This window comes from Arachis hypogaea, chromosome 19 (genome assembly GCF_003086295.3).
Source record: "Arachis hypogaea cultivar Tifrunner chromosome 19, arahy.Tifrunner.gnm2.J5K5, whole genome shotgun sequence".
NCBI classification, from domain to species: domain Eukaryota; kingdom Viridiplantae; phylum Streptophyta; class Magnoliopsida; order Fabales; family Fabaceae; genus Arachis; species Arachis hypogaea.
This window is the reverse complement of record NC_092054.1, coordinates 149,636,588-149,708,676: the sequence shown is the minus strand read 5'-3', so window position 1 is coordinate 149,708,676 and position 72,089 is coordinate 149,636,588. Positions and strand designations below refer to the sequence as shown.

At 35.5% G+C, this 72,089-nt stretch overlaps 6 protein-coding genes across 6 annotated transcripts; 3 read left to right on the top strand and 3 right to left on the bottom strand.

The window, feature by feature from the left end:
* Positions 1 to 11,662: 11,662 nt before the first annotated feature.
* On the top strand, positions 11,663 to 14,397 carry LOC112777439 (cytochrome P450 78A7-like). The gene is made up of 2 exons (XM_025821813.2): positions 11,663 to 12,698; positions 13,777 to 14,397. Exons 1-2 carry the CDS (start codon positions 11,694 to 11,696, stop codon positions 14,395 to 14,397), a joined length of 1,626 nt encoding a protein of 541 aa, XP_025677598.1. The 5' UTR covers positions 11,663 to 11,693.
* A 22,776-nt stretch (positions 14,398 to 37,173) lies between these two features.
* LOC112779613 (laccase-15-like) lies at positions 37,174 to 39,893 on the bottom strand. The gene is made up of 4 exons (XM_025823942.3): positions 39,705 to 39,893; positions 38,892 to 39,288; positions 38,679 to 38,807; positions 37,174 to 38,430 (listed from the first exon to the last, which is right to left on the bottom strand). The coding sequence occupies exons 1-4, from the start codon at positions 39,789 to 39,791 to the stop codon at positions 37,337 to 37,339; spliced, it is 1,707 nt and encodes a 568-aa protein (XP_025679727.1). The 5' UTR covers positions 39,792 to 39,893; the 3' UTR covers positions 37,174 to 37,336.
* An 889-nt stretch (positions 39,894 to 40,782) lies between these two features.
* Positions 40,783 to 46,147, bottom strand: LOC112779612 (laccase-15-like). Its single transcript, XM_025823941.3, has 7 exons — positions 45,689 to 46,147; positions 45,432 to 45,583; positions 44,565 to 44,812; positions 43,269 to 43,397; positions 41,866 to 42,819; positions 41,289 to 41,422; positions 40,783 to 41,063 (listed from the first exon to the last, which is right to left on the bottom strand). Exons 1-6 carry the CDS (start codon positions 45,791 to 45,793, stop codon positions 41,292 to 41,294), a joined length of 1,719 nt encoding a protein of 572 aa, XP_025679726.1. The 5' UTR covers positions 45,794 to 46,147; the 3' UTR covers positions 40,783 to 41,063; positions 41,289 to 41,291.
* A 1,572-nt stretch (positions 46,148 to 47,719) lies between these two features.
* On the top strand, positions 47,720 to 50,577 carry LOC112775154 (protein MAIN-LIKE 1-like). Its single transcript, XM_072227471.1, has 3 exons — positions 47,720 to 47,906; positions 48,934 to 49,649; positions 49,734 to 50,577. Exons 1-3 carry the CDS (start codon positions 47,829 to 47,831, stop codon positions 49,867 to 49,869), a joined length of 930 nt encoding a protein of 309 aa, XP_072083572.1. The 5' UTR covers positions 47,720 to 47,828; the 3' UTR covers positions 49,870 to 50,577.
* A 74-nt stretch (positions 50,578 to 50,651) lies between these two features.
* On the top strand, positions 50,652 to 51,415 carry LOC140182032 (uncharacterized). Its single transcript, XM_072228030.1, has 2 exons — positions 50,652 to 50,967; positions 51,128 to 51,415. The coding sequence occupies exons 1-2, from the start codon at positions 50,688 to 50,690 to the stop codon at positions 51,283 to 51,285; spliced, it is 438 nt and encodes a 145-aa protein (XP_072084131.1). The 5' UTR covers positions 50,652 to 50,687; the 3' UTR covers positions 51,286 to 51,415.
* Positions 51,416 to 52,132: 717 nt separating this feature from the next.
* On the bottom strand, positions 52,133 to 54,744 carry LOC112779060 (uncharacterized). The gene is made up of 5 exons (XM_025823320.1): positions 54,420 to 54,744; positions 53,957 to 54,038; positions 53,647 to 53,851; positions 53,046 to 53,547; positions 52,133 to 52,956 (listed from the first exon to the last, which is right to left on the bottom strand). Exons 1-5 carry the CDS (start codon positions 54,742 to 54,744, stop codon positions 52,133 to 52,135), a joined length of 1,938 nt encoding a protein of 645 aa, XP_025679105.1.
* Positions 54,745 to 72,089: the final 17,345 nt, after the last annotated feature.

The window sequence follows — 72,089 nt, the reverse complement described above, 5'->3', positions numbered from 1 at the left end:
ATTAATGTTTTTTTATAAAAATTCATTTATAAAAAATATAAATATAAAATTTTAATTATTTTTTATATGTTTATTATAAGGAAACTTTTAAAATATTTTATCAATAATACTTTTAAGGGTTTTGCTATCCTGTGTCCTAAAGATATTAGTTAAGCATATCATAAAAAAAATATTTTAATGCTTTTGCTATATTCAATATATTAAAATATTTTGTTTTATGATATGCTTAACCAATATTCTTATTCTTAAGACATTGGATAATAAAATCCTACTTTTAATATATGTGCTATAAGATACATGCATTCTCATGAAAATCCTATTAAAAATAGTAGTAATTTTTAGAATGCATTTAAAAAGGAGATTGTGATAGATTAAGAGACTAAGACTAAGAAATAAAGACTGAAAGACTAAAACTGAATTAGTTATGAGTCAATATTATATTTAATTTAAAATAAATATATATATTGAGAGATAGATTTAAAATTTAAAAAATTAAATGAAGATATTTTGATAAAAAATTTTATTAAAATTTCAGTTTTCATAAAAAAATTTTAGTCTTCTATGTCCTCACTTTCTAAAAATATTAAAATGACTAAAATTTTAGAAATAGAAACTGAAATTAATTTCAATCTCTAACCACTAACCACTAAGTATAATATAACAATACTAAGCCCAGTCTCCATCTCCTAACCAATTGCTACCTTAGTGATATGTTTGTCATCTGGCATGGGGTTTTGTACATTTTGAATTCGCACTTCTAGAAGCATGATGCTGCTCGGACACTTTTCTGTCTTTCTTCTACATTTTTTTTTTTTTTTTAACTTAAAAAATCTAGAGAGGATATGTATACACATCTGAGAGAAATAGTTTATTGGCTCTAAACCCTAACTTAACGAACAAAATTCAAAAACTAACAACTCATTTTCGTTAGGTTACATAGCTTTAAGAATTCGACCAACAAAATGCGTCAAGACTAGTCTTTTAGTAAAGATAAAACTGTCTGCTTTTGAACATACCAGCACCTATATTGGCAAAGTCTCACTAAATTAAAAAAAAAAAAGTGTCCAAGAAAGCAATACACAAGAAAAAAGGCCTATGGCCACGCTTTTTTCTTGCCACGCTTTAAAAGCGTGGCCAAAAGTGGTCAATGGCCACGCTTTTATGAGGGTGGCGATAGATTAGAGATTTGGCCACTTTTTTTTTTGCCACGCTTCAAAAGCGTGGCGAAAAGAATCAACGGCCACGCTTTTATAAGGGTGGCAATTGATTAGAGAAACGGCCACGTTTTAAAACTGCCACGCTTCAAAAGTGTGGCCATAGAGAGCAACAAGGACGTTTTAAAAGCGTGGCAAAAGGGTTTCATTAAGGCCACGCTTGGAAAACGTGGCCATATCCTGGTCCTCTTTTGGCACGCTTTAAAAGCGTGGACAAAAGGTTTTTTTCTGCCACGCTTCGAAAGCGTGGCCGTAGAGAGAAACAGTTACGTTGTAAAAGCGTGGCAAGAGGGTCCCCAACCCATTGACCCGCAACCCGACCCGCAACCCAGCCCGCAACCCGGTCCCCAACCCGTTAGACACTAACCCTAATCTTCTTTTCCCTTCGAAACCACACTCGCCTGGAAGAGCTCCTTCGCCTGGAAGAGCTCGTCACTGTTCATACTCTTCATACTCTTATCTTCTTCATCTTCTTAATCTTCATCTTCTTCTTCATACTCTTCATCTCTCTGTTCACCTTCAAGCTCCACCAAACATGGGCGACGGCAAGGTATCCGCGACGCTCTCTTCTCCTCCAAGCCCTCCGATTCCAAAGGTATGATCTCTTCTCCTCTCTCACTCTCAACTCGATCTTATGCTGTCACTCTCAACTCCCATCTCTCAACCCTGGAAGAGCTCAGATCCCCGCCGTCACCAGCACCGTCCTCGCTGCGCCATTAGCCTCCCCTCTGCCTCGTCTCCCCCTCGTCACTAGGGTCGCCCTCCTCGCCGATCTCCTCTGCATCGTCAGTGTCGTCTCTCTCTCTGCTCCCAACGCTAACTGCAATGTAAGTCTCCTCAGTCAGATCTGTTCTCTTTGTACTTGATTTCTCCAATGGATCTGATCCTATGTTAATTTGTTGTTTTCTTATTTATTGACCTGCACTTAGGGTTGACGACGAACCCGTTGATCAAAAGAGATATCTCGAAGACTCTTGCAAACCAAAGTGTGTCAAACCATTACTTGAATATCAGGTATGGATTCCCTTATTTTTGTTGCTTTTTCTACAAGATGGCTTCTGGAATGGCAGAATAGATAGATTCAAAGATTTAGGACAAAATGGTAAAACAGTACTAGGAAATGAAATGCTTATATTTTATACCTTAGGTTCTGCCTTCTTATATGGATGATGTGAGTTGGTTATAATTTTTTACTGAACCATATAATCTAGAAACAAACAAGAGATGCTACCATTCTTTCATTCTGTTCTTCAATTGCCTTCCTTTTTCTTCCTTCTGTGCAGAGGGTTGCCATGGCGATTTCTCCATCTGGTATAAACCCGGCAGTTGGCTCAAAACTCTCTCCTGGTTCTCCAGAGGCTCTTACACTAGCCAACTGGATCTGCTGCAGTTATAGGCAAGTCTGCATCTGTTGTATTGTGTTCAAGCTTTATTGTTGAATATTCATTCTTGAAAAGTATCTAATGATGCCCTTCACTTTTGTGTTCTTTTTTCTTCTAATAACAGTTATTATTTGGGGGCAGAGTTGCTGAGATTTGATTCTCAAATTGGTGAGTCAGTGCTTAAACATTTGTGGCATCATCAGGATGCCATTTTGTGCTATTCTTTGAAGGTATGGCAGATGTTTTGTTCATAGTAGAGTTCATCATTTCCATGAAAGCCTTTAATTTAAGATATATATGATTCTCTGTCTGGATCATAGTCAGTGCCGGTGTTTATCTTTGCAAACCAGGCTGGCCTTGACATGTTGGAAACAACTTTGGTGGCTTTACAAGACATCACATGGGTATTTAGAGGAAGGTAATTCATTAAGTCTGCAAAATTGTAACAATGAATCTTTCTCTAAGTGTTGTTTATGTATGTTCAACTTTAATTTGTGGGAAATGGAAATTGTTTCTTTAATTAACTGTTCTGTTTCTTTGTTTATCAGTGCCTTGTATTAACTCCATCTTGTGAAGGCAGAGAAAGCTAGAAGATACATTCCAAAAGAATTCAAATAGGTTGAAGCTTTTGGGTAGGTCCAATATTGTAATTTCCTCTCTTTAAATGCAGCAATTCTTTTATGGGTTTGAGTCTTTAGGCAATTTGTAAATATTGAATCCAAGAAATGTCGTCAGTTTGGAAGACTAACTATTACTGACGTGAACTCTGAGATATTTTTGTTTGATGTCTTCTGATTTGCATTTTAATCTTCTGATTTGTATTTTAATATTTTAATCTTTACCACTAGGCCGCCACCGTGTTGCTCCGGCCATTCACTCATCATCATCAATCTTTCCCTTCCTTTCCCCTGTTCCAATTCCCTGCTTCCCAGGTTCCCTTTTCATCTCATTTAATCTGGTTTAGCTCATTCTGTTTAGCTTGTTTAGTTCAACTAATTTAGTTTAGTTGAATTAGGTGGTTAGAGAATCTGGACTGGTTAGTGGATGTAGGTTTTATTTTGTTTACTGCTGCTGTTCGGAATGAATTTGTCTTTCCTCTGAATGTTGCCCTGGATGAACTTGTTTATTATGCTGTTTTGGTGTTGAATTCTGGACTTGTGATTGCTGTATTGTATTTTTTTTTTCATTGTCCAAAATAGATGCTGTGAAAGTGTTACTGTTTCATTAATTTTTCTTGGTTTGTTGTTGCTGAGTGCTGCTTTGCTTGTTGCTTGGTCCATATTATATGAACTGCAATGATTTCAGTTTGTGGAACTGGTTAAGTCATATGAATTCTGTTTGCTGCTTGCTTGAACCTCGAAAACATGCTATTTACTGCTACTGTTTAATAAACAATTGCTTCTGTTGATGATTCTTTCTTATTTTGAATTGTGTCTTGAACGTTCTGAATCCTGACACCAAAGTTTGATAATAATAATAATGTGATTTTTCTTGTAGTATCATTGATTAGCATGTCAGATCTCCTTTTTTGAGTTACTAATTTTCAATTGTAATCAATTTCAGGGGGCCAATATTCTTGTAGATAATAAAGGTTGCATTAAACTTGCAGATTTTGGGGCCTCCAAACAAGTTGAGCTGGTAATCTAAGTCTTCTTTACTAATTCTAATATCCTTCCTACAAGTGTTGATAGAACTGAAGTATCGCCATCACAAGGTGAGTATGAAGATCTTGAAAGGGTGCTATCTCGAGATCTTTCAGGCCTAGATTTGTCTGACCAAAACAATGAAGTTACTGATGAAAATAGTTTTATTTTTAACCCAAGCCAATTGACTGGGAAAATCTATGCCCCTTGCTCAGACTTATGTTCATGGTTTTTTATTGTATTGGCTGATATTGATCTATACAAAGTTATTCTTTTTCTTTCTTTTTGTAACTTCTTGTAATTGAAATTGCACTTTTTTTTTTATCTTTATATTAGGGAAGTATTGGTATTCTGATTCAATGGTTGCATAACTTGCAAAGTGAGATTGGGATTCTAGCTGATGGCACCTTGGCTCTGAGACAAGTTCTAATTCAGGTAATTGCATCATCAGTGTTTAAAAAGTGGATATGATTTCTGATAATTAGGCCTTGTTAAGTGGTAATTTAAGTAACTTACTAACCTGTTAGTCTTCTAGTCTTATTCATGTTCTCAAATCAAAATCAACGAAACTAGTTGGACTCTTTTTGGTGTAAACAGGGTGTAGACATGTTTGGAAAGTGCATTGGGTTTCTCAAATTTTTCGTGAGGCTTCTCTCTCTCTCTCTCTCTCTCTCTCTCTCTCTCTCTCTCCAATTCTCTTCATGGCTTAGTTGTGCCTCTGACAGGTTGAAGAGGAGACTGGCATAAAGTTCAAACTTGAAGACATGGTTGATCTCACTGCTTTCTTGGATTCTTCAACATGATGCAGATTTTTTCCCTCACCGGTATACCTTAAGCATTCTGCATCAACCTTATTGCTTTATTGGTTTTGCAAATAAATAATTTTGTCGCTTGAAAAAAGAGCTAATAATGCATCTGCTTTATAGTTGTTCAATAATTTAGTTTGGTATTTTGAGCATAGTTTAGTTTCGTGTTATTGTACTTTTAGATTTGCATTTACCAATCAGTGAGCATTCAATTCAATTTCTGGCTATATGTGGTTCAATCTAACAGTATTTTATAGTGGAATGTGAACCTGGTTTAATTTGGAATTGTTAATACATGCATAAATTAGATTATTTTTTATAATATTTTTATATATATCGTTTTTGATGGCTCAATTTGTTCTTGATATTTTGCTGCAGGCTAGTATTGGAATGGATAACTTGAACGCTTAATGCATAAAGTGGAGCAGTTTTAGGTTGATTTTGATCTTTTACTAAGTATTTAGGTTGATGATCATCTCTATTAGTGTAATTTGATATATTATGAGCAGTTCTAACTTGTATTGTTTCTATATTTTTCTTTGGTTTTTAGTTTTGGAATTTGAACTCGAGATTTATTTTGTATTTGAGTAATAGTTTTTTAATGTATAAAACAATTATAGTAAATTATATATCTCACTAATTATTGTTTGATTTGTCTTGTAATAAAAATTGCATACGATATTTGTAGGTTTGGTAATAAAAAAGGATTGAAAATTTATATTGTGTAGCAATGAAGATCAAGTAATGAAAAGAAATTTTTTTTTTTAATTTAACAAGGCTTTCGCCACGCTTTTAAAGCGTGGCTGTATATTTTGCTATGGAGCGTGGTCGTATCTCTACCTATCGCCACGCTTTAAAAGCGTGGCCGTATCTCCACCTATCGCCACGCTTTTAAAGCGTGGCCGTATCTCCACCTATCGCCACGTTTTAAAAGCGTGGCCATATTTCCCACCTACAGCCACGCTTTTCCAAGTGGCAATTTGTAAAAAAGCGTGACAAACAAAAAGCGTGGCAATAGGCTGCAAAAAGCGTGGCGATAGAGCAACCGCCACCCTTTGATAGGTCACCCTTTCAAAAGCGTGGCGGTATTTCAAAAAGCGTGGCGAAAAGCTATCGCCACGCTTTTTTCAGCTTTTCGCCACGCTTTAAAAGCGTGGCAAAAGACGTGTTTTAGCGAAGCATAAACACTCCTTACATATCTATAGCTCCATCTGCTTGCAACCATAGATGCATTGAACAACCAATGGTCCCATTAATAATAATATATAATCGTCAAATAAAGATCAAGTTAGTCTACATTATTGCATGGAAAAGATATACGATAAACGTATTGAATAAATTCTTGTAGTAGGGCCATTTTATTTTAACATTAAACATATGTAAATCTAATAATGGAGTAGTCTTTATAGATAAAATAAGTACTCAAAATCTCTGCAATTCATTGACCAACCAATAGACTTATATATATATATGGATAACGTCTAATTTGAAGTTTTGATCGTAATAATATAAACCAAAATTAAAGTTCTTTAATTATTGAATACCTTGATTTCATATTGTCATATAATAAGCCGTGTTATATAATATATAGCAAACTGCTTGATTTTGAAGAAAGACACATGGTCCTATGTTGAAGATTGATATTTGATAGAGCTAGGTACGGTGTGAAAACAAGTTACTTGGTGCGTAAGGTACTGATGCAGTTGTGCAGTCTTGAATGGCGCGTGGGCACGTGCGGCATCGAAGTGGGTGTGGTGGGAAAACGCATCAAGCATATGTGATTGTGCACTGCACGGTGCAGCCTGGCTTCCCGCCCTAACACACGCGCGCGCCTCGTAACTGAATTCGGAGCTCCGGGATCCGACTTTAATGTGCGCACAACCGGATATTGAAATTTGTGAGGTTTCTTTCAATTATCCTATAGTAACCAGTCACATAGTAAGAATTTAATTTAACAAGTTTTACACTAGGAAAACTCTAGGGCAATAACTTTATTAAATCTCATACTATTGGATAAAATCTTACACTATTAAAAATATTATTAATGGTTATAAATCATAAAAATTATTATTTCCTAGCACTCTTCTAAATTAAAATTATTAGTTCTAAAATTTTAGTTCTAAAATTTTTCTTAATTTAATATTACTATATTAGTATATAAGTTTAGTTTCAGTACGTTAATAGTGTAAAACGTTTTACATAATTAAAATTAAAAAAATTTTAGAACTAATAATTTTAATTTATATTAGTTAACATCAGAGTTAAACCCCAAAGTGGTCCCTGAGATTCACGGTTTGCACCAATTTAGTCCCTGACTTACCAATTGCACCATTTATGTCCCCGACTTTGTAAAAATTACACCAAGGTCGTCCCTAGCCACATCTCCGGGCAAATTAATGAACGCCGGCAGTGACCTGACACTGAGAAGCCACGCTGGCGTAGATAACGGCAAGCTGAGGTGGCAATTGAAACTGTTTGACCCAATGTGGTCTCTATACCTAGTTTTAATCCCAATTTCTAGCATGGCATCGTCACCTTCGTGTGATTGTGTATATGATCATTTATGTTCAACAACTACATGGATACGCAATATCATCAATTCACTTGCTAACTCTGTATGCACTTAACATATAACACCAAATAAGGAATGAATTCTAAAATTTCAGTTCAATTTGGTGTTAAGCAAGAACATTTACTAAGTGCATAACCAAAATTCAATCTCAATCATCATAAAAACTTATAGAAAACTGCACAATATGAATTACAATGCCTAATGAAAACAAAATTTGAAGCCTATGATGATGATCAAACATAAGATTTAACTTTCAGGCAATTTATCGAACAGGTTGTATGCAGGATTCATAAATAGCAATTTCAGTTTAATGTAAGCATCAATCAACCCAAAAATTTCAACCAGCCAATACACATTCAGTCCAGAAACAGAAATAATCAACTATCCTAAGTCTAACAAGATCAGTAAAAGTAGAATCAAAAGACACTGAAATAAAAAAATAATTAGAAAAAAAAAAGAAACAGACACAGAGGATGGAATGGAACCTGCGTTGAGGAGTGAAAAAAGAAGATAGCGTAAGGAGCGGAGGTAGTGTCATAGCGGCACAGAGTTTTGCCACCGCTAGTGGTTTTCACCGGAACTGGAAGGTGCAGACAGAGGTGGCGCCACGAACAGGGGTGTTGCGTACAAGAGGAAAGAAATGGAGAAATAGGGAAGAAAGAAAAGGAAGAAGGGAGGAGGGAGGGTTAGCGACGGTGGTCACCGGCAGTAGGGACGGACGGACGGATGAAAGGTTGGTGTGGAGGTCTGCGAGCTAGGCTGGGTTTCAGAGAAGAAAGAAAGAAGGTTGGGCGGGCGTGGCTTTTCAGTGCCAGGTCACTGCCGGCGTTCATTAATTTGCCCGGAGATGTGGCTAGTGATGACTTTGGTGCAATTTTTACAAAATTGGGGACATAAATGGTGCAATTGGTAAGTCAGAGACTAAATTTGTGCAAACCGTGAATCTCAAGGACCACTTTAGAGTTTAACTCGTTAACACTTTTAACCAACAATCTAATATTTTAAAAGTTTTGTAAACTTATGCCCTAAAAATATAAGTTAAGCATATTATAAAAAAAATATTTTATAAAAATTATTACAATTTTTTTTTTCGTTTTCAATACATTGAATATATTAAAAGTATTAAAAAGTTTTTATTATTATATTTTTAAAATGTACCTTTAAAATACAAATTAGTTAAATTTTACTTTTAATTCATTAACCTAACATCATATTTTTAACAAATATTTTTAAATATTATTAGCTAATAAATTTATTTATTGTTGGCTCTATAACAATTCTCTTAAATTAAATAGCTAAGGGATATTATTACTTTTTAATTCTGTTAAAAATGTGAACCGATTATTTTTTTAACCAAAAATAGAAAGATTTGAACCTGCAATTTTTTAAGTGAGTATAGGAAGATTATGTCATTTTAACTATAATTCATTGGCTGTACACTGATTATTAATAACTAAAAAAATTGATTCTCAATCGTTTCTGACTTATTTCTATTACTAGCTTAAAGATTATTATTTTAAATGAAGGTGAATTTGATTAAATCTCACGCAACCTATCAAAAGTAGCCTTTAGTTTAAATATGCTTTTATATCGTGCTAAGTTTATATATTATGGAAGTTTGTATTATTGGTGTTGGCTTACTCTTCTATTTTATTTTTACTTGTTGTATAGCTCTCTTTTGAACACAAACCATGAGTCAAGGATTAGTATTCTACATTGAACACATACAGACTATGACCCATAACCTAAGACCATTATTTAATTTATGTTAAATTATCAAAAAGATATATTTTAAAGTGAAAGCATATTTAATTAGGTCCATGAATACAATTAAATGATTTTGATGTAGTTATTGATTATTATATTGGTTTGTTATTCCTGATTCTAATACATGACCTTTTTTTTTTTTATATAATTTTTCTTAGTTAAAATCTATCGAATTTTTAGTGGTAGAATTAAATAGCAACTCTCTAATAGATAAAAATTGTAAGATGCTTTTGGTATATTTGAGACTAAAATCTTAAAATTTTATTTTATTTATACCTATTTATAAGTTTTTATAAAACACAAATAAAATAGTATAATATTAATTTTATTTGCGTCAAGATTTAAATTGGTAAATAATCTTAACATATTTATTTTATTAGTTAAAGTAGCTTAGTAATGAAATTACTATATATAAGTCAAATTAAAAATAATTAATATAATTATATTTTTTTTATTCGGGACGAGGCTGGATATTTCAGACAAAGCAAAAGACTACATAGGCACTACAGGAGGAAACTTAGCTCCAGCCATAATTTCTGCCCTACTGCCATTAGGGTAGGGAAAAGAAACACGAAAGACTAGCGGGCAGAGATTGAGTCTTCTTGGCAAAAAAGTCTGCACACTTATTCTGAACATTCCATGTCTTTGCTATGAGGACTTTGGTAACTCTTATGAGAGAAGTGTTTTCTAGGTGTTCCACATCATGCCACTGAATAAACTGAAAGGTATAAAATAGGTAAAGAAAATAAAATTTTCTAACAACAAAATCATTTAATCTAAAAGATTAAGTTCTGAAAAATCAGATCGAACTGACCAGTTGAACTGGTCTAACTAAGAATTTACAATGTTAATAATTCAGTTTTATATTTAAAACCGTTTATGTGATAAAACTAATAGAAAATTGCTGAGTCGGTTAAGAATCGATTAACTAGACTGAATTAGAAATTAGTCGATTCTTCCTAAACAACATCGTTTTGTTAAATTAAAAAAAATAAAAATAAAAATATAGAACACGTTGCCCACCTCCCCCCAACTCCCTCCTTTGTCCAATTGAGAAAGAAAAGCAAAAGTGACCCTAGCTTCTTCCACGGTTCTGCCCGCAGCTTCCTTGTTCATCCTATCCCCAACTCGTTGTTCGCTCTGTTCTGTCTCGGCTCGGCATTCATCCTCCATCCTTCCACGGTTTTTCTGTTTGTGCTGCTCGCCGTCATCTAACCGCCTTTGTGGTGCTTATCGTCGTCTCGCCGTTGTCTTACTCTCCATCACGCTCAATTTATGTCGAAGGTTAATGGCAGTATTCAGAACAATATGTTTTTCTTTTTATTTTTTTATTTTGATTTCTAAAGTGAAATCATTGATAAGATTACAGGAGTTTTGTGTTTTTGTTGAATTTATTGATTAAAAAATGACTTTGCTATACTGCTAGTGCTGTTTTTGAATTTTTATTGATGATTTATTAATTTCAGGATTTTTTTCACTGCAAGACACACAGAAAATAACGGCATTTTTTTTTTGGAAATTTGTGACGATTTTTAACAACATACTAGCGGTTCGATAACCGTTACAATTTAGGGTGTGAAGAATTAATTTTGTGGCAATTCTAATAAATCGCTGGCATAACTATCGTAAAATAAGATTAAATTATTTGTGACGGTTTAAAACTGCCACGATTTGGTTAACAAGTTTTTTAACAAATTGTCGCAGTTTATAAACTAATTATTAGAACGGTTCCGATACTCATAACCTTATATCTAACATATAACCCTTGATATCCATGTAATTTTAGTTTAACAAATTAAGAATTAATTGACTGCAAATCTAAATTTTATTTAAGATTTGTTGCTAAATAGTGGATGGCTGCGCTCTAATATAGTTGTACTAACGTAGTAACATTTTACTTTCTTCTTTTGAATAAGGCGACATATGTCACCGTTACACATATACACCAAAATCAAGGGTGCAAATAGCATGACTCTTCAATGAGAAAGGCCACATGTGGCGAAGTATTTGGCCACTTCAACACTAATTGAAGGAGTAAATGTAGCAAAATAATAAACAAAGGAACAAGTATACGGTTTTGGCCGCATTTATACCCTCAGCAAATTGCCACGTACCTCTAACTTCCATTACAAGCAAACTCCTTTTGCCAATTCAAAAATCACAAAAAAATATCTTCAAACCTACACTACCAACTAAACTTCTACTAAATACATGCACATGCACAACTATTTATACCGAGATCCTCATGCCCCTCCTCTTCACCCCAACACCAATTTCCTCCTTTTCTCGATTTCATTGTCAATTACACAATGGGGATATCTTCAACCACCTTAGACACAAATTGGTGGGTGCTTACACTCCCAGCCATACTAGGAACACAAAATAACATGCTTAACAATCTAATCTTTGTAGCCTCAATTGCACTTCTCTCCATTGGAATTTTAGTATGGGCATTCCCAATGGGAGGAGTAGCTTGGCGAAACGGCCGGAACCAAATGGGCCCTGTCCCAATTCCAGGGCCCAAAGGGTTCCCAATCTTTGGTATCTTATTCAGCTTGAACCATGGCCTTCCACACCGAACCCTAGCTTCCATTGCTTCCACCCTCTCCGCTACACAACTCATGGCCTTCAGCTTAGGCTCCACACCTGCAGTTATCACCTCAAATCCTAACATGGCACGCGAAATCTTGAATTCGCCCCATTTTGCGGATCGTCCCATTAAAGATTCCGCAAAGAGCCTCATGTTCAGTCGCGCCATTGGGTTTGCACCCAACGGCTCATACTGGCGTTTACTTCGAAAGATTGCATCCATTCATCTCTTTTCTCCTAGGCGCATCGCGGCCCATGAGGCTGGTCGCAGGCATGATTGCGCCGCCATGTTGCAAGCTGTGGCTCAAGAACAATCACAAAATGGGGTTGTTTTCCTAAGAAAACACCTCCAAGATGCGGCTCTTAACAACATTATGGGAACCGTCTTTGGAAAAAGATACAACATGGAAGAACAAAACCAGAATAGCGATCACCAAGTTGAGGAGCTTCGTGAGATGGTGAGGGAAGGGTTTGAGCTCTTAGGAGCTTTCAACTTGTGTGATTATGTTCCATGGATGAGGTTCTTCTACGACCCTTTTCACATCAAGGAACGGTGTTCCGCTCTTACTCCTCGCGTAAAGAGGTTTGTGAAGAGGGTTTTGGATGAACATCGATTGGGTCAGGACAAGAAGATTATTTCTGATGGATCAGACTTCGTGGATGTGCTGCTCTCGTTGGAAGGGGATGAAAAGCTCCAAGATGACGATATGATTGCGGTTTTATGGGTTTGTGTTCTTTAATTTGCACTATATATATCTTAAGGGGAGTATTAGGTAAACAATGACTATTTTGAACAACATGAACAACCACCGATCAAATAAAAATATACTACATCTCTAAATTATCCATCTAAATTTTAATGTTAAAATAACCATCCGTACACTTAATGAAATGAACATCTAATATATCTATTGTTCACATTATTTAATATTTTCATTGTTTACCTATATTTTTTCATATCTTAATTATTACAAGGTGAAAACTCAGGTACAGTCGACTTCACGTGAAGTTGATATCTAAGAGCCGTTAAATAATTTGACTGATTTGACTAAATTTTCATCTAACGACTCTTAAGTATCAATTTCATGTAAAATCTTTTACCTTATTATAATGACGTAGGAATTAAAGGTGGTTGACTATGCATGCACATGCATCTTATTAACACGTGTATCTTAGGAAAATGATTATCACCGTATTTTAGTTTAATCAAAACATTAAGCATCCTTAGATCCCCTCCCCTAGTTAGTGATACGCGAGTTTTGTTTGACGGAGATAGATTTAAAAAGTTAGTGTAGTTGTGTGGAAGGGTGATTTTAATTAAGACATAAATAGAGTTTTTTTTGTCGTGAAAATATTGAATTTTGACACATGGCTAAATTTCGTGGGTGTCTTATGATTGTCATAGGTTTTTGTGATGGATACAACATACTCTCACACAGCACGGAAAAACAAAAAGTGTCTGATGTTTTCTACAAAAGATTAGTTTACTTAAGTTATCTTGTAAATTAATTAACTAGCCATATTTTATATTGGAAAAAGTATAGGAAAGTAATTTTTAGACAGTGAATATTAATTATTTTTTTAATTAAAAAGTTATTTTAAGAAAATTTAAAATTTAAAATTATTTAAAATTTAAAATTTAAAATAAATAAAATGATTTTTAAAAAATTAATTAATGTTGGATGAAAAGATTTCCTCCTTAGCATTATTATTTGTCATTACTCCCAGCATGACATTATCAAAAACTCAGTAACATATATAGTATTGAATCTTGGAGCATATAATTTGTTTAATTATCTGCAGGAGATGATATTCCGTGGCACAGACACAACAGCACTTGTAACCGAGTGGGTAATGGCGGAACTTGTTTTCAACCAAGAAATTCAGACTAGGCTTCGCAATGAGCTTCACAATTCTCTTGGGGACAAGAACAACATTACAGATGCTGACGTGGCAAAACTAACATATCTTGAGGCCATTGTGAAAGAGACTTTGCGATTGCACCCAATTGGTCCACTCCTTTCATGGGCCCGCTTGTCCACATCAGATGTCCAGCTCAGCAACGGCATGGTGGTCCCATTGAACACCACAACAATGGTGAACATGTGGGCCATAACTCACGACCCCAACGTGTGGGAGGATCCATTGGAGTTTAAACCTGAGAGGTTTTTGAAGGCTCAAGGAGGCATTGACTTTGACATAAGGGGCGTTGACCTTAGGCTTGCACCGTTCGGTGCCGGGCGTAGGGTTTGCCCCGGCAAGAACCTTGGCCTTGCCACTGTGACCCTTTGGGTGGCTAAGTTGGTTCACCGGTTTGAATGGCTGCAAGACATGGCTAACCCTGTTGACCTAACCGAAGTGCTCAAGCTTTCTTGTGAAATGAAAACCCCTCTAAAGGTTGTGGCTATTCCAAGGGTTGGTTAATATTATATGTGAGATGTCGCAAATAAGGTGAAAATTTAAGTAAAGTTATTGTTAAGTGAAATTGTTAATCGAAAATTGTTAGATAATTTAATACATTTAACAAATTTATTATCTAACAAATTTTAATTATCAATTTTACATAAAAATAACTATACATAAATTTTTACTCCAACTAAATATTGATGAAAATATACTCTTTTTATTTTATATTGACAGTTGTTTTAACTATTTTCTTTTGTATATTCGTATCTTAACTTTCACCTACGAATATATAAAAGAAAAAAAAAACACGACTGACGATATAAAAATGAGTGTTTTCACTAGGACTTATGCGTATTGTTGTGTAAAATATACCAATGTGAACTACTTCTAAATAAGTTGGCACTGCCTTCAAGGTTAGTTGAACAATGTGTGAGAGAATGTGAGATAGCTATAAGTATATCCTTTGATGTATTATTGTAGTAGCAGTACTTATTATAACTTATGTATACCATAAGCAATATATATATATATATATATACTTCTCCATCTGTTACTATACATATAATCTTGGACCTTGAAATAAAACGGTCTTTTGTTCCTTATTAACTTTCAATTAATAAAACGTGGTCAAATATATATACTTTGTATGCGTGACCATGCAAAGTTTTGGCACTTCATTTAATTAATTAAACCCTAAACATACTCCATCCATGTGCATGTGAATGCAACATTGGTTTACCATGGAAAGTACATATTTAAGATAGATTTGAAGAGATACAAAAGATAAAGCTAAATTTAAGATACTAAGTCCATGCATGTGTATCATAATAATGAACAAATATAAAATGAATATATACTCTGTTAAAGGTACAACTAAATATGTTAAAATATAGTTAAAAAGATCGTTGTTGGATATTGTGGAGTTGATATAGCAACTAACGCCATGAAATTCACGAAGCCATTACTGTTGAAATTATTGTATTGATGATGAATTTTATGCATCGAAATGATAGCGGAGCAACGCGTCAAGGTTTGGTCATTCATGGAAGCATGAGCTTTTTCGATGTGCAAGATTTTTCTAGCCATTCTAGCTAGTTAGCTAGCTACTTGCTAGGTCGGTTACTACGGGTAAGTAATTAACCTAACATTCTCATCACTGTCTTCCACAAATAAATAAATATGAGTAATATGTGTTAAAAACTTAAAATAAAAAATTACTATATAGATACATTTTAAAATATTTAATTTATAGCTAAAAAAAGTTAACATATTTAATTATATTATACATACACTAAAATCAGTTATTAATATAAAATGTATATTAAAAATAAAATAAATTTATATGTATATTTATATACGGATACATAACAATTGATTTGATAAATAATTTTTATTGTGCAAATATTATTTTTAAATTTTTATAATATTAAGGGCAAAACACTATAATAAGCCAACATCAATCCAAATTTACCTATATGAGCCAAAATGAAAATCGATACAGCAATGAGGCAGATCATATTTTTATGTAATTCGAACCAGGGTAGTTCGAACTTCATCCTCAAATAATTCGAACCAGACCAGTTCGAATTTCGAAAAAAAAATTGAATGTAAATCGAACCAGACTGGTTCGAACTACCTATGCAAGTAATTCGAACCACTCCAGTTCGAATTAGGGGGAAATGTGTTCTTCATGTAATTCGAACCACCCTGGTTCGAATTACGCTTAAGGAAGGTTGTTAGTAATTCGAACCACCCTGGTTCGAATTACTAGGGAATGGGCTATATAAGGAGTTCGAATCAGCCTTATTCGAACCATTCTCACCTTCCCCTGCCCCACCAAATCTCAGAGAAAACGACCCAGATTCTCTCCGCGAAAGACCTGAACGCAATATTCTGCTCATGGGAGACGATCCGGCGCGGTTATATCGCTTGGACGGAGTCGCCCATATAGCTGGGGTCATCAACGAAGAGGTTAGTACGGAAATAACTTTGTTTTACCGGTACATGTGAGTTTGTGGTTTGGCATGCGAGTAAGATATTGGTTTAGTTGGTGGTTTATTTTAGTGGTTTATGTCAGTGATTTCTGTAAATGGTTTATGTTAGTGGTTTTTGTAAGTGATTTATGTTGGTGGTTTATCTTAGTGGTTTATCTTAGTGGTTTATGTTAGTGGTTTATCTTAGTGGTTTAGGTATGTGGTTTATGTAAGCGGTTTACGTTATCGGTTTACGTTTGTGGTTTTTGTTAGCGGTTTATGTTGGTGGTTTATGTTAGTGGTTTATGTTAGTGGTTTATGTTAGTGGTTTATGTTAATGGTTTATGTTAGTGGTTTATGTATGTGGTTTATGTAAGCGGTTTACGTTAACGGTTTACGTTAGTGGTTTTTGTTAGTGGTTTATGTTGGTGGTTTATCTTAGTGGTTTATGTTAGTGGTTTATGTTAGTGGATTATGTTAGTGGTTTATGTATGTGGTTTATGTAAGCGGTTTACGTTAACGGTTTACGTTAGTGGTTTCTAGTAGTGGTTTATGTAGGCGGTTTAGTTGTGGTTTTATAATGTTAGATCTTTCATGTCAGTAGCCTATGGGGGTTTCTAATTTAAGTTTCTTATGCAAATGGTTCTCGTTCTTGGTATTTTTAAGCGGCTATACATAGTAAGATTTTTTGGTTTATCAATTATCGTGTTGATTATGTTTGTCACCGGTAATTAAGCTGGTTCTAAGAATGCGGTTCATTTCTTCCGCAGCCTCAGCGATGCATCAGGAGCATGCGGCGGCAGCAGGGCATGGTCCTGGATGACAGATACGTTCCGTACCTGCAGATGGCTGGTCTTTACCATCTTGCAAGGTTGAACGATAGATGGTTCCGGTTGGACGAGGCCCTTGTGAGTGCGTTTGTTGAACGATGGCGTCCGGAGACTCACACGTTTCACATGCCGTTCGGAGAGTGCACTATCACACTGCAGGACGTGGCATACCAGCTGGGTTTGCCAGTGGACGGGCGTTACGTCAGCGGCTGCCTATCAGAGTTCCATATATACATCGAGGGTGGCCGTCCAGCCTGGGTTTGGTTCGAGGAGTTGTTTGGAGTGGTACCTCCTCCTAACCAGGTTCAGAAGTACGCGGTCAACTGCAGCTGGTTTCAGGAGACGTTTGGTGAGTGCCCGGAGGGAGCTGATGAGGATACTGTGCGTCGTTATGCCCGTGCGTACATCATGATGTTGTTGGGCACGCAGCTTTTTGCGGACAAGTCGGGTAACCGCGTTCACATCAGATGGCTTCCGTTTGTAGCTAGGCTGGAGGAGATGGGGACCTACAGCTGGGGTTCTGCAGCACTGGCATGGTTGTACCGGTGCATGTGCCGTGTGGCGAACAGAAATGTTATCAAGCTAGCGGGCCCACTTCAGCTACTTCAGTCATGGATTTTCTGGCGATTTCCTCGGTTTAGGCCTGCAGGATTTGAGACGTTCAGCTGGCCACTGGCCTCGAGGTACTTCTCTAATCTTTGTCTATTTCAATTTACTATTGGATACCCTAAGCACACATATAAGTAGCGGTAAAACATGTGCATGTTGCAGGTGGTCAGGTTACATCCCTTCCAGTAGCGAGAAGGGTCCTAGAGTTCAGACGTGGAGGCTATGGATAGACCGGTTGCAGGATAGAGAGGTCAGTATGTAACTTAATAAGTTTTTTTATTTAACCACAATTTACTAGTTGGCATCACGAGTTGCCCTGACATTGTATCGTTATGCGTGCAGTTTATCTGGATGCCGTACAGTAGCCCTGACGTACTTCAGGTCGTGCATCCCGAGGTTTTGGAGCCTCGGCATCTGGTGCTGTGGCGGTCTGTTACATCGCTTATCTACTTTGCCGTTATAGAGTGGCATCAGGTAGACAGAGTTCTTCCGCAGTTTGGAGGGGTGCAGCCCCGTCCACAGGCCGCCCTAAACATCGACTTTCTGATGTCGAAGGACGGCAGAGGCGGCGATCGATGGTTCCCGTCCCATTTGCAGAAGTGGCATCAGTATTGGGAGGACCGTACGGAGAGCGTGCTGAGATTCGATGTTGTTGCTGACCCTGGTCCGTCGCATCTGTTTTTGGATTGGTGGAGTCAGCACGGGAAGAGGTTTTTGTCTCCGGATCCGCAGTTGGGCGATCCGAGAGCCGCTGCTATTCCTGTCGAGGCCTCACAGCGGGGAGCTGGGCAAGTACCTGAGATGGATCGGCCTGACGACGTGCCGGATAGGAGGCGGGTTGATCGGAGAGCTCGCGTGGGCACACGTCGTAGCCAGCGTGACTGGGGTTGGCTTGAGCGTGCTATGGAGGCTGGCGACGAGGCCGGCCCCGCTAGGGGTCGACGACGACATCATCCTGGTAGAGGTAGAGGGCGTGCTGCGGTTCATGCCGCTGCACCTGACCCTCAGGACGATGACGATGATCAGCATGGGCCTGAGGGCGGGGATGGTGCAGGGGCGGCCTCAGTTGCTGGTGGTAGTACCCAGGATGGGGTTCACGGAGGTGAGTGGTATGGCTCCGGGATGGGTGACGGGGCTGAGCCTAGTGACGCTGGACTTGGGTCCGGTCCTTTTGGACATTACTTTGTTGGAGTACCCACCGACGACCAGCCTCAGCAGGACGGTACTCCATGGGTTATTCCCGGATCACAGTGGCAGGACTTCCTTGGGGCAGATACGCTCGATCCGGACTTCGGCAGTCCACGGTTTCTGGCGGAGATTTCGGCTATCATGCAGGAGGACGAGCCGGGCAGGAGGCGTCCTCAGACCCCTGCCACGCAGGCACCCTTAGATGTTGATCTGAACGAGCCTGCTACGACTCCTGTTGGTGACCAGTTTGCTTTGGGAGGTACCCCACATTCCGCTTACACCGCTGCATCACAGTCTGTCGCCGGGCCGTCTGCCGCACCACTCCATTTTACGCCACCCGCACAGCCTACCCCGCATGAGGACGCAGATGAGATAGAGGATGAGGAGCCGTTCATCCGCAGAGGTCAGAGGCCACGGGTTCCCCGTCGTTGTGGGACAGGCTCCCACTTGTTTAGATGATTTACATGTCATGTGTTTTGGACGTTAGGGTTCACTCATGTATTTTAGATGATTTACTTTAGAGCTATTTTTCCTTGTTGTATGCTCATTTTATTGTACTTAAAAATCTGTTATTTACCTTGTGGATTAGTGACTATGTATTATCATTGAATCATATGACACTGTAGTTATCAACTTTTGCAGTCATGGGATTTCTAACCAAATTCAAATTCAGATGCAACTTTTTCATTACTAGAAGTTAAAAGGATAAATAGATAACACAAATCATCTTCAATAACAAGTTACAGGAAAAATAAAATCAATGAACACTAACAATAACAAGATCGCTACTACTGGCCCCCCGTGTGAGACGGTCCTCCAAGCTGTGGGCAACTTATGCGGGTGTGTCCGGGTTGGCGACAAAGGCCACACCTCTTTGGCCGATTCGGATCTGCCTCGTCCATGTTCGTCCGTATCCTAGTGGATCTCGGACGACCCTCTCTTGCCCGCCTCTTGGCAGGGTCCGGGATCACGGTTGGCCCGTCGTAAGGTGGCCAGAATCCCTCCGGTATCGGCGGTGTGAATCCCATCTGGTACACACGGAACACTGAACTAATCTGATACACGCTGTGAACATAAGAGGACCAGGTAACCCGTGAGTAGGCGCAGCATGCAAGTGCGTGCTGGCACGGAAAATGAAGTGCCTGGAAGTACCCGCAGTCACAGGTCCTGGATGCAAGCGATACTCTGTAGGTACCTAATGAGAAAGAGCCCGTCGGGGTGGTCTCGGCTACGGTGAACTCGAAGTTATCCCGGTCATACAAAGTCACCGTGAAGCACCTCGAATTCTTCAAGTTGGCCTCTATACACTTCACCAAGTACTGACTGAATTGCTGTCCGGTTCCCATCTGGGCCTCAGCCTCTCTACCCTTGCGAACAAAGAGTTCCGCAAGCCTTCCATAAGTTGCCTTCACCAAAGAGCAAACAGGGAGGTTTCTGACACCCTTTAGGATTGAGTTCACACACTCCGAGATATTCATCGTCATGTGACCGAATCTCCGTCCCTCGTCACGATGCTGAGTCCATAAGGAATAATCAATCCGGTTCGCCCACTCACACATAGCCGGGTCTTCAGACCGAAGAATATCAAACCAGTAATCAAACTCAACCTCGGTCTTGGCATATGCGGCATTCACTAGAAGCCTACGTGCATCCTTGCCCTTGAAGGTAAGGGCAAAATTAGCCGCTACGTGTCGAATGCAGAATGCACGGTATGCAGATGGAGGTAACCAACCCCCGTCCGGAGCCTCAAGCGCAGCCTTTATGCCGTTATGCCTGTCCGATATAACCAGAAGACCGGGCTGCGGTGTCACGTGCTGTCTAAGGTGGGAGAGAAAGAATGACCAAGACTCTGCATTCTCACCTTCTACTAGTGCGAATGCAACGGGTAGAATGTTGGAGTTCCCGTCCTGTGCAATCGCGATGAGCAAAGTACCCCCGTACTTCCCATACAGATGGGTCCCGTCAATGCTAACTAAAGGCTTGCAATGGCGAAATGCCTGGATGAGCGGTGGAAACGTCCAGAAAAGTCTGTGAAAAAAAGCTTGAGACTCGTCTACTTGTCCACTAACTCGAACGGGGCTCGTCCGTAGGATTGCAACAGTACCAGGCATCGTCAATTGGACTCCCAAAACCCACCTGGGGAGCTCGTTGTATGACTCATCCCAGTCACCATATACGAGGGCAATTGCCTTCTGCTTCGCCATCCAGACCCTCCTGTAAGTCGGCCTAAACCCGAAGTGTGCTGCCGTGGCATTTAGGAGCACCTTGATGCTGACGGATGCATCGGCCCTAACCATTGGCATAACAAACGCGGAAATCACATGATAATCCAAGCTCCTGTGGTCACTCGAGATGGAGGTCGCAAGACAAGTGTGAGGTCCATTGTACCGCTTGACCTCCCAAATGCCCTTGCGCTTCCGCAGACTCAGTCGAATCAACCATGTGCACCCATTCCCAAACTCAGAACACTTGCCCACATAACGGCGATGATCAGACTCCACAACCTTGTACTGTACCCCTCGCCGGATGCTGTAAGTCTTCACACTTAACAGGGCCTCGTCTTTATCCTGAAACTGCTGACCAACCTGGAACTCTGTCAAACCAGCAGTCCCTTCAGCATCTCTAGCTCCGAATCCAACAGAGTGCCCTGAAACACCCTCTTGCCTCATGGCATCTAGGTCCAAAGAGGAAAAATGTGGTGGATACTGCTGTGTGCCAGAACTAGAACCACCGACTACCAAAGCAGGCTCAGTCGCTCCAACCTCGTCGCCGCTGTCATCCTCAATCGTATCCGGCTCGACGTCGTCCTCCTCTACATCACCCAACACTCCGTCACCGACGCCAACCGGTGGAACTCCCTGTAAAGCGTTCGGCAGAATATCAACTGATCCTACCACGTCGCCTACTCCATCATTCAGATCAACAGCAAAAGACGGGGAGGCGACTGGTTCGACCGCTGGCTCGTACACAGGGACGGACGAAGAAGCAACGGCAGGCCTTGAACTCGAACCGGCTGCCGCTGCTTCAGTGGTGGCATTCCGGTTCGAACCCCCTGAGCTGGATACCACATCAACCAACTTTGCCAACAACTCTGGTGTCCTAACCTCGGGAAACTGCCTCCGACATAGGAACATGACTTGCAGGTCCTCATCACTACCAATCGTGAAGCAATCATACTTCACCGTATCCTGCAAGACAGTGATTGGAATGCGATAGAAAAACTTCTTCACTCGCTTCGCACCTTCCAGACTGAGTTTCATCAGCACAGATCTAACAAGATCATCATAGCTCGTCGTTGGTTTCACGACGATACAGAGAGGATCCTTATCTGTGAACTTCACACCGGAGCGAGTTTTTCTCTTAATGGATCCTCTATGGTGAACCAAAACCCCAAAACTCTCCTCACTAGCCATATTACACCCTCTATGAGAGCAACTCACGTTTAGAACCATATATATACTGCACTGTCTACCACTAATTCGAACCGGACTGGTTCGAATTCAATTTGTGTAATTCGAACCAGCCTGGTTCGAATTACTTGATGCAGCTTCTCCCTATATAATTCGAACCAGTGTGGTTCGAATTATGTGATACGTTTTCCTCCCAAGTAATTCGAACCACCCTGGTTCGATTTACTTGAATGAATTCCCTCTTCATAATTCGAACCACTCTGGTTCGAATTACTAATGAATTGAGTTCGAACCACACTGGTTCGAATTATATAAATATAGGGTTTGGCTCATTGCAGAAACGAATTTCAGTTTGGCTTATTCAAGTAATTTTCAACTTCCCTTGGTTTAATCTGGTTTTTTTCCCAAATATTAAATGTTAATTATTATTATACAGTGAAAAACATATAGAAACTTTTTTCTTACGAAAATAAAAGGTCAGTATTTTCAGTGCATAGTGGTAAGTGATCTCTACCTCCTTGGTTGCATGGATTATATATACTCTACCACTACAAGAAATAAGGGGTTTAGCCACGAAAAAAATCGTAGCTAAACTCTAAGATAAGCGTAGCAACCATACATTGGCCACGAAAGAATATTTGTGGCTAATCGGGGGTTGCATTTTCAATTTGCCACAATTTTAACGTTACTAGCCACAGTTTTAAACACCGTGGAGACCTTCAAAGAGCCACAATTTATATATCATTGTCCACGTATAATGCCGTGGCTAAATAATTTGTGCAGGCCGGGTTTTTCAGCCACAATTTTTTTGTGGCTAATATTGGATTATTTAATCACACTATTTTCGTGGCTAACTCACTCTGTTTTTCACACAAATTTGCTCTAATTGAACAATTTTATTAAATTAAAATTATATTTATATATATAACATTAATAACAAAAGTCAAACTTTTTAAATATATTATATCTAACATTTTTTCATAATAATAATAATAATAATAATAATAATAATAATAATAATAATAATAATAATAATAATAATAATAATAATAATAATAATAATAATAATAATAATACAAGTCTAAACTTATATATAATAAGAAATAAATTTTTTTTAACATAAATAAAATAAATTCTAATCCCTTCTAAAATAAATATATTTAAAATTTCAACTATTACTTATTAAATACACAAATTAAATGTCTGGCATATCACTGGATAAATTAGATACTTTATCACTGTATTTTGATAACAAAAATTTATACAGAGCTGCCAATTGAATCTTGCATTGGTTTCTTCATATCCATAGCTTTTTCTCTGAAGTTTCAACCAGCTTCTCTAAATTTATCACACGTCTACATTTTCAGCACCAAAGACTTTTTTTTCCCAATTTACAACATTGCTCCACGGGCCATTACACCCAAAAACCTACCAATAAATTTGCGCATTATCTCGACTTTGTCCATGCCCATCAAGTTCCATAATGTCTTTTTCATCATTCTTCAAATGCCAAACTTGAATTGTTGTCCTTATTCTTCAAATGCCAAACTTGAATTGTTGTCCTTTTGCCAGTTGTGATTTCTCCCGTAGAAGTGTCTACAACCGAATACAAAATTGAATAAAATAAATAAATTAAATATTAGAACTCAAAAAATCACGTAAAAAAAATTAAAATTTCATATACCTTTGACATTCACGACTAAAGGGTCATTATAATCTTTTCTGGTAGGTACAGTTGCTTGAAACTTATTTCGTCCAAATCTTCTGCAAATTCTTCATTGTTGTTGACCTGTGGTTATCGTAGTTCTGCTAAAAGGGTCTCTCCTAAGTTATTAGGTTTTCGCTCCACGAAAAAATCTGCTAAAAAAAACCAACAAATAACACCAAAAATTAAGAAAGAAAAAAATCGGTATTTTGAGTTTGGAGGATATCTTATCATATGATAGGGTTCATATAGTGTGGTTAAAAAAAGTGTTTTCAAGTGCTGCACAAAAGTAGGAGTTAAAATACAACGTGAATGATGGGAAGTTAGATTGGAATTTGTCCGTGATTAGTGATTACTTTAACTTTCCGCCAAAAACTACTTCAGGTTAAGCGCACATTAAAATTTTAAATCTTAAAAATTCAGTTTGGTTATTGTTATTTAGATCGTCTTTTAACTTTTTTTAATCTTAAGAATATTTCTTTTCATTCTACTGTTTATTATCTACTAAATATACTTTAAATTATTTTATTTTTAATACAATAGTTATTTATTTATTTATTTTTTAATGGTTAAAAATGATTAAAAATTTAAATTTAAATTTAAATTTTGAGTCTGTAATATTTTTATTTTTAATTTTTATTATAATAACAATAAATAACCAACAAACTACTTTAATAAATATATGACTCTCACAATCTCTCATTTCATGCAGTTGATAGTTGACGATTTAAACAATGCACTATTATTTAATTATTTACCTATTATACACGAAACAATATAATAAGAGTTATACATTAACTAAGTTTTGCAAACATTTTTACCTAAAAAATTTAATATTTAATAAATTTTAATTACTAAATTAGTTACTAAAATTTTATTACATTAGACAAACTAATTATCACATAAAATTGTTATAAGAAATTTTACAAATTAATTTCTTTGTTACTTAACAAAATTACAAACTTTTATATAAGTGACTCATAAATTAATTAGTATTAATTTTTGTATAACGAAAAATTATTATAAAATAATTAATTAATGAAATATACCAATTAAATAATAGTATAAATAAAAAATTTAATTCATAATTTCACAAAATAATTTTTAAAAAGATAATTATGCATATAATAAGAGTACAGTACTCACAAAAATATATAGTGAGTACTAAATCATGTAAATAAAAACTAATTTTTTTTATTTATCCTCATTTTTTTTAATTTTAAAAAATGATAAAATAATTTATTTTAAAAAAAAACTAAATTTTTTTGTTATACTTAAAAATTATTGAAATTTTTATTATCTATTCAAATTATATTATTTTAGTAGTCACAAAAAAAAAATTATATTATTTTAGCTAAATAAATTTTATCTTTATAATTAACTCAAATATTAGAATATTATCTTTATTTTTATAATTTTTTGTTTTATCTAAATTTATTTTTTATATTTTTAAATTTAATTTCATAAATATGTATTAATGCCATAATATTTAAAAAAATGATACTATACATTAATAAACTTATTTAAGAAATTAATTTATTCAAAACAGGATAGTCATGACACGTTAATGTAAGCAGAAAGTACATGCGTACAGCTACGAAAAATATTGTGTGTGGCAAAAGGTTAAATTTTAGCCACGTAACAATGTTTCGTGATAAATAGAAGATACGGTCATTTATTTTTATCACGATTTAGTGTTCGTAGTTAAAATTTGGTGGCTAAACCCCATTTTTGTGGTAGTGTACAGTCTAGTCACCAAAAAAAAATACTCTACAGTCTACGTATATGTGTTTCCTTAAAAGCTGCAAACAATAATGAACGGGCCTAGTTAACTCTTTCTTGGATACTATTTGTGTTGTCCGGCTACAATTTCAACATAGTCGGTGCCAATAAATGATAACTACCGGTGGAGGGCACCTTATTTATGTATTGCTGACTTCATTTCGAATTCCAAGTCAAATTGATCATGTTTGTTTAATTAATTGATCAACCACATTTCTTTGCCCATTTTATGCATTGATTCAGCGCCTCTGTTTCCTTTTCAAAACCCAGCAATCACGGTATGTTCTTTTCATATTTTTGAAAGCAAAATTTTCGGTAGTTTTAGTTATTCTATTAAAATTAAGACTATATTTAGATTAGTTAATATTTACAGAAATATTTATAAACCTTTCATGAAAGTGACTCTTATACTAGTAACGAAAAATTGAACTCGAGTTTAACAGTTTTTACCAACTAGTTCCACTTCCACTGCATTTATTTTGACCTAGCTAACAACTTTTGAAAATGTTTACAAATTGAAGTCCAGAGAGGGGGAGAGCCGGAGAGGGGTAACGAAAATCCAAATTAAAGAGTTAGCCAAAATTAGTTTTATATACTTATTTTAATAAAAAAATAGAATTTAATTTTGATATCTTAAAAGTAAGTTAAATTTCTCGTGGTTCGGTTCATTATTTTAGACTCAACTGGACTTATTTTATTTTTATCAAATAGATTAAATTTAAATTTTTTGTAAAGTCTATTAGTTAAAAAGACCATATTACAAACTTTAAAAAATATCTATAAAATTTGTTGAGCTCATCAAAATATATTTTTGTAAAAATAAATTATTTTTAATTAATTATGACTTTTAATTATTCACTCGTAATAAACCTAAAATAAAATTAAAATAATAAATAGTCAAAAGACTAGATAAGATTATAGAAGATCCCGGAGACACTCATTTTACAATATGTGAAGGATATACGTAAGGCGTTTGAGAAGCAGGGATCTTTAAGCAAGATTGGAAGAAAAATAACAATCCAAGTTGCTTGGGAAATCCTCATGAGGTATGGATAAAAATCACAGACTGAGGCGGAGTTATTAGAGCATCTTCAACGAGTAAATATTTGCAATTTTCTTACAGTGTTGTTAGAGAAAAAAGAGAGATGGGGCGTTGGAGAAGAACTCACTTGAGTTTCTTCACGCAATTTAAAACGAGGGAGTTCTTCTAAATGGGACTCTCGATAACAAATACACAATTGCTAAATAGCAAGTAAAATTAAAAATAAATAATTATATAAAATATTAATTAATTAAATAATTATATTAAATATTGATATTTTATTTTATTAATAATTATAATAATTAAATAATTAAATTTTTATTTAATTAATAATTTATATTAATTATTTATATTATAATTAATATTAAATATTATTTATATTTATATTGTTATATTAATTTAGCCGTTGCAAAACTAGCCGTTGTAAAAATAGTCGTTAGAAACTAGCTGTTATTATGTTACCATTATTATTAATAAATTAATATTTTGTTACTCTATATATACCACTTAGATACACTTTTATTCTCACATTCTCTACTACTCTTCTTCGTCTTCTTCCAAGTTTACAAAATCAAAATTCTGCTACTATTATTTTTTGTTTGAAAAAATAGATCCAAACCAACTCAACTCTTTCTTCAATTACTTACAAAACTTTCCTCAAATTCCAAATACCCAACAATCTCAAACCTCAAACTTTCAAGTTCCAAATCAAAATTTCACACTACCAAATACATTTCAAAATCCAAATCCACAAAATCTTTCTAATTTCAATTTTCAAGCTCCTTATAATAATCAAATTTCCTATATTCCAACCGGAAAATCAAAATTCACAAACACCCCATTTTTCATTTTCATCCATATTTAACCCTTCTATCGAAAATGTTACTCCAACTTCCTTGCCGTTTCCAACTCAATTCAGTGCATCAAGACATAACTCATCTGGTATTGGTGGCTCTTCTAACCCATCCTCTCAGACTCCTATACAATCTAGTCCAAATTCGCAATATTTGGATTTTGTCAACCCTCGTGGATTAGATGCTATCGACCTCAATGATGATGATATTGAAGATCGGAGGCAAAATAGTATTCAACACTGGCATTGGAAAGAGGATGAGATGCTGATCAGTGCATGGTTAAATGTTTCAACTGACCCTATAATTGGTACCGATCAAAAGGGGAAAACATTTTGGAGTCGAATTCATAGCTACTGTGTAGAATTTTACTCCGACATGACAAGGGGGGTAGTTGCATGTAAGAAACGATGGTATAAGATCAACAAGGTTGTTGCACAATTTGCTGGTTGCTACGATCAAGCTAGTCGAAACATAAGGAGTGGTTCGAACGCTGATGATATAAAGGAGTTGGCTTATAAACTTTATTCCACACATTATGGTCAAAAATTCACTTTTGAGAGGCAATGGAACATGCTTCGGTTGGAGCAAAAATGAAGAAGCCAACTACCTACACAGAGTGGCGGCTCAAAGAGAACCAAGGTTAGTGCAACTGGAGCATACTCATCCTTATCAAACCCAGAAGCATCGTTGGCTGACGAACCCGGTGTGGACTCTTCCGTTCGCCCACAAGGATCAAAGAAGAGCAAGCGAAAAGGTAAGGAAAAAGCACAGATGTCTGAAGATTTTAGCGAAAGAAAATAATCGGTTGTCAAAAAATTATCTCTATCAAAGATGTTAAGAATGTTAGAGAAAATGAACTAATGGAAAGGGAAAAAGAAAGAGAAGAGGAGAAGGAACATAGAGCAAAGATGATGGCAATCAAAGAGAAGGAGTTACAAATTCAAGCGGCAATAAAAGAACAAGAATTACAAACTCAGAGGTATATTAAAGAAATGGAGATAAAAGCAAAAGAAAGGAAAATGGAAAGGATGGCCAAGGAAAGGGAAAGTGAGATGGATATGCAAATACTTAATGATGACACGTCTACAATGAGTGAAAAACGACGAGCTCTTCATGAGATTGCATGTGAGAAAATAATCGCCAAGTGGTTTACTTAATGGTTCCTTATATTCGTAGAGTTATGTAGTATGTTCTTATTTTTATTGCGTATTACTGATATGTGATGTAGTTTGTTTTATTTATTTCTTATGTAAGTTTTTAAATTAGTCAATATTATTGTGCCGTTATTGTTCATGAAAGTGACCGTTGCAAAACTAGCCGTTAAGTACCCGTTGCAAAACTAGCCGTTTGCAAAACTAGCCGTTGCAAAACTAGCCGTTGCAAAATTAGCCATTGCAAAACTAGCCGTTGCAGAACTAGCCGTTGCAGAACTAGCCGTTAATTAGCCGTTAAGGTACTTACTGCAGACACACTTATAAATATCAACTATCAATGACTCCGCAACTCCACTTCAACTCTACTTTCTCACCTCGAAAGAGAACTAAAAATTACATTTCTAGATATGGCTAGAAATTTTGATGATATGTTTAATGAGGCTTTGTATGGAAAAAGAAGACGGCAAGATAACACACTCATAGATAATTGGATCGATGAATATTTACTCGAAGATTCAGAAGAATAAGATATCGATAGAAGCTCTATCCCAATTACTCGTAGATGGATCAACAGAGATCGAGAAGTAGAACATGATCGCCTTTTCCAAGATTACTTTGCAGATGATCCGGTGTATAATGCTGACATTTTTCGACGGAGATTTCGAATGAGAAGACATGTGTTCCTTCGGATAGTAGACGCTCTCTCAGACGTCTATCCGTATTTCCAAGAGAGGGTTGATGCAACTGAAAGAAGAGGCTTGTCGCCACTCTAGAAATGTACCGCTGCGATACGGATGTTAGCATATGGCGTAGCAGCTGATGCTGTTGATGATTATGTGCGCATAGGGGAGAGCACTACAATTGAATGCTTGAAAAAATTTGTTGAAGGTGTCATTTCGGTGTTCGAGGATGAATACTTGTGAAAACCCAATCCAAATGACATACAACGCCTGCTACAAATGGCGGAGGGTTGTGGCTTCTCTGGCATGTTGGGTAGCATTGACTGCATGCATTGGCAATGAAAAAATTGTCCAAAGGCGTGAAAAGGTATATACATGAGTGGTTATCGTGGGGTTGCAACCATAGTACTTGAGGTTGTAGCATCTTCAGACCTTTGGATATGGCATGCGTTCTTTGGAGTTTCTGGTTCAAATAACGATATCAACGTGTTAGATCGTTCTCCAGTGTTTGATGATATTCTAAATGATCGTGCTTCAGAGGTAAATTATACTATTAATGGTAATAATTATACAATGGGATACTATTTAGCAGATGGTATTTATCCTGAATGTGCCACATTTGTCAAATCAATCTCAAAGCCACAAGGGGAGAAACGCAAGTTATTTGCACAATACCAAGAAGGGCAAAGAAAAGATGTGGAACGAGCATTCGGAGTGTTGCAAGCACGCTTTGCAATTATACGTGGTTCAGCTCGTTTTTGGAAAAAGAAGAAGCTTGCCAACATAATGAGAGCTTGTATTATATTGCATAATATGATTGTTGAAGATGAAAGAGACACTTATGCAGAAAATTTTGCTCAAGGCTTAGAGTTTGATGATGTTGAAATGGCTTATCACAACCTCAGTTGGGAGAAGAAGATTTTGCACCATACCATCAATTTCTCCAAAGAAATGCCCAACTTCGAAATAGGCAGCAGCATAGACAATTGAAAGAGGACTTGATTAAACACATGACAATTTCACAATGCTTGTCGTCAACTATAGAGTTTAATTATGTTTTTCTTTGTATTAAGTAATTTTACAAATTAGTGTAATTCCGAATTATATATTGTGTATTATTGTTATATATAAATTTATTTAATATTAATATCTTTTAATAGTGAATTATTTTTAAATTTAAATTTTTAAATTATATTATTAAAAAAATTAATTACATTAATTTCAAGTATTTTAATTAATTAATTAAGTAGGACCATAACAGAGACTAAAGTTAGTTCCTCCTAATGGAGAAGATAGAGATGCTTTCGGTTCTTATTTATTGTTTATGACGTAAAAATTTATGTGGAGTTACTTTTTATGAAATTGGGATGAATTCCCTATTGGAGATGGTCTTAGAGACCACACAGATAGATGGGTTGCAGGTTTTATGGCTAAGATGAGACATTGCTCTGCCGTTCAAGCAGAACTCCGGGGAATGTTTCATGGTTTGAGTATGGCGTGGTGTTGGGAATAAGACACAATTCCCCCTTGAGAAAACACCTTTGACAGAGAAATAAAATAGACACAATCACAACACAAGAATTTAACGTGGAAACTCCAATTACCGGAGAAAAAACCACGGCCGTTGTCAAATGACAACCAGAGAATATCACTATGTGAAAATTGTTACAACACATAGACTTCTTTCTCTCACCGGCACCCCAGTACACCCACACTCTTTCAAAGCAAATATCTAACTACACCTCACAACACTCTCTAATCAAAGAGTACAGAGGAAAAGAAAAATCAGATACAAGCTTAAAGTGTTTCTGACTGGTGCAAAAACAAATGGAGAACTTAGCCTCATATTTATAGCCTAGGCCACCCACTCCATTTGCTATCCTAAGCAATGTGGGACTAATTCAACCAAATCCTAACAATCTCCACCTTGATTGAAATAGTCACACATCTTCAGCTTCCATTGTCAACACCGACAATTCTTTGCTGCCATTGTCTATACCGACAATCATAGTTCAGAGAACTATCATACTCCACCATGAAAGTATACTCACTTGGAATTAGACCACTCCAAGCATTTCGCCTTGGTACAGATCGAAACCTTGCTGAAAATTCATGGTGCAACTTCCAAATTGGCTTTTCCTGGAAGTTCTTCAGCCATCGACCTAACTCCGCCACACACCTTGCATCTCAACGCCAACCAATGCCCGTGTGCAATTGTGGACCTGATTGCCACAACTCATCCTTATCCATGGCAGTGCGGTAATACCATGAGGATACTTCTTGTCTTCTAGAGAACATCATCTTCTCTCATAGAGAGAGCAACCAGAGATCTTCTCCTTCAACGCCTTGTGCAAACCTGATTGTATCAACACATCCTTGACTTGTACTTGCCACAAGCCAAAATTGATTCTTCCATCAAATTTCTCTATTTCAAGCTTCACAGCACTTGAATATCCTGACATTGTTGCAACCGTATACTGGAATATTATAACTCAACTGTAGACCGTGCACTAGGAAGGGTCCCCAGGAAAGAGAGGTGGGTCACAATGGACACACTTAAATACCAAGTCTTTCCTTAGCCAGAACCTTTTCCAAACTGCACTCTCACAGAGTCACACTGCCTTCCAGCAACAACAACAGCAACCAAAGAGATTAGACTAGGCTGCAACCACAGAGCATACTAAGAATAAATCCCACCGAACCAGGCTCTGATACCACTTGTTGGGAATAAGACACAATTCCCCCTTGAGAAAACACCTTTGACAGAGAAATAAAATAGACACAATCACAACACAAGAATTTAACGTGGAAACTCCAATTACCGGAGAAAAAACCACGGCCGTTGTCAAATGACAACCAGAGAATATCACTATGTGAAAATTGTTACAACACATAGACTTCTTTCTCTCACCGGCACCCCAGTACACCCACACTCTTTCAAAGCAAATATCTAACTACACCTCACAACACTCTCTAATCAAAGAGTACAGAGGAAAAGAAAAATCAGATACAAGCTTAAAGTGTTTCTGACTGGTGCAAAAACAAATGGAGAACTTAGCCTCATATTTATAGCCTAGGCCACCCACTCCATTTGCTATCCTAAGCAATGTGGGACTAATTCAACCAAATCCTAACACGTGGGAGCTAGGTTTTCGTAGAATCATTCTGGAAGCTGATTCTACTACGACCATGTGAGCGATGACAAACATAGAGGTGCACATCTTGAAAGCTTGGTTAAAAGAATAAAGATCCTACTAAGCAGAGACTGGATTGTCAAACTCTCACAATCACATGTGTACAGAGAGGGAAATAGAGGGGCTGATGAGTTAGCCAAAGATAGTTTAAGGGTATCTTTAAGATACCACTTTTTGGACCTACCACCAGCTAGCATTAGAATTATACTGTTGGCAGGAATGGATCCAGACAAAATATGTGTACTTTTTATTAGTACTTCCATTCTTTGTATCATAAAATTTATTAATAATAAAATTTGTATAAAAAAAAATAGGCTTAACCCTCGTTTAATTACCCAAAAAAAAATAGATTGTAGTCTTTTTTTGCTCAAAGAAAAAATTTATGTTTATGGATCATAAGAATGGTTATGATATGTTGCTAAAAATTGATATATAAATACAATATAATACGTAAATTATAAATTATAAATTTTAGCTAGAATACATCTAATATTAATTTATATTTTTTAAGCTTATTGTTTTGACTTTTGAGTTATAATGGACTTAGGGCCCGTTTGGAAAACTCTAGAAGGAGCTTTTTTTAACTTTTGACTTATGAAAAGTAGTAGTATTAATGTCGGGTGCAATTTTCAAAACCAAATTGCAACTTTCTAAGAAGCTATTTTGGAGCTTATAGAGAAGTTAAAAAAAATGACTTCTCTCATAATACTTATACTTTTCATTACATTTCTTTAAAATAAGGATTTTTAGAGTTAAAAATCCAAACACAAAATAACTTATTTATAAGTTACTTTTAACAGAGTTATTTATTGTTTAAGTTATTTTATCAAAAGGAGCTTAATTAAGTTAGTTACCCAAACTGGGCCTTAATAGACATAGCTTTTTGAATAGGTGCGTCAGCTTGTAGACTTTTAAATAGGTCGAGCTTGAAATTGAAAAAAAAAAGTTTAATTATCTTGTTGGTTCTATAATTTTGTAAAATTTTTAATTAGATTTTTATATTTTTTTTTAATTGAGTTTTTATACTAATTTTTTTTCAATTGAGTCTCTACATTTTTTTTTTATTTGAGTCTCTGTATCAATTTTTTTTAGTTGAATTCTTATACAATTAAAAAAAAATTGGTGTAAGGATCCAATTAAAAGAAATAAAAATATAAAAACTTAATTAAAAATTTCATAAAATTATAGGGACTAATAGAATAATTAAACAAAAGAAAAACTGAAAAGTAATAGACCTAGACTTAGATCATGCATTTACAACATGGATCAAGCTCGTTTAAGGCAAAGCCAACCCATTTTTATCCCTAAACTCTATGTGAAGGTTGTATATATATCTCTAAAAGATAATTATTTTCGACATACCATTATATAATTTTTTATTTATGCGTAAAATTATTTTATATTAATGTATCAAAATTAAATTTTAAATGATAATATAAAATATGTTTTTATATAAAATTTGAAAAAAAATAAATATCTCTTATATTTAATAACATTTAAATTTATATTTATTATTAAACTAAATTTCAATTTTATTTTTAAAATTTAATTTTAATTGAAATTATTACGTAACTTTTTACAGTTTACCGTGTTAAAAAATCTAAATTAAATTATTATTTTTATTATAATTTTTATGGTTTAAATATTTTTTTTCTAAAATTACTTATATTTCTAATTTTTTACCATGTCAGTATAAAAAAGGGCAATTTACGTTTTTAAATTGTTTGAACCCCAATTTTACGTAAATATATTGTTTTAAAAATGGATACATAAATACATTGTTTCACTATTTTATATAAACCGTTACTGCTAGTAGCGGTTTACAATTGCACAGAAACCGTTAGTACCAACTACAGATTATGTGTATTTTTGGTTGGTCATAAACCGCTAGTACCAGCCGCGAATTATGTGTATTTTTGGTTGGTCATAAACCGCTGCTGCCAGCAGCGGTTTATGTAGGTTGGTGTGCGTGCGTAAACCGCTAGTGCCTATAGCGGTTTACGTTTAGTATGTGTTAATGGACTCCTTATATAAACCATAGAGGGGCCAAATAGAGAGAGGTAGAGTTTTATTCACAAATGGATGGGGAGGATAGTATTAAAAAAATACAATACTCAAAGTATTAAATTATATAAATCAAGACTATTTTTTTTATTCTCATCTCTTTTACAATTTATAAATAATAAAATAATTTATTTTTAGCCAAAAGTTCACTAAATCATATATTTTTCTCCCTAACAATCACTTCATTCTCTTTTATTTATATCAACCATACAAGAGATACTAGGAGAGTTTGACCTTTGAAACATGGGTTGTGTTCTTTGCTGCTTATTTGCATTTGAGATTTAGCTAAATGAATTTTTTTATTTGTGCAACTTTGTTGTTTTATGCCAAAAAATAAAAACTATTTGTATTTTATAGTTGATTGATTGGATAAATAATAGTGATAACATCATACTTTTGATGAATAAAATAAAAAATATAAATATGCATATAATAATTTTTTATTTATATTTCTTATTAAAATGAGACTAAATAGCAAATCAAAGAGTGAGTATTGACAGAGTACTAAAATATATAAACTAAGACTATTTTTTTTATATTCATCCCTTCTAAAACTTATAAATGATAAAATAATTTATTTTTAGTAAAAAATAGTGAATTTTTTCACTAAAAATAGCAAATCAAATAAAAAAATTCACTATTTTTTACTAAAATATTATTTTATCTTTCATGAATTTTAGAAGGGATGAAGATAAAAAAAAATTAGTCTTAGTTTATATATTTTAGTATTCTGTGAATACTCCCTCTTTGATTTGCTATTTAGTTTCATTTTAATAATAAATACAAATAAAAAATTATTACATGCATATTTATATTTTTTATTTTATTCATCAAAATTATGATGCTATCACTATTATTTATCCAATCAATCAACTATAAAATACAAATAGTTTTTATTTTTTGACATAAAACAACAAAGTTGCACAAATAAAAAAATTTATTTAGCTAAATCTCAAAGAACACAACAAATGTTTCAAACTCTTCTAGTATCTCTTGTATGGTTGATATAAATAAAAGAGAATGAAGTGATTGTTAAGGAGAAAAATATATGATTTAGTAAACTTTTGGCTAAAAAAATTATTTTATTATTTATAAATTGTAAAAGAGATGAGAATAAAAAAAATAGTCTTGATTTATATAATTTAATACTTTGAGTATTGTATTTTTTTAATACTATCCTCCTCATCCATTTGTGAATAAAACTCTACCTCTCTACATTTGGCCCCTCCATGGTTTATATAGGGAGCCTATTGACACATACTAAACGTAAACCGCTATAGGCACCAGCGGTTTACGCACGCACACCAACCTACATAAACCGCTGCTGGCAGCAGCGGTTTATGACCAGCCAAAAATACACATAATCTGCGACTGGTACTAGCGGTTTCTGTGCAATTGTAAACCGCTACTGGCAGTAGCGGTTTATATAAAATAGTGAAACAATGTATTTACGTATCCGTTTTTGAAACAATGTATTTATGTAAAATTGAGGTTCAAACAATTTAAAAACGTAAATTGCCCTATAAAAAATTTGGGTTATGCTACGTGTACACTAAAATCAGCCACCAGTATAAAATACATGCTGAAATATAAATACATATTGAAAATAAATTTAATCACACAAAAAACGTGAACTTTTCTCTTCTCACACACCCTCATCTTTTCTCATAGCCAGCCAGCCACCCATCATCATCATCATTTTGTCATCCTCAACATCAGCTTCACCTCCCCCATCACCTCCATGACCCCACTGCCATGCATGCCACCGCCACTCAATCACCCCACCTCTCGCACCCCTTGTCATACTACTGCCCGTCTCCCTCCTCCCCGATATTTCTTCTTTTGGTTCTTATTATTAACATTTAAGTATATACAAGCAAAGAGATCACAAAGTACTAAGTTTATATACCCTTGTTATATATATAGATCAACAACAATGACTTTTTCCTTTTGTAATTGGCCATTTACGGTTAAGCTTAATATAATTGTGAGGTCTTCCTTTCGTACAGAGAACAGAGAATTTTGACTTTTTACTATTGACGTATTACCCTTAGATCTGCTTAATAGTATAATCATCAAGTCCCCGTGGCAGAAAATGTCAAAAGTTTATTTATCCGCTGAAAGTTAAAAATTTTCCTTAAAGCTAGGGTATGAAATTAAATACAACAATTCACTACTCTTTATTATGTGTTATTCCAAGATAATGACAATGATTTAATTTTGGGTTCTCTGCTTATATACCATATCTTGGAATGAAGGAACAATATATAACGACACAGTTACTTCCAATTTTTATTATGATGGTCGCAACGTGACTTACAAATTGAAAAGAATAAAACAAAAGAATAACAAATAGAAATTAATGAATGAATGAAGCAATAAAAAAACTAATAAAAGAATGAATCTAATTTTTGTATTAATGAATGAATATTTTGAGTATGTGCAAATCTAATTTGTTGTTAGTTGCTTGAATTAACAGTGTGGCATGTCTCGTGGTGGTGGCAACATCTTCTCTTCAGGATTCTTTCCATTTTTGACAATGAAAGTCATAGCCATTCCCCAACTCAGATGTCGCTCTAAGTGGCAATGCATGAACCACACACCTGGATTTTGTGTCTTGAATCTTATGGTTACCCATCCATTTTTGGGTATAGCGACGGTATTCTGATAAGGAGGATCAACAAGATTATATGTGAGAGGATCTTTGTCTTTGTCAAAGTTTCCGAATCCCCATCCAACTACATAGAAACTATGGCCATGCAAGTGCATTGGATGCTCAGTACCAGCCAGCAAATTAGTCCCTTGAAGAACAAGCTCCACCGTGGACCCATACTCAAGCACCTTCACCTCTGTATCTACCGATGGAGTTCTAAGAAATGTGGACAAATTGGAAGCAGTGAAATCAAATAGTTCTGGTGGCACATCTGGAAAATCTTGTGTATATACACCTTGAAGGTGGTTATAGTAAGCATTCAAAATGTTGTTTCCCGATGGCAATTGGAAGCTTATGTTATTTACACTTGCTGCAAGGCGGTTCCCTGGTATATGACTACCTTCGCATGTTGAACATGGTAATGTATTCACCGAAACTGTGTAGAACAGGTTGGTGGTTATGTTCAATGGCACGTCAATTGGATGTGCTTCATCTGCTAAGCTTCTCATTTGACTTATCATGTTGATAGATGCATTGGTGTCATTGGAAGATGGAAGTGAAGGCATGTGAGGGGTTCTTGATGAAAATGATGGAATAATGTGTTTTCCCTTTTTGTATTGCAGAATGGCTGTGGTGGTTGTGTTGTCAAATGCAACATTGGAAGCACTTGAATACACTTTGGCAGCCATGTAATAACGATCCAAAGGTTGATTAGCTTCAAGCAACACATCCATGGTTTGACCTGGTGATATTGTTATGTAATCCACTTTGAATGGCTTCACATAGCTTCCATCGCTTCCCACCACTGTCAATTGGTGCTTCGCAATTCCAAAGAAGAGAAGGTCTTGCATTCCAGCATGCACCATTCTCAGAAGATATGTCTTGCCATGTTCCACATTTACTTTGAAGGTTTCTGCAACCAATAAATTCAAATTGAAAAGTTAACTGACGTTGGCTAAACAAAATTGACTTTCAGGTAGTAACACAAGTAACATGAACGAAAAAGACTAATGCTACACATCTAAGTTATTTTAAGAATTAGTCTAATCAAATTAAAAATAAGACTTAGAATAATATTAGTCACAGGTTAAAATTGACTTCCACCTAGTAACACAAAGTAACATAAATGAAAATTATAAAGTGTTATTATAATTAACATACCTTTGTTTGAGCAATTATAAAGATCACCAGGTTGGCCATTGATAGTATAAGCATCTGAAACAACGGGATCTCCTCCCCCCGTTTCAAAGTTATTGAAAACTTGGACAATGTCTTCCTTCCACCATTCACCTAATAAATTTCAAACTCTAACAATTAGAAAAGTAATTATAAAACATAAAGTGATGAAATCAAATAAAAGACATAAGTATATACCTAGTACAATGGGGACCTCTTTGTGTGGTTTTGGAAATGGATATGTATTTCCAGGCTTGGGTTTAATGACAATAGCACCGTGAACAGTAGCACGAGACCAATCACTGTGAGCATGCCACCAAAGTGTGCCTTCCTCTTCAGAAAAGATAACCTTTTGAGAGAACAAACCACCAGGTTGAATGGGACATTGAGTGATGAATTCAGGGCCATCAGACCATGGATATCTTGGTTGGTTCACTCCATGCCAGTGAATGGTGATGTTATAGTTAGCTCTGTTATACACATCAACAATTATGCTTTCTCCTTTTGTAACATACAATGTTGGCCCTGGAAATTCTCCATTTACTGTTAAGATATTTTTTGTGCTGCAAAGCTTTGTGAAGGAAGCATCTCTCACCTGCAATTTTTTATATGCTTTAGTTTTTTACTTTATAATAATAATAATAATAGGCATGGATAACGAATAATTGAAGTTTTATTTACATCTTAAATGAGTTAGGTGGTGTTAATTAATAATGGATTAATTATTAAAATTAATCTCTAAAATTTTTTAAACCAAATACTTTAATCTTTTAAATTTCAAAATATACAAAACATTTTCTAATATTTATCCTTATTTAAAAAATTTTAAAATTTTAAATCCGTCGTTTCGATTAATTAGATCAAATTAAAGAAAAACTATACTACCTAACGAAAATAAATATTAGATAATTAAATATTTTAAAACCGTCGTTTCGACTAAAATATTTAATATTAAAATTTTTAAAAATTGATTTAGATAATTACCCTAAATAATTAAGCCCCAATACTTACCACAAACTTATGGTGCCGCATTGCTTGGCAAGTAACTAGAATGACATTGAGAAACAATAATATTCCTAAGCTAGTGAGGATTTTCATTGAGAATCTCTTATCTATGATGACAAAATGCTTGATCTAAATTAAAATATGAGTTTATAATATTATAGATAAATAAATAAAGAATGTTGATATGCTAATGGTTTTTTTGCGTTTGATGCTTTGATATGAATTTGTTTGGAAGAGAGGGGTATATATGCATGTATTTTATATATAGTGGTGACTTTGACAAAGCTTTGATTACGCGTAAGAGAATATAATTGGAATAGTATATATAGCACGTGACGTGAGCTTTGTTGCCAAGTCGTAATTACTAAGAGGACAAAATGTTGCGGCTCTAATATGAAAAATTAACGCGATACAAAAAGAACCTGATGTGTCACGTGTAGCTTCTTTATCCAAATAATCATAAGAACTAACTAAATAATGAAAAGGTCAATTTTGACTTTGCATACGATGATAAGGAATTTTCTTATTATTTTATAGGAATGTTTCTTTTTAACTTTTAAGAAGCCGCGCCCATGGAATTATTATTTGTTCGTTTAGCAGTTTCTCTAGTTGATTTTCAACAAAGGGGAATTATAAATGAATATTATAACAATAATATAGGATTTCAAATACTTGTTGGTATTTTATTTGGATAAAGTCAAATATACAGTTGATATCTGCTTAGTGCAAGTAGTAGGATTAATGGGTCATGGCACCAAAAGAAAAATGAAAAATGAAAAAGGTATATTAGTAAATTTCGTTTATTAAGAGAGCTAATATATGTTTAATTCTTGTTTATTAATAGGGAGGCAAATGGAAATGTATAATAATATAGTCAACTTTTAGGGAAAAAGCCATAAAATAATATATACCACAAATAATGTAAAATCTAGATCTTTTACATCGATCAAATTAAAAGTGGTTGCAATGATTTTTGGCAATAAAATCAATCTAGATTTGATATATATTATTTTCTTATTGGACGATGCGATCCAAAATTGAATCACTTTGCATGTTATCGTGACGTAAAGTAAAGTAAAGAATATTCAACAAAATGAAATAATGTATTTCATTTCACATCTAATTGTAACAGAAATTGGTCCAAATCAAATACAATTCAAATTACTCCAAACCATAACTCATTTACACTGCTAACACAGATCAGAGTTCGGCCGCGGATTGTTTTCATTTCAAGGGTATTATTCTGTCTCTCTTTCCCCTTCCCCACAAAGCCATATAAAAAAAAAAAAAAAATTACAATATACTAGCTAGTACTAGTAATGTGTAAAGATTGTAGATTTTTTACGGTCTTCCTTTTCACGCTCCCTGATAAAAAAGAAAGATGAGATATAGTGTAAGTATTTGAAAGAAATTATAAAAAGGGCATTATTGTACGTATGTATACTAGTACAACATATAAATTGAAGTCTCATAAAGGAGCCAAAAGTAAATTAAAAGATTGCTTAATTTTGATAGATACCAATTTAAAGTAGCTAGCTAGGTATAACTACTACATTCGATAATATTCAAAGGTTGTTCAAGAATATATACTCTTTAACATGGAGGCATGTCTGGTGGTGGAGGTGGTAATGTTTCATTTGAGGCTTTGCCATTCTTCACAATAAACACTGTCTCCATGCCCCAAGAGAGGTGCCGGTCAAGGTGGCAATGCATTAACCACACTCCTGAAATTCAAACAATACAATTTATTAATATCTGTCACACAAATTATTTATCCTAAAATTTTAAATTAATGAAAAGAAATATACAAAAGATTATATCAAACACATTCTTTCACGCAAACATTTTTTTTTTTAAATTAAAACGTGATTATTGATGAACTTTATTTTTTTCTCGATAATAAAGATCGAATTCTCTAAATTTTTTGTTACAAAAATTTTAACATTATATTATAAAATTGCAAATACTTCAGCCAATAGAAAAAGGTATATTCGTAAGATGAAAATTCAAGTGCAGTTAATTTCATATGAATTGATAGTCGAGAGCGATAATTTAGTCAAACCTATTAAATTATTTAACAATTTTTAACTATCAATTTCATATCAATTAAGTTAATTGCACCTCAGTTTCTACCTATTCGTAAATAGATTTTTCACATGGTACTTACCAGGGTTGGTAGCCCTAAACCTAATGGCAGCCCAGCCTTTAATGGGCACAATGACAGTATTCTGAAGAGGAGGATCAACAAGATTATAATTCTTGGGGTCCCTGCTCCTGTTGAAATTCCCAAAACCATAACCAATAACATGAAAACTGAATCCATGTATATGCATTGGATGGTCTATGCCAGCAACCAAGTTGGTCCCTTGGAAAACAACCTCCACCGTTGAACCGTACTTCAAAACCTTAACCTTTGTTCCTCTCTTTGGTATGTTGAGTTCAAGAGGCAAGAAATCCCCAGTGAAGTTGAACACATATGGCGGGAAACTCGGAAAACCCTTTCTATAGACTCCATTGATGTGGTAGTAGTAGGCTTCCAGGATATCAGTGCGTGGGGTTACAAAGCTTATGTTGTTCATGCTGGCGGCGAAAATCGTCGAATTCGGTGCTTGGCATGATGACGGTGATCGGCCTCTAGGGCATGGAAAAGTGTTCACAGAAATTGTGGTAACTATGTGAGTTTTGATATTTAAAGGGCATGTAAAAGGGTTTTCTTCAGGGTAGCCCCTAATGCTTCTAATGAAAGCAAAAGCTGATTTTGTGTCATTAGGGCTTGGAAGAAAAGGAAAGGAAGGAGTTGAATTTTCATTATTATTATTGTATTGGATTATAGCTGTGGTTGTGGAGTTATCAAATGGAACTCCAACCCCAGTGGAATAAGCCCTTGCAGCCATGTAATATTTGTTGTTAGGGTTTTGGTTTGCATGCAATAATACATCCATTGTTTGACCAGGAGCTATGCAAATGTAAGAAGTTGTTAATTCCTTTGTGTACATTGCATCATGAGCAAACAGTGTTAGGTTGTGTTTCGAGACCGAGAAAAACAGGATCAGATTCATTGCCGCATTAATTATGCGCAGATGGTAGGTCTTGCCATGCTCTACATTTAACTTGAATGTCCCTGAAAATTCAAATTACATCGGGGATTTGGTGTTAACTCTTAATTAAGGAATAAAATTATATATTTATATATAGTACTCCCTTTTGTTTTAACATTACTTATTCTTATCATATATTTTTTCTAAAAGTTTAAATTAATAAAAGAAGAAACATGAATAATATATGGTGGAAATTCAGGTGCAGTCGATTTCACGTGAAGTTGATAATTGAGAGCCATTAAATGATTTGACTGATTTGACTAAAGTTTCATCTAACGACTTTCACCTGTCAATTTCACATGAAATCGACTACACTTGAGTTTTCACTGTAATATATTTCTAATACTTACATTTTGATTAATGTATTTAATTACAAAGTTTTTTTTTTTTTGTTAGTGATAGAGATAGTAAAGTATATATACTATAGTAGTTGTGTTAATGATTGCATGTGAAGGGAAATTTTGATGTGTACCAGATTGTGAGCAATTATAGAGATCTCCAGGTTGGCCATTAATGGTGACGGCATCAGAATTGTTTGGCGCTCCTCCACTTTTAATAAATTGTGTGAAGACCTTGTTGAGATCACTCTTCCACCACTCTCCTATATATGCATGTCAAAGTGTATGTATAGATAATTAATTAAGTCTAATTATTTAAATATGTACGCATGTATAGGATAAATAAACCTGATGAACACACTCTATCAAAAAACAATGTTGAGTACCATTAAAAAAATTTTGTCGATAACATTTATCAAATTTTATTTTTATATTAATCATATTTTGTTGTTAAATCTGACAAAAATTATCATCGGACGCAATGAATCTGTCAAGATTAAATTATTAGCGAAATTTATACCGTATAATTCATTTTGACGATAAATTATTTACGGTCAAATTTCTTTTGATTTTTTAACGATACTAAAAAATTTTTTTGTAGTACTAATTTTTTTAGGGTTGTGTAAATTTTTTGTACAGGTTTTTTTTATTGATTTTATGTTAAAATAATTAATTTTAGAATTAATAAAAATTAAACTCTAGACCTTTAAATTATTAAAATTCTGATATCATGTTATAAAATTATTTTTTTTTCAAAAAGTTAAATTAATAATACTTAAGAGAAAATACCCAAATAGTTATATCTAATAAAATTATATAACATCTTACTTGATTTATTAGATATCTCTCGTCATTTGATGTTAAAAAAAAAACATTTTTTAGATAAATAACATTATTTGATTTATTCTTTTTACTCTTGCGTTTTAAATTTATGATAACCGTTTTTACTTTACCAAAAATTATATCCAAATACACATTAAATAATAATAAAGGAAATTTTTGAATTTTTGTTAGGTGTAAAGATTTTTTCTTGTGGGTATAGTTATGTTACACCTTGCAAGAGTAACGGTATATCATTATTAATTCCTTTTAAGCATTCTTTTAAATGATAAATTAAGTAAAAATAAATACAAACTTTTATTAATACCTTAAAATAATCATATATTTAATTAAGATAGTGATGCTTTTGTCCACATACAATATTACAAGAATAATAATTAAAATACTCTTTTTAAATATTAAAAGAAGTAAAAAATTAAATAATATATATCAACATTTAAACAATAATTAAAATTTTCTCTCAATAATTAACAAACTAATAAGAGAATTATTACCCGGTAGGGGCAAGCATTCATCATGGACAAAAAACAGAAGTTATATATCTGAATTGGCAAAATTGAGAAGGACAAGACAAAGGTATAGGATTATACCAAGTATGATGGGGACCTCATACTGAGGTTTGGGAAAAGGATAGCCACTACTATTCTTCTTTGGATAGATATAGATTGGGCCATGGACGGTGGCTCTTGACCAATCACTATGAGCATGCCACCATAAGGTCCCTTCTTCTGTTGAAAATACTATCTTTTGTCTGAAACTCCTTCCTGGTTGAATGGGACATTGAGTTATGTATTCAGGACCATCTGTCCATGGATTTCTTGGTTGTTTCACTCCATGCCTGCCAATATATGTATAAGTAATTAACCTACTTAAATTTAACCTTTTTAAAATATTTATCCAATATTATATTCCTAGATAGATATAATATATGCTCACTTATATCGACTAGTTTAAATTACTATAAGGTATTTATATGTCTCTTTTTATTTATTTAAATTTTTAAAAGAATAATTTTATGACATGATATAAGAGTTTTTATAAGTTAAAAGTCGGTTCGATCGTTATTCATTCTAAAAGAACAGATTTTAATACGAAGACAATTAAAAAAAAAAAAGAAAGAAATCATGTTAAAAAAAATTCGTATAATTTTATGTGACGGTTTAAATTTTTAAGAGAAGTAATTTTATCACATAAATTAATTAAATACTGTATTTTTTATGAAGCAAAATTTAAATGATTTAGATGCTCTTGTTCACTACTCATCTACATATTCACATATATTACTATTTCCTAATGTAATAATTTTTTTTGTATTGAATTTTTGTAATGAGAATTAATTTAGAATGCCTTTTATGTTTTATTAAAAGATTCACATTTAAGAAAGGAGGGAGTAAATTGTTGGTTTTTTCTTGTGATATCATCAAAATTTATAAGAAGGAAAGAGAAAAATAAAATACCAGTGGATAGTGATGTTGTTTTTTCCCCTGTTGTGAACATTAACATAGATTGTGTCACCCTTGTAGACTTTTATAGCTGGCCCTGGAAATTTTCCATTCACCGTCAAAATGCTCTTTGTGGAACACAGTCTTGTGTACCGGGCTTCTCTCACCTGTGAGAATACAATAATCAACTTAGCCAGCCATTACTATAAATATATATTATTCTTAATTATGTTATGAGTAATATATAATTAACAAGGAGTAATATAACTCACAACAAAGTTGTAATGACTCCTCGTTTGGGAACTAAGACTAATCAATGAAAAACACCAAAGAATTTGGAGGAACATTTTCTTAGTGCCAAGCAACAACATTTTCATGAAATGAAAATTATATATATTGATCAACTGCCTATGCTAATAATAGGTTGCTTCAGTGTTATGGAAATATATTTAGGCTGGAGAGGGCTTTATATACATATCTATGGAGGAGGAAATTTAATAAAGATGCATGAAGTCGTGTAGATAGTGATAAGGTGTGTTAGTTTTAGTCAATGATATCCGGTGAGGCTTCATTTTCATGTGTTAAATCATGAGGGACATACACTAGTACAATATCATCTATGTAATTAATAATAGAGTAAGTAAAATTAATATTTAAGGAAATTATTAAACGGGAAGGGAAATTCATGAAGTGGAATTCTGAGTTAAGGGTAGCGTATACATTAGAACATTAGAGATCGATTGCTGTACTGAGGGAGCTTCCTTAAGGCATCAACCAATCTTTCTGAAATCAATAATTCAAAATAAAGCTGCTTTAGACTTAAAACCATAATAATGATGAATTGCTAACTTTTACAGCGGCTATTCGCGGATAAGATTGTTTCATAATTAAAAAGTCAACAGTGTTAAATATAAAGGAAAAGTACGAGGAGCCAATGGAATATTTATACAATGTGTATAATGGAAGTTTAGAGATATAATCATTAGTGTTACCTTTTTCCATCAGCTGAAATTTTTGGGATGAGTGGTATCATGCATGGTATTAGAGTGCTAGATCCAAAAGGTCAAGAATTCGAGCCTTGATGAACTCCAAAATTAGTTTAAGCTTTTGGGAAGATGTTTATTATCGTTAGTACTCGGATGGTTATTCTAAATAGTATGGGAGATGTTCATTTTATAACTCAATAATTCATTGTCTCTCTAGCGGGATTCGAAGAGAGGGATTCGAACCGTGACTAAGTTGGCTAAAGCGGAATAGCCAATCCGAGCGTGACAACTAGCATGTGTGGGGTAGAAGACCAAAAGTAGTTGACTCGGATGACCACACTAAATTCGATGATGAAGGGATGATAAATGTTATCCATTGCTAAACCAAAATAATTAACAAATTAAACAAATCAGTAATTATTGAAAAAGAACGTGGTAAGATTGGAAGTGCAATGCACACGAGTTATGCCTAAAATCGATGGAGTAACTAGCCATGGTTGTTTTGGGTTGGCTTGTTCAAGATTTAGGAAGAGTCCAGAGCTTTTGGTGGATGGTTCCTGTATAAGACGACGGCCCCATTCGTGAGAGAGGTCGATATTGAGAGTAGCAATTGAGGTGGTGGTGGCGTGAACGACATTTAGTCTTTGTAGATAGAGAAAGTACGAAGAGCCAATGGAATATTTATACAATATGAAAGTTTAGGAAGTATTAGAGATATAATCATTAGTGTTACATTTTTTCATCAGTTGAAGTTTTTGGGATGAGTAGTATCATGACATGGTATTAGAGCACTAGATCCGAAAAGTCAAGAGTTCGATTCTTGGTGAACCCCAAAATCAATTTAAGCTTTTAGGAAGATGTTTATTATCGCTAAGATTATAATTTTTTTTGAAAGAAGGAGGAAGAAGAGGAGGAAGAAATGAAAAAGAAGAAATAAAAGACGAAGACGAAGATAAAGAAGGATATATTTTGCATGATTAAAATGCACGTATGTATAAGTTACGCTTTTTAATTTTCATATTGGACCGGGGCTGGGGTATCACAGGGATATGGGGGTGGCTGGTGTGTAACCAGGTTGTGGTGTCAGGGGGAGTGGGACTCGGACCCTCCGAGTTCAAGCAACAAAACGCACGGTCCGAGTCCAGTGCATGGTGATGAAGTTGGTGAGGGACTCGGACCCTCCGAGTTGGCGTGCGTCACGGACCGTCCGATTTTGGTCTGGGTAGTCGCACGGTCCGACTCCAGTGCTGTAGTGTACACGCGGCGCTTCCCCCTTGAGTCCCTATTCGGTGGGCATCACACACTTAGTAAAGGAGAACCCTGCTCCCTTACCATCCGAATCCCTCCTTCACTCTCACCAACCTTTCTCCCCCAAAACCTTCATCTTCATTTCTCTGAAAGCTTGCATGGTGGAGGAGCATCATTGATGGGGAAAAAATTAAAAATTAAAGATGTTGATCGATCTGAGCTTCATATTATTCACTATCTCAGTGATCCTGATTATGTAAGTATTTTTTGAATTTCTTTTGAATTTTTTTAATTTTTTTATAGTTATAGTTATTAAAAAATAGAATTTCAATATTATGATTGTTGTTAGGATACACAGTTGAAGAATATAAATAGAATGATTACGACTGATTTGTTAGTATTAGTTAGATTATTTTAAATTATGTTGAACAGATTAATAATTATGTTTATGATGATTAAAATTTATTTTATGATTATATTATTGTTGTTAGTTAGACATGCATTTGAATAACATAAATGGAATGATTATGACTTGTTTAAAATTATTTTACAGATTAATAATTATATAAATCATGATTAGAAAATTTGTTATGATTATGTAGTTGTTAGAGATATATGTAGTTGAAGAATATAAATAGATAGAATGGTTATGACTAATTTTGAAATATTTGTTAGGTTGTATTTAAATATTTTTTTAAGTATTATTAACTATATATATCATGATAAGAAAATTTGTTATGGTTATGTTGTTGTTCTTCTTTAGTTTTGTGTTTTTGGCTGTAGTAGTAAGTAGAACATAATGTAAATTTTTAATAAATTTATTTAATTGTAGTATAATTATTATTTGTAAGCCAATGGTATTTGAATGAATGTGTTTTTAAGAAATTAAGTGTAACTGTTATCGATTTTGGTTAGATGTTATTATTATTGTGGTAAAGTGTTAATGCTGAGTTGATTAGAAAGGTTTTTTTAATTAAGCCATGTTAGATATTTCTTTATGGGAAAATTTAAATAATTTTAAATGTAGTAATTATTATTAGCAAGTTAATTATTAGCGTTGTTAGAATATGAATGATGGCATATATAGATTTATTCAAATTTTTGTATTGTATTGCAGGGGAAAAATTTTTTAACAAAAGTGTAATTAATTAATTAATGTTCGATATTATTGTGGATGTTGTAAATATTGTTGAGATTTATGATTAGGAATATATGTATTTGTAATGAGTTTCATTAGCAATTCTTAATAATTTGATTAGTAATTTGTTATGTTTTTTTTGTAGAAATCAAGAATGTTGACATGTAACCATCCACTTCCTCCGGATCGGTACAACGAAAGGGTGGAGGATCATCTGCGAATTACCGGGTTCTATCATGCATCTCAGATTGGGATAGTGCAGTGTCAGAAAGCATTGGTAAATGCTCTAATTGAACGTTGGCACCCAGAGACACATACGTTCCACCTTCCCATTGGTGAATGTGCTGTGACACTTGAAGATGTAGCTATGATTCTTGGTCTTCCCACAGATGGTCTTCCGGTCACAGGGATGACAATGAGCAGTTATGAAGCGTTGGAGGCGGAGTGTTTGCTTCAATTTGGAGTTGCACCGCGTATGTCTGACTGTAGATCTAGTTGCATAAAACTTACCTGGCTGCGTGATTTAAAAGAAAATTTACAGTTGATTGATGATATCAGTATACAGAGGTATGTGAGGTGCCATATTATGTTGTTGATCGGGACGATCTTGTTTGGGGATAAGTCTGGGGCAGGAGTGCATTGGAAATTTCTACCCTTGCTACGTGATTTTGGTAGTATTGGTCAGTATAGTTGGGGAGCGGCATGCCTGGCACATCTCTACAGGGCATTATGCCGTGCATCCCGTTTTAACTGCAAGGAAATAGATGGTCCACTAACACTTCTACTCTGTTGGGCTTGGATCAGGATGCCATACCTATCGCCGCTACCTAGGGAACCTCGAAGTTTTCCACTAGCAAACAGGTAATAATTTGTTAGAATGTACCCGTATGTTGATATTTATGATTCATTTAATGGTAGCTGAGGTAATTGAATATATCATAATAGGTGGCGGAACTGGGAGCGTGGTGACCGACGATTTAGATACTTGAAGTTAGCTCACTTTAGGAAGTCATTTGATGAACTTCAGGAAGGGCAGGTATGTTTCAATGAAAGTAGTATTAGTTTTATGTTTAGGGTCTAAGACATAAGTATACAGCATTGTCTTTGTAATTGGCTTTGTGGACTGTTATGTTGAGGTTCCTTTATTTTTTCCAGTTTGTTTGGGTTGCTTATGCTGTGGATCGGGTGGATCCGAACATCATTCCTCCTGAAATCTACATGCAGTCGGTGGTTTGGAGTGCTACAGTTCCGTTGGTATCATTTGAATGTGTCGAGTGGCATGCTACCGATAGATTTAGGCGACAGTTTGGTTTGGTTCAGGGACTACCTAGTCAGGAGCGGAATCTAGAGAAGGCGCATGGAGAAACCCTGAAGGGGCCCAAGAATCTTAATTGGGCCACGGAAGCGAGTCATTCAAAATGGGTGATGCATTGGTCAAACAGGTATAACTACATTCTATCTGAGCTTCCGATGCCTTCACATGATCTACTAGATAGATACATGCATTGGTACCGATCAAAATATGGGAACCACTTGAACATGTCAAATCTTGTGGGTCAAGATAATGATGAAGGTGATCAGGATATGGAGGAAGGTGATCAGGATTTGGATGAGGATAATCAGGATACCGATGAGGGTAGTCAGGATATGGATGCTGACAATGAAGTAGAAGAGCCACATTCGCCGCATATATTACCTCCAACACCGATTCCAGAAGAACAACCTCAGTCCTCAAGCCATTATGTACCTCAGACACAGTTCCCCCCATCAGTTCCAATCAGTCAACAATATTGGGGCACCTCACAATTTGAAACAGGAGAAGGAGGTTCCTTTAGCCAGTTGCTTGGGTTGATGTCTGCAGATCCTGGACTACCACAATATGGCCAACAGCCTGACTTCATGGCTGGTAGGTATTCATTGGATGCTAGGTATCCGGGCCATACATCATCGGTTGCTTCTGGGGGGTTTGTGTCGGTTGACTCTAGTAGGAGTAATGACGGACGCGGAGCTTTTTTTAGTCAGAATCCTAACCGTGTATCCATGGGACTCATTGAAGAAGATGCTAACACACCCGAGAGGGAGACAGATGCGTATCTAGTAGATGACCCGGATGACGAGGAGGATCATGATGACGATGAAATAGAGGAGTTTGACGAGGATGAAGAATCTCGTAATGATGGTATTATGTTTTGTATTCTACTTTACATGTTCCATTACTTTTTTATTTTATGTTCATAACTGGCATCTATTTTTTACTTTTAGTAAATCTTATTTGGTTTATGTCTTGCTGTGATTACCTGCTGCGCATAATTTAATTATTTTTTATAATTTCTATACAGGTCATGCACGCACTCCGGATGAAACCTCCAAAGGTTACAATCTGAGGATTGATCCACCACGTCGCAGTGCTAGTCGCTACACTCCATCTGTCTTCAAAAAGGCGGCCAAGAAATGCAAGAATTTAGTCAAGGATGTGAAGTGGGCCATGAGAAAGTAGTTGCCTTGTAACTTATTTATTTAAGTAGTAATCACGTGGACCATGTTGTATTTATGTAGTATGTTTTGAGTATGTACGCACTACATTTATGTTGTATGTTTAGAGTATGTACGCACTACATTTATGTTGTATGTTTAGAGTATTTATGCACTACGGACACTATTCAGGTATTGCTAACCTTTAGTACGCAGTAAGGTACAGGTGCTGTATATGTACCCATTATTGTTGTTCAGTCATACAAGCAGATTGGACCGGAACCTGCCGGTTCATTTATACATTCAGATTGCACCGGAAAGGCCGGTTCAATCATAAAATCAGATTGCACAGGCCAGGCCGGTTCATTACGAAAAACAGATTGAACCGGACCGACCGGTTCAGTTATACAATCAGAGTGAACCGGACCGGCCGGTTCATTCATAAAATCAGCTTGAACCGGACAGACCATTTCATTCATAAAATCAGATTGCACCGGACCGGACGGTTCATTTCGAATAATAGATTGAACCGGACCGGCCGGTTCATGTATACAACCCAATTGGACCGGACCGGCCGGTTCATTTATACAATCAGATTGCACCGAAAAGGCCAATTCATTCAAAAAATCAGATTGAAGCGGATCGGCCGGTTTTTTCAGAAAATCAGATTGAACCGGACCAGACGGGTCATTCATAAAATCCGGTTGAACCGGACCGGCCAGTTCTACAAGGAACACATTGCAATACATAAACCGTTTTAACATAAAAACATCAGAAAAACATTACATAATGTTCCACATATCAGGTCAAGTTCTATCAAAATGACAACCCATGACATAATAGTGACGTGCCACACCAACCACAATGTGAACCTACTGAGCATCTCCGTCGGCAGTTCTACCAGCTGACTGACGGCATCTACTACGACTGTGTCCCTCAGCTCCACATAGCGTACATCGCCTAGGACGACGTAACATTCGCGTGTCCATCTCATTCAAGAAACGCGTCATCCTGGGGCGCCCTTTCGAGACACGTCTCAGATACGGATTCGGTACGTAGCGAGGACCGTTGTACGCAGGCCACGTCGTCGGGTTACCTAGTGGCCTAAATCTTGCTCGGTACACCCGCCGAACTTGGTCCATCTTATACACATCATGCACATATAGCTTCCAATCCAGTCGCTGGTTTGCGCAACATGCGAACACATGTCTGCAGGGGATCCGGTCCACCTGGAACTCACCACAATCACATCGAAGGGCGCGTAGATCGACTGCAAACTCCAGTCCGCTTGGCATCTCACGCACCTCGAAGACCTCATTCTGCCGGTCAAAGCAACTGACCTGTATGTTTCCTGATGCAAGTTGGTTTGCATGCAACTTCGAGGTCACGACTTCGGAGAACACATGGCCAGCATTAATCCGCGCTTCTGCCTCTGCTCTTTTTCTGGTGAAAAGCTCGTTTAGCCTGTAGAATGTTGCCTTGACAAGAGCAGTAATAGGAAGATTGCGTGCACCCTTCAACACTGAATTGATGCATTCCACTAGATTCGTTGTCATGTGACCCCATCGGTATCCACCATCAAACGCCAATGCGTACTGTTCGCGAGGAATTCGGTTTAACCAGTTGGTATACGCTTCCCCCCGTTCCCGTAATCGCTGGTAACGCACTTCATACTCCCGCACCGTCCTGGAATATCCTAGAGGAAACCAAAGAAAAAAAAAATCATAAAAGTCGAAAACAAATATTAATATTTAACTACTGTTAATAAGTTACTTAAATTATTACCAATGTTGACGACCAATTTTTGGAGGTACGGTGCCTTGAATTTCCGCAGAAAATTCGACTCTATATGCCTGATGCAGAACATATGAAAAGCTCTAGGAGGTGACCATGCTCCGTTACTCCGTTCCACAGCTGCATTGATGGATTCGTGTCGGTCCGATATCAGTCCCACACCATCCCGAGTGACAACATGTTGACGCAAGTTACTAAGGAAAAAGTGCCACGCATCAGAAGTCTCTCTCTCGACAATAGCAAACGCAATTGGAACGATGTTGTTGTTGCCATCCTGTGAGACTGCGACTAGGAGACAACCCTTATACTTTCCGTACAAGTGAGTCCCATCCACCTGGACAACTGGCTTACAATGTCTGAATGCCCTGATACAGGGGTAATAACTCCAAAATACTCTATGCAGTACCCGAATATGACCAACCAAGTCATCGCCTTGGTATGCAGGCATAGTCTCAAAATGGACAACAGCTGATGGTTCCTTATGACACATGGCCTGAAACCATATAGGCAACGCTTCGTACGATGCCTCCCAACCTCCAAATATTTTTTCTACTGCCCTTTGCTTAGCCAACCATGCTTTCCGATAGCTAACAGTATAGTTAAACTTCGATTGCACTTCTGCTATAACGGACTTTACCTTTAAGGAGGGATCAGCCTCAACCAATGGCTTTATTGCTTCTGCAATTGTGATGGAGTCCAGCTTCGCATGATCCTGTGAAATGGTGGCTCTGGTACAAGTGTGACTACCATTATACCTCCTTATAACCCAACAATACTTCCTGCTGATCAGACTAACCCTGATAAGCCAATCACACCCTGACCCATACTGTGTACACTTGGCATAAAATGTCAAAGGCTCAGACTCATAAACCCGGTAATCTACGCTTCGTCGTATGGTATACTCTTTTATTGCCTTAATAACAGCTTCCCGGGAACTAAACTCCATCCCAACAGCAAATTCACCATCTGCGACAATAGGAACTTCTGCCAGGACAACAAGCATGGGAAAAATTTCAATAAATACATATATATTTCAAAACCATACTAAATCAATATTAACTGCATCAAGTATGACATAAATCAGACCCTAACGTAAATAATAATAAAATATTAAATTCTATGTTCTATATTCGTTTAAAATAATGTGATATGTTTCAAACATTACTTAACACATATGTTGACTTTTATTTTTTTAACTTCCTACTATTTTAAAATTTTTTTTTACATAGGATCAGGTCAACCGGTTCAATGTCTAACACATACATGACATCCACGCATGCTTAAATAATGGGTAATAAATAATAATTCATTCATAAATAATTCAATAAATAAATAAAAAAGACAATAATTTAAATATTAACGTACCTGCAGTCATATATTCCGGAAACTCCGGAACATGCATGGCTTCCAAGTCCAGAACTCGCATGAATGAAGGCTCCCCAAACGGCATATCGTTTGCGAGTGCATCTGCCACCTCTGTCACATCCGGATCCATATTTCCCTCACCATGATCGTCATCTCCATCTGCACCAACACATTCGTAGTTGCTTTCGAACTCTTCTTCACTGTCACTATTATAATCTTCCCGTAGAATGTTTCGGTCTGCCTCAGATTGTTCAAACTCAACATACAACTCGATAAACGAGATCTGTGCCCGGTTTTCAATATACATTGAAAACATCTCCTGCATGCTCGCTTCGTCCGTCACATATCTTGTTTGAAATTGGACAAACCCACCAAATACCGGTACGGGATATCTGTATAGAACACAGGATATTTTTTTTGCCCCCTCAGAATCAATCTTTTCACAGATCAAACCTTTCAGTTCTTCAAAGGAAATGATAAAAGGAATAACAACATCTATTGGATTTTCACAAATAAATTTTACCCCTTCAGATGTTTCTAATAAAATTTGACCAAAATAATACACCTTTATTAGTACTCTATCACTCATTTCTCCTACTCACAAAAAAAAAAACATAACACTAACTACACACTCCTTTGATTTTGAACAAGCATATAAGAGATCCAGAAGAAGGAAACAGAGGAACGAAGCGGCGCATAAGAAGGGGAAGAAGAAGGGTCCCCAAACGCTAACTCGTTGCACACTTTTATATACACTCTATACTCAACTCGGACCATCCGACTAGGTTAACTTCATTCAAAAATATACTAAGCAACCAAATCGGACCATGCGTGTTCATAAACCGGTTCTGCCATCCCCAGCCAAAACGGACGGTCCGAATCCACTCCATGCACGCAACTCGGACCTTGCGTGTTGTACCTCCCCTATGCCATCTCGCAGGGTCCGATTCCCCCCCCCCCAACTCGGACCGTGCGTCTTCCGGTTTACCATAGCCACGAACAGAGAACTCGGACCGTCCGAGTCCTCCTCCCAAAACCTGCCAAAATTCTGCCCCACATCCATGTCTAACCCACCTTAACTCCATATCCATGAAAAGCTCACATACGAGCTCCATATCCAAAAAATTGACCCTATAAGTTACTATGATGAAAATAGTTTTTTTTTTTTTAATTTGGTTCAACTTAATTAAACTTAATTGCCAAAACACTTAAATGTATAGATAAACTGAAAAATTTATATGTCTATCTACAATTATTTATAAGAAAATTTTAGTACATATTTTAATATAATATTTTTATAAAAATTGAAGGATTACCATGTGTTTATAACACGCAGCAGAAGAAAAGAAAGTAATCCTTAAAGATCTATTTTGTGCTTAAATTTTATTCCAATAATTTAATATATATAGATCAGATCTAAATACCTTTAGATATTTTAGTAAAAATCACTTTCTCCTTCGATAGTACGAAGGCGCTATGCATATCCACACAGAGACCAATCTTTACTGTCAACTCCTTGATCAATGGACATCTGATCTAAATTGAGGAACCTCTTACAACTATTTGCACGCCATAAAATTCTTCTCAAAGAATTAGGCTCACATACATTTATGTGCGTAGAGGTAAAAGAATAAAACACTTGGCATACATATATATAGTATGAGATTTGTTACTGATTTTAAATTTAATCTCAATTCAAATTTGAATCATATCTTAAAATTCTAAATCTGAATATTTCAAATTTTATGAATCATATCATAACAATTTAAAACATAATCGATTTGGATCTCATCCAAATTTATAATTCAAATTCAAAAATAGAATAACTAATTATTCTCAAATCTCATTTAATATTCTCAATTATCATACTATTATTATATTTATATGTATCGATGCAATAGATAAAATAAATAAATAAATAATTATTACGTAGATTATAATTTTTTTTTTGAAAGAAGGAGGAAGAAGAGGAGAAAGAAATAAAAAAAGAGAAATAAAAGATGAAGACGAAGATAAAGAAGAGTATATTTTGCATTATTGAAATGCACGTATGTATAAGTTAGTATGATGAAAATAGTTTTTTTTTTTTTAATTTGGTCCAACTTAATTAAACTTAATTGCCAAAACACTTAAATGTATAGATAAACTGAAAAATTTATATGTCTATCTACAATTATTTATAAGAAAATTTTAGTACATATTTTAATATAATATTTTTTATAAAAATAAATAAAAAATAATGACTAAAAAATATAATACATTGATAATCTTTATTTTGTTTATTTTATTTATCATACCGATACATATAAATTAATAAAAAAACACCTAAAATATATAAGTGAATATATATATATATATATATATATATATATATATATATATATATATATATATGATCTGCATGCATTATGTCATTATAATGGCTATTAATTTTAGTAATATTTAAAAGGTATTATTAAAATTATAAAATAATTATATTTCTAACGTTCTTTCATATAAGAATATAGAGTTAAGAGTGTGATGAATTAAATTAAGTTAGGTTAAAGTTAAACTTGATTCATGAAAATTAAATTTGATTGATTAACAATTAAATTTATTTATAAAGTTTAAATTTGACTCACCAAAAATTTATAAATTAGTTTAAGGTTATAAATAGACTCAAATAATAGAAATATAATCTATAATTCTATATAAATAAATTATAAATGATGTATAAGAAAAACTATCACTTATCCATATTGTCTGTTTATTAATTATAATTTATATTAACTATCATAATTATATGTAAAAATTATTTACATATGTAAAATTATATATGAGGAATGTTAAGGGGCTAGCAATTTTTGTGATTTTTAGCCATCAAATAGCCATCAATAATGATTTTAATGGTGTGAGATTAGTGTGAGCTTTCATCCAACGGTTCACTTTTCTTTGCTGGTTATATGCTGGTCAAAATTTAACAAAGTTGCTGGCCCCTAGACTTTTCCATTATATATTATTACTATAAATTAAAAGTATAAAATTTATAATATATTATTAATATAATTAAATAAAATTAATAAGTAATATATAATTGAGTCATCTTATGAGTCAATGAGTTGAGCTTATATATCTAAGTTTAAGTTTGGTTCATTTAGTGCTTGTTTGGACGCTATTAAATCGATAAAAAAAATATTTTTTTAATAATAAAAAAATTTAGTGTGTTTAGCAAATTTCTAATAGTAAAAATAAAAGTATTAGAAAAATAAAAATAAAAATATTTTTTTGAGAAGTTACAATTTACCTCTTTTTTTAAAAGATATTTTTTCTTAAAAAAAGATGTTTTTCACATAATAAATGAACAAAAAAGTACTTTTATCTTATTTTATTCAAACATAATTGATAAATAAAAAAATCTTTTTACATGAGATATCCAAACATAAAATCACTTTTACTTTTGTAAAATATCTTTTAAAAAAATATCATTTAAAAACATATCTTTAACGAGAATGGCGCTAAACAAACTCTTAATATATGAGCTCAAATTCCGAATTAATTAAATTTGGCTCATAAATTCATGAGCTCGGTTTATTGAGCTGTAAATAAGTCAAATTCGAGTTAATTCATGAATCGATTTAATTCACTTTGAGTTTTATATAAAAGTCTTTTTTTTTTTTAATTTGCGTATTTATTTTTGTATTTTTTTTATTTGCCTTATACTAATTTTTTTTTAAATTAACAAATACTAAAATAAGTTTTGGTAAAAATTTAAACTAATAAAACAAAATACGTAAATAATTATATCTTCTACCGTAGAAAACAAGTGACTCCACAATTATGTGTTAATGTGTTATGGCCTTACGAAGGAGTTCAAAAAGTTTACGTACCCCGGTTCGGGACCATATTTATTTGAAAAATGAAGAATTTAATGGGGTTTAGCTCCGTAGTGTATTGATCAAGCTAATGGATGAGGAAATTAAGTAAAATAGCGACACCAATACATTTTTCAAGAAAGTTAATTGAATTATATGTTAGGTGACGATATACAATTGATATATCAACATTAGAAGTTTTCTAACTGATATTGCATATATACTTGATAGTATTCATTCATGTTTGAGAACCCAGCCTAACCTATTAAAGGAATGGAAAAAAGACAGATAGATGCCAGATTTTTTAAATTTTTGACAAATATATTTTTGATAAAATTTAAATACAAAATAGTCTCTGATTTTAATAAACGGAGGACAATTTAGTCATTCTCTTTATTTGCTTTTTATACACAAAATAGAACTGGCTGACGTGGCTGAATCGATGTCCAGGTGTTCGTTACGGTGCCACGCTGAAAGGAGAATAAAGTTCGAAGAACAAATAGGTCCTTCAAAATTTTTTTTTTTAAAATTAATAAACTTTTTTCTTAAATTCTCTCATCTACCTCTCTCCATTTTTATATTTCTCTCTACTATTTTTACTCTATATATAATTATATTTTATATTAGTAATTTGACAAATTAAAATATGTCATTCGATATTTTTTATAATTAAAATATTTTAAATGTAAAAGTATACACATTAAATTATTTTAAATTTTAGATAACGAATGTTAAAATTAATTATTAATAAAAAATTAGACTTTTTCATATAAAAATAATAACTAAAAATCTTATTATTTAATCTTTTATCTGCAGATATCTTGATCTTCTTAGTCAGAAACTTTTGTCAACTTACGACTTTTTTGTAAAAGTAGTTTAATTTTATAAATCTTTTGTGTCATGCATAATTTATACTGTTAGAACAAAGTGAACTATAATTTTAAAAAAAATTTATTCTCGTAATGTTATTATTGATAAAAATACTAGTTCTAATATAATACACAAATGCACTAATGCTAACTTAATACATGAATGATGCACAAATGAACTAATACTAACTTGATGCATAAATGAAATGATGCTAACTAATGCCACTAGTATGATGAAAACTGAACTAATGCAATTTAACAAATTCTAATATAATACACAAATGCACTAAATCTGAACTAATGCAATTTAAGAAAAAAAGTAGAAACAGAACAAGCTCAATTTCTGCAATTTTAATACAAATAATTTAAATTGTAAAATACAACAAGTTAACTAGATTTCAAAATACAAGCATAATTTTATAAACTAAATTCTCATAATAGAAGCATAATAGAAGCATAATGAAAAAAAAATTCTCAATGACCTATTTATCTTTCGAACTTTATTTGTAAAATGACGTCAATGACTTATTTGTCCTTCGAACTTTATTCTCCTTCCAGCGTGGTACCGTAACAGACACCTGGACACCGTTTTAGCCACGTCAGCCAGTTCCGTTTGGTGTATGAGAGGCAAATAGACAGAAGGCTAAATTGTCCTCCATTTATTAAAGTCAGAAACTTTTTTGTATTTAAATTTTGTCAAAGATGTATTTGTCAAAAATTTAAAAAGTTAGGATCTATCTGTCTTTTTTTTTTAAAGAATAAAACATAAAGACAAAATAGATAGTAGAATTCAGACTTCATCGGTAAAATGCAGCATTTGCATATATTGGCAATTTTTTTTTTATTTTTTAATTGGAGCAAATAATTTGTTACAACTTCATAATTGTTAATTAAGCTACATATAATTCATAAGTTAGGCTTCATATGTATCAAAGTCTAGGTCAAAACCCCTCACTGAAAAATTATTAAAGCCAATTAATTACCATAAAACCGAAAATCATTAATGAAAGACTAGCTGTTTATGAACCGAGTTGTTGACCGGATTTGTTCATCCATCATGTGAAGGATTGTACCTAGCATTATTATTATTTATTTATTAGAGTAGAGATAGGATTGGACCTTCTAATAATATGTCTAACAACTTTTTTAATTCTTTAAAAGAGTCAAATTTTATTAAGAGGTCTTATCAATATCATATCACTTAAAATTATTTAAATGCATTCTCTATTTAGAAATTGTGAAGACGATGTTTCAATTCCTATTTATTTTATGTCTGACGTTCAAAGAAAAAATGGACTTCGTTTATTTGTGAAGCTTTATGCTAATAACCGATTATCTCAGTTGCTCAGAGATTCATTGAATTTCAACGACGCACGCAAGTTAACATTGAAGATTGCAGCATTTTGAGTAGATATCTAAAGTATGGTTTGTGTTTATTAAAATTAAAAAGTTTAATATAATTTTATATATTAATTAATGTTCTTACCAGCTTGAGTCGAGGTATAAGTCGTCCTTCTGGTAAGGTCGGTAAATTTCTAAGGCGCGATCCAAATTTCGTCGGCAAAGGAAGAGTGGGAGAGGTGGGTACCTGCAAAGGCACTCCAACGCTCAAGTCAATAAGAGAATATATATGAAGACTTTTTCTTAGAGAGATTGCATACCTCTTTTGTTCCTGTCTCTTGCTTTTATATTTGTTCGGATAGGGATGACTGTTGTTTCTAGGTCGTAACGTCTGGGGAGAAAATTAATCATATGTCCGACGTTATGTAAATAAATGCCGATCATTGCGAATGCTCGGCTATTATTGTGGGTGCGTTACCGAGCTTATAATTCGTAACCGATCTTACTGGTCATATCACAGCCCCCAAGCTTAGCCTGGTCTTGAGGAGACGGGTTGAGCTTTTTGACGAGTTATAGCTCGGTGTATGGAGCCCCAGGTCAACGTGGTTCACTCAGAAATACTTTTTATAAATAGAGAAGTGTGAAGTTATTATGAAACGGTTTGTTTTATTGGGTCTTGTGCGTAGTCATTATTATGACTGGGTTCAACTTTCCAAGTTGTTCCATAACCGTTCTAAGTGGGTTTTAGGTAAACGGTGTAGATTAATTCATGGAACTGAAAAGTTCATTTAATTAGTGGCTTCGGATGAAGGTTGGTTCCTTTGCTATTCTGTTTAAGTGGGAAGCATCAGGTTTTCATAGAAGCATGAGTACCAGAGGTTAGTAAACCTTCTTTACCTCTTCTGCTTCTAATCTTTCACTGAGAATGGGTGATAAAAAGAAAAAATTGTTACCTCAAGTTGAAAACAATGAGGATTATAGCTGGGTTGAGAGAGACGTTCACATACGGGGTTCATTGTTTTCTGATATTGAGAGTGTCAATAGGGTAAATCTGGGTAGGATAGTTAGGGCTGGGTTTCGGGTGGAACTGCTGCCATGCAGTCGGTCTGATCGTGTTTTTCATAGATAAAATGATTTTGAAAGTTTTTATATGTATAGTTGTGTCATGGAGGAGTTGCGAGTGAAGCTTCCTTTCACTAGTTTTGAATGTAATGTGTTGAAACAAATGAATTGCGCTCCCTCTCAAATACACCCAAATGGCTGGGCTTTTATCAGGTGTTTTCAAGCTTTGATGGATTTTCTTGAAATTGAAGCAGATTTAGAACTGTTTTTTTGCTTATTTCAAGCTAAAGGGGTATGGAAAGGTCTGTGGATTAATCTGAATAGTACACCGGGTTTTTCTGTTTTCAAGCTTTATAAATCGTCGTTTAAAGATTTCAAAGAAATGTTTCTGAAAGTAAAATCGGCTGATGAGGAATTTCCATTTTACATTGACGAGCATTTGGGGGAAAAATTTTCCATATACTGGTGTTGCCACCCGCAACACATACTAGGTCCCGAGTTCATAAACAGTCAAAATGAATGTATAATTTCGTTTCTGATAGAGATGGTTGATAAAGGTGGTTTAATTTCGGTTTCGGATCTGCTTCCTTGGGAAGAAGATAAGAGTTCGGTTATAAAATATTTTGGTAAGACGTTGAAAAGACTGTTTGTTGGTTTTAACATTTGTTGATGAATTGACCAAATAATGCTTTAATGTCGCAGCTGGTAATTTTCCCGGGGTAACTGCATCTAGCCTGAGGTCTCGATTTAAGACCAAAAACTTTGAGGGATCGTCGTCCAATCAAGACAAGGCTGATGGAGGTGCCGAAGTTAATCAGCCCCGCCGAGGAAGAAGGCGATTGTTTTTAAAAAAAGGAAGTCAGAGTCAGCTCTGCCAGATGATGTACAAGGTAAGGACGAAAGCGTTCAGTTGGAAGATTTATCAAACTTTTTGACAAAGCAGGAGAGGCTACACCTATTTGAAGAGGAGGGGGAGAGTTCGTCAGTGTGGAACAAGAAGTTTCCCTTCAACATTGTGGCCGATGAAGTCGTTCAGACTGTGACAGATATTAGGCGAGTGGAGGAGGCTGGGGATATAGGGGTTGATCAGTTTCTACAGGTTTCTTTTTCTGTTTCTTCTCTCTTTTTTTTTTAAATGTGTTTGAGGGCTGAACACTGAATTGTGAATATTAGGTACTAGGTTTTCGGCTAGCTAGCATTGGGCGGAGTCAGGAGAAAAAACATAGGAAGTCGATTGGTGAGGCCTCCCGAGTTGCCGAGTTAAAGGAGCAACTTTTGCTGAAGGAAACGAATGTAAGTGATTTGAAAAAAAGGTTATCTGAGGTTGAGACTGATTTGAAAGCGGAAAAAGAATGTCATGAAGAGATTTCTAGTTTGCTGAAGAAAAAAGAAAATGACTTGACGAGTTTGAGTGATCAAGTTATCGAGGTGTCGGCGAAGATGAAAGAGCTTGAGAGTCGTAAGGAAGGTGATATTTTGGATGCTTTTGCTGAGGGGTTTCAACGAGCTGTTAATCAAGCAAGGTTTCTGTTTCCGGATGAAGATTTTTCAGCTATGGATCCTGGCAAGATAATTCGGATGGTAAACTCGTCGATGACGAAGAGACTGGTGAGGAGGGAGACGATAATTTGGTTGACTGATATTTTCTTTGTGTAGCTTTAGTAACTTGCTTTTTGTTGCATATCTGAAAGGTTTAACTGTTCAAAGCAAAAATTTGGTTTCTTTTGCTGAACATTAGTATTTTGTACTTAAGTACTTATTTGTGAAAAACTGCTTTGATTAGGGTTGTCTGTTTCCCAATCATGTATTTTGTTGCCCTTAGATGGCTTGAATGACAGTTATGGTTATGTTATTTGCGCATTCGTTATTGTAGTAATGCGACTTTAGATATCATCGGTTTCTCCTTTAAAGGAGTGTATCGTTGCGTGGAATAAGTCCCTTTCGGGGAATGAGTGATCTGCTTAATGAGTGTGTATGAAATAAAATAAAAATTACATTTTATAAACAGCAGTACCTGTAAAATATCTTAATTGTTCAAGGTAAGCCAGCCTCATTAAAACCTTCACGAGCAAAAACCCTTTGGAAAAAATTCTCATGGTAGGAAAAAGAGTACTGGGCTGCTGTTTTACTAACTGTAATATCGCTTCAGGGACCCGACGTTCCATGTGCTAGGGAGTTTAGTGCCATTTATGTCTTCCAACTTGTATGCTCCTCTGCCGAGGACTTCGGATATTCTGTACGGACCATCCCATGCTGTGGCGAGCTTCCCATGGGAGGGAGGTCGGCGAGCTTGCTCTGTTTTTCTGAGTACTAAATCACCAGTGCTGAAGGATCTTGGGATCACCTTTTGCCCATATCGTCGGCTAAGTTGCTGCTGTAATGCTCGGTGCCGAATGGCTGCTGTTTCTCGTATTTCTTCGATTAAGTCGAGCTCTGTTTGCCGAGCTTGATCGTGTTCTTTAGCTAACGTCCGCATTGAGCCCTGTGACACTTCTATAGGGATCATGGCTTCAGATCCATAGACCAAACGAAATGGGGTTTCCTTTGTTGTTGAATGAGCTGTAGTATTATACGCCCATAATACTTCTGGGACAAGCTCGGCCCATAACCCTTTTGCACTGTCGAGCTTTTTTCGCAAAGCCTGGAGAATGACCTTATTAGCAGCTTCTGCTAACCCATTGGACTGTGGATGTTCGACGGAAGAAAAATGTTGTTTTATTTTTAGATTCTGCAAAAAAGCTTTAAAACTTTGGTCGATAAACTGACGACCATTGTCAGTTGTAATGTGACTTGGTATACCAAATCTGCATATTATGCTTTTCCAAACGAAGCTTATCATTTGTGCTGATGTGATTTTTGCTAAAGGTTGTGCCTCGATCCATTTGGAAAAATAATCAATTGCAACTACCAAATATTTTACATGTCTTGGAGCAGTAGGGAATGGTCCTAGAATATCTATTCCCCATTTGTCAAATGGCCAGCTTACCGTTGAATGATGAAGATGCTCTGCTGGTAGATGAATGGTCGGCGAATGCTTCTGACAATTATCGCATGTTCTGACCTTGTGTTTGCTATCTTCCCATATCGTTGGCCAGTAAAAGCCGGCTCGAAGAATTTTCTGTGACAGGCTTCGAGCTCCAGAGTGTATTCCACAAATGCCTTCGTGAGCCTCGGATAAGACAAGGTCGGCCTCTACCCTGTTCAAACATTTTAACAAAGGTCGAGAGTATCCTCGCCTATACAGATTATCATTTAACAATGTATAATAGGAGGCTTGTCTTCTGAATTTGCCTTTATTTTCAATATCTTTCGGAATGGATCCAGAACGGAGGTACTGAATGTAAGGGTGTTGCCAACTATCTTTATTAACTATGTTTAGAACATTAAGTGCATCAATGCTCAGCTTATCTAGAGTTGACTGTAAAATAGTAGTGGTGTGGGCTTGTGTGGTTGCTAATTTTGACAAAATATCCGCCCTATGGTTTTGCTCCCTAGGTATGTGAATAATGTGGATTGTTGAAAAATTTTTTAGTAGTTGTTGGACAATATCCAAGTACTTCAATAAGATCGGGTCTTTTGTTTGAAAACTGTGGTTCACCTGTTGAACGACTAATAATGAATCGCAGTAAACTTTTAAATTATCGATATGTAAATCGGTGGCTAACCTGAGCCCTGCTATGAGGGCCTCGTATTCGGACTGGTTATTGCTGGCCTTGAATGAAAATCTGAGGGAATGCTCGAGCACTATGCCATCCGAGCTTTCGAGTAGTATTCCAGCGCCAGCGCCTTGAGGATTGGAAGCTCCGTCTACGAACAAGGTCCACCTTGGACCTGATGCGTCTGACCATGGTTCCGTGAGCTCGGCAACAAAGTCAACTAGGTATTGGGACTTGATCGACCCTCTTGGCTGATATTGAATGTCAAATTCCGACAACTCAATGGCCCATTTAATTAGTCTTCCTGCCAGCTCGGGTTTCGAAAGAACCTGCCGTAAAGGTTGTCCCGTTCTGACGATGATCGTGTGGCTCTGGAAATATGGTCGGAGGCGTCTTGATGAGAATACTAGGGCTAAGGCGAGCTTTTCCAACCTTGGGTAGCGAAGTTCGGCGTTCTGTAAGGACTTGCTCACAAAATAGACTGGCTGTTGGTTCTTATCTGTTTCTGTTACAAGAGCAGAACTAATGGCAACATCAGTAATAGACAAATATATGTATAATGGCTCGCCGGACTTTGGTTTTTGTAAAACAGGGGGTTTTGAAAGAAATTCTTTTAAGCTTTTGAAAGCCATTTCACAATCTTGGTTCCATTCAAAGTGTTTTGCTTTCTTTTTCAAACATTGGAAAAAATTTGAGGATTTAGGTGCTAAACATGGTAAAAATCTAGATAGGGCGGCTAATCGTCCTGTTAGCCTTTGAACCTCCTTTACTGTGGATGGACTTTGCATGCCGAGTATTGCTTGACATTTCTCTGGATTTGCTTCAATTCCTCGGCTAGTAAGGATGAATCCGAGGAACTTTCCTCCCTGAACTCCGAAGGCGCACTTTTCTGGATTTAACCTCATATTGTATCGTCGGATTTGTCCGAAGATTTCGGCTAGGTCTTGGATATGAGAGTCGCCGAGCTTTGTTTTGGCGACCATGTCATCAACGTAAACCTCTATATTCCGGCCTATTTGCTGCTGGAAGATCTTATTCATCAACCGTTGATATGTGGCTCCTGCATTCTTTAGACCAAAAGGCATAACATTATAGTAGTAATTACCATTCTCAGTTATGAAAGCCGTTTTTTCCTGGTCTGTTGAGTGCATAAGGATCTGGTTATAACCAGAATATGCGTCCATAAAGCTTAAAGTACCGTAGCCACAAGAGTTATCAACCAGGGTATCAATACAAGGTAGGGGTAGGCATCTTTAGGACATGCTTTATTTAAATCAGTAAAATCGACGCACATGTGCCACTTACCATTATTTTTTCTTACCATAACCATATTGGTTAGCCATGCGGTGAATCTGATTTCTCTGATGAAGTTGGCGTCGATGAGTTTTTTCACCTCGGCGATTGATGCTTGTCGCTTTTCAGTGCCGAGGTTTCTTTTTTTCTGGGAGATCGGCCGAGCTGTTGGATTTAATGCCAATTTGTGTGTTATAACAGACGGATCTATTCCTGGCATATCAGCAGAGGTCCATGCGAATAGGTCGGCATTCTCCTGTAGGAAACTTGCAAGGCTTTTCCTGTCCTCTGTATTCATGGAAGTGCCCACAAAAGTAAATTTCATTGGATCATCATTTAGAGTAATCTTTGCTAACTCCTCATTTGGCATAGGCCGATCTTCGAAGTCAGCGCGGGGGTCAAGTTCGGCTGGTGTTATCTGTTCGGACATTATGGAGTTGATATGAGATTGTCCGACTTTTTTGAATGGCTTTAAGCTCGTGTTGTAGCATTGCCGAGCTTCCTGGAGATCTCCGTGAATTGTAGCTATAACATTGTCCTGCACAGGAAACTTGACGTAAAGGTGAACAGTAGATACGATTGCAGCAAATTTATTTAAAAAGGGTCTGCCTAAAATGACATTATAAGGGCTAAAACAGTCGACTACAAGATACTGAATATCTTGTGTCTTATATAGTGGTTGCTCACCGAGTGTGGTTTATAACCACACTGATCCCAGTACAGGAACTCGTTCTCCTGAAAATCTGACCAGGTCTCCCAGGTATGGCTGCATAATATTGTTGCTCGGCTTCATCTTTTCGAAGGTGGTGAAAAATAAGACATCTGCACTGCTTCCTGGGTCGAGTAAAACCTTTCTTACTATCAGGTCTCCTAACTGAATGGAGATGACAACAGGGTCATCTAGGTTGGTATCAACACCGTTAAAGTCGGTTGATCTGAAAGTCACTTCTGGGACATTCGTCAGTGGCTGAGGATTGCTTGGGGCATCCGTTACTGCCAGCATGGTTCTGTAAGTACGTCTTCGGGCTGAGCTTGTGTGTCCTCCTCCAGCGTAGCCCCCTGAAATACAGTTTATTACTCCTCTAGGTTGGGCCGGTGCCTTTTCCTTTCCTTTTGAGGATGCGCCAGCTGTTGATGTATCTGGGGCGGGGCTAGTGTTCTTCTGGATATGCCCTGCAATAAATTTGTCGAGATGCCCCTGCCTTGCTAGTCGTTCAAGGAGATCTTTAGCAATGACACATTCGTCAGTGGTGTGTCCGTGTTTCTGGTGAAAAGTGCAATACTTCGATCTGTCGACGCTCTTTGATTCTGGATAATTGCCGGCTTTGCGAGGAGGCTTAATTAGTTTAGAGTTCAATATCTCCTTGATAATATCATCCCTTTTTGTGTTGAATTGAGTGTATGGGTCATAACGAGGGACCGGCTTAAATGCTTTTTTGCTATCTCGGGGCTTATCGTCATCTTTGCTTGTGGTTGACCTTTATGTCCTCCTTGCTTGCCTGAGTTCTTCGACATCAATCTGACCTTTGGCCTTTTCACGAAACTCGGCTAAAGTTTTGGGATTTGTCACAGCGATAGTTTCCTGAAATTTGCCAGGGCGGAGGCCGCTTTTTATGGCGTGGAGATGAACTTCTGGATGGAGGTCGGGGATCCTCATGGCGACCTTTGTAAAGCGGGTGATATAATCCTTCAGGCTTTCTTGTGCTCCCTGCCTTATGGTCGTCAAATAGTCAGAATCGTGTAGATATATTGCGGACGCTGCAAAATGGTCTTCAAATTGGGCAGCCAACTCCTGAAAACGGGATATCGAATCTGCAGGCAAAGAGCAAAACCAGTCAAGTGCAGGACCGTCTAAAAAAGATGGAAAACATCGACAAAGAATTGGATCGGATGCACCGTTAACAATCATAATAGATCGGAATTTTTTGACATGCTGCTTTGGGTCGCCCAATCCGTCATATGGGGTTAAAGTTGTCGGCAGAGTGAATTGTCTGGGGAGATGGAAGTTCATTATATCTGCTGTAAATGGTCCCGCCGAGTTGTCAGGTTGTTCTTCCTCGTTATCAGGCTGAGCTTCATCATTCTGTTGATTTCCTTCGTTGTCGCTTTGTGGTGTCTCAGAAACATGAGTCCGTTCGTTGTTCTCATGATCATGGTTATGGTGCTCTAAGCGAGCTTGCACTAACTGCGCAATTTGGCTTTGCATTCTCTGGTTGTCCTCCGCCATTCGCTGGTTTGCTTGTTGAAGCTCAGTCACCATCCTCAAAAGTTCGGATGAAGTGGGCGGGGGAGCATCAGCCATGAGAGTGCGTGGAGATCTTGGGGCTTACCGCAAATGATGTTTCAAATTTTTTCGGCCCCACGGTGGGCGCCAATGTTCTTACCAGCTTGAGCCGAGGTATAAGTCGTCCTTCTGGTAAGGTCGGCAAACTTCTAAGGCGCGATCCAAACTTCGTCGGCAAAGGAAGAGTGGGAGAGGTGGGTACCTGCAAAGGCACTCCGACGCTCAAGTCAATAAGAGAATATATATGAAGACTTTTTCTTAGAGAGATTGCATACCTCTTTTGTTCCTGTCTCTTGCTTTTATATTTGTTCGGATAGGGATGACTGTTGTTTCTAGGTCGTAACGTCTGGGGAGAAAATTAATCATATGTCCGACGTTATGTAAATAAATGCCGATCATTGCGAATGCTCGGCTATTATTGTGGGTGCGTTACCGAGCTTATAATTCGTAACCGATCTTACTGGTCATATCAATTAATATTTAAATTTAATTTTTATATTAATATTTATTATAATATTTTTAAATTTAAAAAATTATTTTATTAAATATAATGATTGTTATTTATATTTATTATAAATTATTTTTAATTTAATTTATTAAATATAGATGTTATAATTTTTAAAGAGATATTATTTAAAAATTAGTTTTTATAAATTATTTTTAGAAAATAAATATTTTATCAAATTAAATTTTAATATGTCATCTATAAATACTGTTTGACTATTTTTATGAATAATTTTTTTTGTATATAATAAAATAGAGACAATAATTAGAAGGAAATAGTAGAAAATTGATGGGAATGATCTGCTGCACATTATTAAAGTGAAATATATACATACATGTGAATGCAATCCACCAATGCATGGTATTTTATTTAGCTTCTAAATCAGGTGGGTGCAGGATTTGGGATTTGTATTTACTTTAATTAGCATATATGGAAATCAGTAACGAATAATCTACATTCAGATGTGACAGCGCGAAATATCTATCTCTATCTTTGAATTTAATTTGTTCTTTATTATCTAATCAAAGAAATAGTATTGTTGCTTATTCATCACTTTGTAAAATTAAATCAACCTACCAACTTGACGGTTTGACAAGCTGTATATGTAGGTAATGGTAGCTTAATCCTCACTCGTTCAAATTTCAATACATTCACTAAGAATCTAATGTTTTCAACCAATAAAAATTATCAGTATTTTTATTCTTACAGATAAAAAAATAAAACATATGAATCATGGATATTATGAGAAATTAATTTAATCAAATCATTTTAATTTTAAAATAATATAATTAATAAACTAGAAATTATAAGATAATTTAGTTTATAAGCAAGATTATTTTGGGTGTGTATTTAGTATTAACTTTTTATTTAATAAATTAACTAAGATATATAAATTAAGAGGCATGCTACACATACAAGTCTTTTTGACTTATAAGTCTTACAAGTTGGCACAAGTCCAATAAAATACACGCATTACACTCTCACATTCAAGAGTAAATAAACGCACGGTATTCAACCACTTCCTGTTTCTAAAGCACGTTACTCACCATGCATTATGAACGACTCTTCTTCTTCTTCCATAAAAACGATTTTTTTTGCCAAATTTAAAGATAATGGAACTTCAGAAATACACTGGAAGGGTGCAGAAATTATAACACAATACAATAGACAGTAAGCAGTGATAAATGCCTCAAAATTGCAGTGAAATTGTATTAATAAGTGTAGGGATTAAGTGACAGAACATAAGTAAGAGAGGGAAGAGAGTAAGACAATTTTTATAAAGCTATAACAATGGAATTATTGAGGCAAATAAAAAGGGTAGCAGCTATGATGTCCTGCTTGAACCTGCGAGAGGAAGAGAGGAGAGACTATAAGAGGGAAAGAAGGTAGAAATGAGATATGAGAATTCAGAAAGGAGAGAGACAAATACCACAATCTTCTACTACATATGATTCTCCCATTTCCTACTAATAGTGCGTCTTCTGCTACTGCGTCTCACACCCTGTACATTCGGACCATGCTCCACGTGTCCACTTTCTCTAACTAACTCTGTCCCCTTATGGTCATTTTGCCTCACTATTTTGTTTCCCCTTTTTGCTAATGCTCCTTTATTCGTTACATTACCCCGCTCTTTAACTTCAACCTTGTCCTCAAGGTTGAAATCTGGGTAAGCTTGGAGAAATTCTGCTACATCCTCCCATGTCCTCTCTGCACCTGTACCTTGTCCCCATTGTATCTGCAATTGCTGCACTTCTTGGCCATGTTTCAAGATGACTCGGCGGTCCACAATGGTATGCGGACTGAGAATAGGGCCTTCTTCACTCGACCGGAGTGGCAGTGGCAAGTATTATTCATGTTTCTCGCCCCTGAATTTCTTGAGGGCAGAAATATGAAACACATTGTGGATTTTGGCCTCGGCTGGTAACTCTAGGCGGTAAGCTACTGAACTTAACTTTCTGCAGATGGGAAAGGGTCCAAAATAACGCATTCCCAACTTTTGGCTGTGACGTAATGCAACCGAGTTCTGCCTGTATGGCTGGAGCTTAACCAATACTAAGTCTCCTTCTTCAAATTCAACGAATCGCTGATGCTTGTCAGCTTGAGTCTTCATGAATTGTTGAGAGCGTAATAAGGTAGATTTAAGTTGCTCAATCAATTTATCCCGAGTTAACAATAGTTCTTGTAATGGAAGTTCATCCCCTGCTGAAATTTCATATCTAACCAAGGAAGGAGGGTCATGTCCGTATAAAGCTTTGAATGGGGTCATCTTTATGCTGTTGTGATAAGTGGAATTGTACTAAAATTGTGCCCAAGGAAGCATGTCAAGCCAGCGCTTGGGATTCTCAAAACAAAAGCAACGAAGGTACATTTTCAAAGTCTTGTTCAAGACTTCACTTTGTCTGTCCGTTTGCGGGTGATAGGCTGAGCTCATCGCTAAAGTGGTTCCTTGAGCTGGGAACAATTGCTGCCAAAATTTACTAATAAATACTTTATCACGATCGGAGACAATCGACTTGGGAAAACCATGGAGTTTAACAATGTGCTTGATGAAGGCATCAGAAACTGTCTTGCTATCAAAATCACGACGCAGAGCAATGAAATGGGCGAATTTGGTGAATCTATCAATCACAATCATGATCATCGAGTATCCTTGAGAAGGAGGTAAGGATATAATAAAATCCATGCATATGTCATCCCATACCTGGTGGGGAATAGGGAAGGGATGCAACAGTCCTGCTGACTTGGTAGTTTCAGCCTTAGCTTGCTGACATATCAAGCAATTCTGGACATAATTTCGAATGTCATTATG

Bases quoted from the DNA above. Each gene is read 5' to 3' on its own strand.
- LOC112779612 (XM_025823941.3), bottom strand. From the start codon at position 45,793: ATGAAAATGTTGTTGCTTGGCACTAAGAAAATGTTCCTCCAAATTCTT. The intron at 43,398-44,564 runs GTATAATCCTAT...ATGCATATATAG, and splicing joins TGAGGTCCCCATCATACTTG to GAGAGTGGTGGAAGAGTGAT. The intron at 41,423-41,865 runs GTAAGTACCATG...TTTGAATTTCAG, and splicing joins GTTTAGGGCTACCAACCCTG to GAGTGTGGTTAATGCATTGC.
- LOC112779060 (XM_025823320.1), bottom strand. From the start codon at position 54,744: ATGCAGGAGATGTTTTCAATGTATATTGAAAACCGGGCACAGATCTCG. The intron at 53,548-53,646 runs GTTAGCTATCGG...ATATGGTTTCAG, and splicing joins AATCGAAGTTTAACTATACT to GCCATGTGTCATAAGGAACC. The intron at 52,957-53,045 runs GTAATAATTTAA...GGTTTCCTCTAG, and splicing joins AAAATTGGTCGTCAACATTG to GATATTCCAGGACGGTGCGG.
- LOC140182032 (XM_072228030.1), top strand. From the start codon at position 50,688: ATGGCTGGTAGGTATTCATTGGATGCTAGGTATCCGGGCCATACATCA. The intron at 50,968-51,127 runs GTATTATGTTTT...ATTTCTATACAG, and splicing joins TGAAGAATCTCGTAATGATG to GTCATGCACGCACTCCGGAT.
- LOC112777439 (XM_025821813.2), top strand. From the start codon at position 11,694: ATGGGGATATCTTCAACCACCTTAGACACAAATTGGTGGGTGCTTACA. The intron at 12,699-13,776 runs GTTTGTGTTCTT...AATTATCTGCAG, and splicing joins ATATGATTGCGGTTTTATGG to GAGATGATATTCCGTGGCAC.
- LOC112775154 (XM_072227471.1), top strand. From the start codon at position 47,829: ATGGGGAAAAAATTAAAAATTAAAGATGTTGATCGATCTGAGCTTCAT. The intron at 47,907-48,933 runs GTAAGTATTTTT...TTTTTTTTGTAG, and splicing joins ATCTCAGTGATCCTGATTAT to AAATCAAGAATGTTGACATG. The intron at 49,650-49,733 runs GTAATAATTTGT...ATATCATAATAG, and splicing joins AGTTTTCCACTAGCAAACAG to GTGGCGGAACTGGGAGCGTG.
- LOC112779613 (XM_025823942.3), bottom strand. From the start codon at position 39,791: ATGAAAATCCTCACTAGCTTAGGAATATTATTGTTTCTCAATGTCATT. The intron at 38,808-38,891 runs GTATATACTTAT...GAAATTTATTAG, and splicing joins AGAGGTCCCCATTGTACTAG to GTGAATGGTGGAAGGAAGAC. The intron at 38,431-38,678 runs GTATGTTAATTA...TATTGGTTGCAG, and splicing joins TTATAATTGCTCAAACAAAG to AAACCTTCAAAGTAAATGTG.